We start from the raw sequence: 72,089 nt of genomic DNA, 5'->3' as shown, positions 1-72,089 counted from the left end.
TCCTTCAAGGTTCCAATAGCCTTCACTCCTGCTCCAGATGCCCACAGACGTTTAGGTTATCCTCAATCGGCCAAAAGACGAGCAATGACGGCCTAAAAGACGTTATATACGATCCATAACCAAACAGCTAGGGTTTCTGCTGAACAGCGTCGACTCGCCGAGTCCATTCTGGACTCGTCGAGTCCAGTCGCGAACCCGCGACCAAGTCTGTGATCCTACTCGGCGAGTCTGGCTCCAACTCGCCGAGTCCCATCCAAAAATGCCCCAAATTAGATTTAAAGCAATACCTGAAATTCCGGGCTGTTACAGTTGGGCATGGGTTTGGACTAAACGGGGTTATAATATAGGTATGGATTGCAAGTGGTCGGGTGTTAGCACAGGTAGACCAATATTAGGCCATGTCCGGGTGTTGGGCAAGGGTTAGGACCAAAAGGGTTTATAATATGGGTATCGGTTGCAGGTGGTCGGGTGTTGGCACGGGTTGACCAATAGTAGGTCATGTACGAGTGTTGGGATGGGTTAGGACCAAAAGGGTTTATAATATGGGTATCGGTTGCAGGTGTTCGGGTGTTGGCACGGGTTGACCAATAGTAGGTCATGTACGAGTGTTGGGCATGGGTTAGGACCAAAAGTTGTTATAATATGGGTATCGGTTGCAGGTGGTCGGGTGTTGGCACGGGTTGACCAATATTAGGTCATGTACGAGTGTTGGGCATGGGTTAGGACCAAAAGGGGTTATAATATGGGTATGCGTTGCATTTGGTCGGGTGGTTGCACGGGTTGACAATTATCAGGTTATTTACGGGTGTTAGGCATGGGTTAGGACCAAAAGGGGTTATAATATGGGTATGGGTTGCACGTGGTCGGGTGTTGGCACAGGTTGACCAATATTAGGTCATATACGAGTGTTGGGCATGGGTTTGGACCAAAGGGGTTATAATATAGGTATAGGTTGTAAGTGGTCGGGTGTTAGCACGGGTTGACCAATATTAGGTCATGTATGGGTGTTGGGCAAGGGTTAGGACCAAAAGGGGTTATAACATGGGTATCGGTTGCTGTCACAACTAGCATTTTGCTAGGAAATTCTACTCTCATGCAATCATTCACCTGGTGTGATAACTTGTACTCTAAGTGAATACTATAATCCATTTTCATTCCAAATCCATCTCATATGTTCAAATAAGGGTTGGAAACCCTAGAAATCCCAGCTCAAATTCATTATGGACTAGGATTATTTTATTGGGCCTAATGGACAATAAACCTTCAACTTGAACTATATTGGGCTTAAAGACCCTAATTGGGTTCTAAATGGACCCACATTCATAAAACTCAACCTTTTGGTCCATATGGGACTAAAATGATTCATTTTACCCTTATTGGACCTAAAACAGACTAGTTATCTCTAACGGGCCTTGTTGGGCCATAACCGAATTAATTAGCCTTAATGGACCACAAACGCATTCGTTTGTACCATCTTGGGCCGTGAACCACCTTAAGGGCCCAATGGGCCGAATAATATTAATTGGGCCTCATAATTTCGAACTAAGTCAAGATAGGGCGTAAACATATCTCAATTCCTTCACTCATTGTCCAATCTCGGCCCAACAAGAATAATACAAAAAAAAAGAATTAACAAGGAGATAATTAAGTGTTGCCACCTCATATTTACATAGAGGGTTTCCATGCAATTATACCACATGCAACTAGGTTAATCCCATATATCAATACAACATCTTGTCACTTCTTTCTTCTCTTCTCCTCTTCCTTCTTAATCTCGGCCTCCCAACTCCCATTCAAACTTCATCTTTTCTTCTAAATGGTCTTAAAAAAAATACTCTCTCAATTATCTCCCAAAAACCGTGAATCTTAGGGTGATTCAAGGAGTTTTCATCAATTTCATCCTCTTGGTAAGTTAATGACAAAATCTTCTGTTTTGATTCAATTTTATGCTAAGAATCCTTCCCTTACTCTCCAATTTTCGTGATTATTGACCTTAGAATAACCATCATTTCAAAAGTTTCACCAAGAAGCTAGCTAGAGTCATAACTTACACCACCTTCTTCTTATCTTCATCAAAGCCGAAATCCAAACCCCAAGGTGAGTTCATACCCCCTTGTTTTTGGTTTTTACTTGTTTTTGGGGGAGAATACAAGTTGATTTGTGTAGATCTATGTGTATATGCATGATTATGTGTGATTTCCTTGAAACATTTGGTGATTATGTGTGATTTCTTCACTAATCTACAAATATGTTAAGAAACTTGAAGTGTATCACTTGGATCTTTGTATGAATCTTGAGAGAAGTATGTTTTATCAAACATAATACATGGAAACTAGTATATACTGGATTTATACACTTGATATAGCAAAAAAGAGTGTTGTGGTTAGAGATCTATAAACTAAACTCACAAAACAGCATTTGACAGAAAAGTTTTGGTCTAATCTCGGGCTTTTTTTACCATTCAAATGGAAGTATTTTTCAAAACTCTTTTACATGCATAAATTTCAGGTTTATATCTTTAAAATGCCTACTCGCACGTTTTCATATGATTTTTCTACAATTTTTGGAGAATTTTACAAAACTGCCTATCATATTTGAAATAATTTCGGACCAACCTGTGAAGATGAGTAATTTCACACTAGTTTGAGGCCATCAAAAATTATTAGAAAATTGTTTTAACAAAGTAGACAAGATTTCCAAACTTCCAGAATTTACGGATCCAAATTTCAACTTACGATGAATTTTCTACAAATTTTCTAAAAACTAGGTCGGAAAAGCCAAAAACCAGAAAAATGTGCATTTTCACAAAAATCAAGCAAAAATGATATTTTTTTGACAAAAATGAGTTTATAAATGTTATTTTTACCACAAAGTATTCATCAACACAAGTTTTTAACAAAATTGGAGATCAAAGTGTTATTCTTACAAAAATTGGGCCTAATTGTAAATTTTATGCTTATTGGGACAAGAACGTCATTTTTACAAAAAGGAGGGCTTTTTATATCAACTTTGTAAATAATCAAGCTAAAATAAACAAAACAATAATAAACGGGTTAAAAATGATATTCATATCCTTATTGGGCCTGGAAATAATAGACACGTATAGTGAGCCTTAGTGACCCACTTACATGTTTATTGGGCCTGAGAATGGATTTTATATGCGTTCTACTTTTTATACTATTTTAGTGAATACTTGAACTAAAACCAATGATAAACCAACAAATGAATTTAATTTGATCATTTTTTAGGTTATTGGGTCTTAATGACCCATTTCTATGTGTGATAGGTCCTGTATACTATTTACATGTTTATTGGGCCTCACTAACCCATTAACATGTGCGACGGACCTTGGATACTATTTGTGTGCTATTTGGGCCTGTAAATACTTTATATGTGATGATCCTTAGTTGACCTTTCATATATATTTCGGGCCCATGTTATATAATCTCATTCCATTTGGGCCTTGAAATGATTTACATGTTTAGCGACGCCTTCGTGGTTCACTTACATGGATCATTGGTCCTAGAATGAGTTTATACATTTTTCTTCGAGTAAATTCGATTAAGGATCTAGCGAGTTTTTATCGGTTGACACCTATTAAGTGTACGATCGTAGCCTGTAGTTATAACCAGAGTCTCCTGGAGGGAGAACGGGGATTTTTGTATAGATCTATACGGGGATGACACCCCACACCTGAGATGTTTGCTACAGTTAGACTAGGCCAGTCTAGGGTGACAAAAACCTTATTCTATTTTTCCATCGGCGTCCAACGATGCCAAGATAGGTGAAATTGTCATTATTTAGTATGGTTATGACGGCTCGCTTAGAGGAATTAACGTTATGAAGTTTACGGAAGACATCTACATTCTTTTTAGGCAACGTCGGGTTGTCTGGGAACATTCTCTTTACATGCTCTTACATTCTCTACATTCTCTTTACCTTTTTAGTCAAATAAACAATAACATACATGCATTAATACAAGATCTAACACAAACACACTAAACAATTTTTCAGAAAATATCGGATTTTCTGGTGGTTTTCAAAGTTATACAAATCATTTTAACAAACATGCTTATGAACTCACCAACATTTTTATGTTGACCGTTTTCAAAATAACTTGTATTCTCAGGATACCGTTGAAGCAGGATGAACGAAACAAACTAATGGATATTGTGTGATATTTTGTTTCATCACACTCTTACAATTTTGGCATGTAATATTCAAATACATTACTTGATGTACACAATGAATGCTGTAATATTACATGTGTGATGATGATGATGTTATGTTTCAATTATATTCACTGTAATGATATTTCAATATGAAGTCACACGCAAGCCCCTGGACGTTTCCGCCGTCTGGTTCGAGGTGTGACAGTTACAGGTGGTCGGGTGTTGGCACGGGTTGACCAATATTAGTTCATGTACGAGTGTTGGGCATGGGTTAGGACCAAAAGGGATTATAATATGGGTATGGGTTACAGGTGGTCGGGTGTTGGCATGGGTTGACCAATATTAGGTCATGTACGAGTGTTGGGCATGGGTTAGGACCAAAAGAGGTTACAATATGGGCATGGGAACAGATTGTCGGGTGTTGGGACGGGTTGACCAATATTACATCATGTACGGGTGTTGGGCATGTGTTAGGACCAAAAGGGGTTATAATATGGCTATGGGTTGCAGCTGGTCGGGTGTTGGCACGGGTTGACCAATATTGTGTCATGTACGGGTGTTGGGCATGGGTTAGGACCAAAAGGGGTTATAATATGGGTATAGGTTGCAGGTGATTGGGAGTTGGCACGGGTTGACCAATATTCGGTCATGTATGGGTGTTGGCCATGGGTTACGACCAAAATGGGTTACAATATGGGTATGGGTTGCATGTGGTTAGGTGGTTGCACGGGTTGACAATTATCAGTTCATTTACGGGTGTTAGGCATGGGTTAGGACCAAAAGCGGTAATAATATGGCTATGGGTTGCACGTGGTCAGGTGTTGGCACAGGTTGACCAATATTAGGTCATATACGAGTGTCGGGCACGGGTTTGGACCAAAAGGGGTTATAATTGCTGGATTAATGTCTAATTCCATAACTATAATTGGTAAGACTTGACCCGACCCGGCATGGTCCATTTAGGTTGCATGGCATCATGCACTTGGATAGACTATAATGAGAGAAATAAGACACTTATGGTTATTAATATATTATAAGTTCTAGTATATTAATAATAAGAATAATGAGATTATTTAATTAGTATTGATCAAGAATTAATCTAGGATTAATTAAGTGATCAAAAGAAGACTAATTAAATATATGGGTTGATTGTGTAAATCATCCATACTTGTATAGTGGGCTAATGCTCCATGGATTATCTAGTTGGGCCAAAACCCATATGATGCTCCATGGATGCTCCATGGTGTATTTGAACCCATGGATCCAAGGAAATGGAAAGTCATGACAATTAGGGTTTACCCTAATTGAAACACTATATAAAGATCTTATTCTTGACAAAATCGGCAACTAGTATTATTCTAGAGAGGGCTAGCCGATTTCATGAAGTGTAGAATTCTCTCAAGTTATTCCAAGTGTATTTGGTGTTGTGTGAACCATTTGAGGTGTCACACTTGGGGCACTAGGCACTCAAGCTTCATGAAGACATTCTACATCAAAGAGGTATGTATTCTATCTTTTTATATTGATAGTTTTGTATGCTAGATTAGGATAATACCTTGGATGTTCATATTTGCATGTATAATAGAGAAAACATAGATCCAAGGTAGTTAGGGTTGCATGTACACTTAGGAGTGTTAGAATGGTCATAACCCAACAGTGGTATCAAAGCCTAGGCTTGTTTTCTTGTTATACTTGCAAATGGAGCTGAAAAATCGAGTTTTGATGCTGTCAGCCCAGCAGACTCGCCGAGTCCATGAAGGGACTCGACGAGTCCAAGGCAAAATGCATCCAACTCGCCGAGTTGTGTTCATGCACTCGACGAGTTGGACCCCAGACAGCATATTTTCGAGTTTTTTGGCTAGAAATGGACTAGGAACATTACCCTAAGTTGTTTTTTGAACTTATAAACTTGTTTTTTAATGTGGTAATGTTCATGCTAATCCATTTTCAAAGATAATTGTCAATAGATTCATGTTTTGTATTAGTTTAAAGGTTAGACTAATTACATGAAAAAGTTTGATTTGAATTATCTTGTTCTTATGAGTTGCTTAGATTAATAGAAAAGTTAATTGAAATAGTTGTTTTCAATCCATTTTAATCTAAGAGTTGATTCTAAAATGTGTTTTTGTAACTTGTCCTCAAGTTATATGAAAAGTCACATTTAAGTTTCATAAAACTCATAAAAGTTGGCAAAGGTTACAAAAAAAAAAAATGAAGAGTCTAGTTCTAATTAAATGGAGTTATGACTCCATAATTTGTCCTCAAGTTATGGAGGACCAAGAGTCTCTTCATTAAAAAAATAATAATAATAAAAAAAAAGTGTAACCTTAATTAATTCCATAAGTTATAAAATAAAGAAAAGTTAATTCTTTTATTAGTTTAAAGTCTTCCATAAGTTATGGAACTTGAAGAGTTTTTGGATTAAAACTACTTTAAACACATAAGTTATGGAATTAATTAGTTTTGAAAAGTTTCAAAACTTGCCCTCAAGTTTTGGAATTTGTAAAGTTTTCTCATATGAATACTTTAATTCCAAGTTAGCCCTTAGAATTTTAAAAGTTAAAATTCAACCCTTATACTTTATAATATTATAAGTTAATAATATATATGTATAAGAGCAAAGTCGGTCTTACCGCTAGTATGCCTCATTCACGAAGCCGGTCTATAAGGTGGGTATAAGGTTGTTGCCTATAAAATGGCAACTTAATGGGTGTCCACTCTCACCCACCGCTTGCTTGACCGGTGGAGGGTCGTTAACCGAACGGGTTGGACAGGACTATAATTCTCCCTTCATTAAAAGTATAATGATAAATACTAAGTAACTAAACTCTTAATAATACCCAATCTTAGTTACTTAGGAAAATGTGAATAAGGTGCTAATCTATGAAATTACACTTTGCACTTTGTTTAAGTCGGTTAGTGGAGCGTGTGTGGTTAACCGACACACTAACTCGTATTTAACAAGGTAGGCAAAGGGTGACTTAATGTTTATCATAGTATCGATGGAGCGTGTGTGGTTAACCGGCACATCGATGGAGGGGTAAACACTTAAGTGTACCAAGTAATTTGCATGGTTATTTCACACCTTGTTTTGTGATCCTCGGCATCCCAGTCACAAAACCTGAAGGGCACACTCGAGATTGAAACATGCCATTGAACAGTTCAATGAATCTCAAAAGATCTAGGAGTTTCAAAACCAATTAAAACCTAATAATACATTTCGTTTATCTTGGTGGAAATTGGTGAATCGTCATTCACCTACCTTCAAGTATTTTATAGCTTGGATTACGGCATACCTCTTCTAAGTTATAAAATAGTTTGTTGGGTCCTAGCCTTAATATTTCATATTGGGTGTTATATTAAGGACTTAAAATCAACTATCTTGAATATCTCCCAAAACATGTCTGGTTTAGACATTTCTGATCTTCCCAAATCTCTTGAAACAAGCTTTCCTAAATGAAGATGATGTCCCATGGAAATCATACTTCTTTCACCTCCTCCAATTATTCTCCCTAACCCACAAGTTCTTGAAATGTTTAAGGTCACTCAAGCCCTATTGGCAAGGCAAGGTCTAGATATGGTCACATCTTGGAGATGTAGTCACATATTGACAAGCCGGGAGAGTTGGGTGTCAAAGTCTTGAGAAAGTTGGTGGTTCAATCACTTTCTAAGTCACATAGTGAGTTCTTTGGAACACCTATGAAACAGACTATGACAAGACCCTTAATGATCTTATCTATTTGTTAAGATCAACTTCCTCAAAACTTGATGGACATTGACAATGGTGACACTGGAAATACAGAAAAAACATTCTCTTCCCAAGGAAAGGGATTGACCATAGTCAACTAGATTGACCAAATGGTAAAGAGAAAAAGGCTAAGTCTGTAATAGTCCCGTGTACCATTATCAAAGGGTCCATATGTTTATATTGCCAAAGGAAGGGTCATTAGTTGTGAAGCTGCCAAATTTACCTAAGGATGTTAAAGTCAATAAGATTGACTCTACTTTAGGTAAAGTCCACTATCTAACTCTGCTAAGTTTCTATTCTGAGATTCTTATTACATGATGTGACTGGGTCACATGTTGATGTTTTAAGAATCAAAGAAAAAGTGAAGAAACTTAAAGAAAGAATATGCTGAATCTGATCGCATAGATGGATTTCTATCGCGTAGTTTGAAGATCAGATTCTTGAGCTACTTCTTAGGAGTTATGAGATATTGCTTAGGAATAGATAACAACAATTTTTCATATGGATTGTAAGGATAAGTTTTTCCGCAAAGTTTTAAAATAAAAGAAAATTTTTGATTTTATTTATTTTAAAATATCCTTACAATGGCATTTGAGGAGAAATTGTTGCTTATATGATTCCATTAATAGCAAGAGTGGAAATATGAAATTGATTCCTTCATTTGTGGTAATGTCTAAATTTACCAAATAAGGAAAGATTCTCATCATCCAAAGTCTCAGTTGGATCGAGACTTGGAATCATGCAAGTTGTATAGCATGATCAATGAGAACTTTCAAGTATTGGAAAAATTAAGACTAATTACTTGTTCACATGGATGTGTGAGTCAAGTAATGGACTAAGGGATCGAGTACATGGTAATGTGCACTGATTAAATCCACCACAAAAGATTGATAAGACTATTCGTCATAGTTTACTAAAGCTCAGTAAATATGATTATACTTACAAGCTTAAGTGTAACTCTGAGACATTGGAAAAGGTTCCAACGTATGGCAGAGCGAATAAGAAGAATCAACTTAGGCAGAAGGATAAAAGTTTCTCAAATCTGAAAAGATGGGAGAGTACTTTAGTATCAGCTTTGTGATCATCTCAATGATTAAGAAACCATATCAAAATTAGTTCTCTAAGGAAGTCTTAGTGCATTCTTATGACTAAGAATAAGGGATCTTGAATTGTTGAAATGGTTAAATCAAGAAGATGAGTCATACTTCGTTCTAATACAAGTCTTAGAGTCATACTCCAAGATTGTTATTTGAGTGACATGTCTTTAAGAAGGTTTAAAACACATGTCAAATGTAAGAGTAAAAGTTTTCTACTCTTGTACATTTGAAATTGGAAAGTTGTGATGTTTTGGATAAAACAAAGACCAACTAAGGCCAATTGTGTGAAGTGTTTGTCTTGATTAGAATCCGCACTATCTCTTGGATGTTTGACAATGGAGTTTTATAGGTCAAGAGGACAGTGGGATTCTTAAAGGTCTTGAAAGTCTCAAGAACTAATCAAGAATAAAAGCTAAAGTTCTTCACTAGCACACGACTTGAGGTTTATAACCTATCGTGCTGACATAGTCAGTGCCCATTCAGTTAAAGTTGAGTTCTTAGAGTTCTCAATTGGTTACACAACAACTTGGAAGCAATGGCAGGCCCTTGAGCTGCCAGGTGGCAAGAAATTAAGATTGAGTTCAATCCATATGGTTTTGGATTTGTCATTATCTTTGTCTTGTGATTATGGTTTTGACAAATTCATATGGGTAGGAACTCATACACCATATAAATCTAAGTGTCATAAGGTTTCTCTCCGATTCATGAAAATGATGGTGAGGAAACACTTTCACTAAGTAGATTTTAGTTAGATAGCAATTGTGATATTTGCATTCTCAAAGTCGTTAGTGGAGCGTGTGTGGTTTACCGGCACACTAACTTGGACTTGTGAGAAATGGCAAAGGTCAAAACGATCAAGACTATGATTACGGCATCCCTTTTCATGGTTCTTAAAATTGTTTTGACACACCAATGAGCTATCTAAGGGAAGGTATATGTTTTTGATAAAGTCTTATCAAAACAATCTAGTATCAGAAATCTGAACTTTGGTAAGAAAGTCAATAAAGTATTGATTTCTAGAAGTCCAACTGATTTCCGAGTACATGTCAAAGCTAGTGGAAGCATAAGTGTTCGGCTAATAATCATCATGTTAGTGGGAGCATGATAATTATGATAAGTATTGCAAGTTAGCAATGTTAATTATAGAAAACAAAAGGTTTCAATTGGGAAAAAGTTGTTTTGCTATAATTAAGGGAGAGGAAATTATACTTCATCTCAAATCTATAGGCTTAGATCGTGAGGTTTTAAACTTCATCTCAAACCTATAAGCTTAGATCGTGAGGTTTTAATCATTTAGTCAAGCATATATATATATATATATATATATATATATATATATATATATATATATATATATATATATATATATATATATATATATATATATGAATTTCATGTTGGAATGGCTCAACATAAGGAAATTCTGTATATGGGTCCATTATTTGCGTTCTAAAATTCGATTATGATTACGGCATCCCTTTTCATAATCTGAATTATGAGAACATGGCAAATAGAAATGGAAATGTTAAAGCAAAAGACCGGTTTAGTCTTTATGTGAGACATCATGAATCGTGTCCCATATGCTTCGGATATAGGATCGATTAGATGTGCTATAGTTATCCGTTCTAAAAGTTTCCAAATGCCTGGGGCATTAAGAAGGAAAAGGTTTAGAACTGGATATGACTAAAAGGATTAAACAATTGTCAAGGACAATCTAAGGTTTACCAAAGATTGGTTGCTAAAGGACAATTGGAAGTATAGTGATAATTCTGGAAGGACCATATTGACCTAATCTGTAAGGAGGCAACTCTTGTTCAGAAGTGATAGTCAAAATGGAATCTGGAAATGTTTCAAAGTCAGAAATTTCTATCTGTGTAAGATTAAGGAAGCTTAATGCAAGAAGGATGTTTCCAAGGAGTTGATCTACTTTGGAATACACTGTAATGATTGTTGCCAAGTCTTTGTGAATTTGTGCATAATCGTTACAAGAGGATCAATGCATATAAGTTTAGAATCTAATAGATTTCAGTAAATGGCATGAATTTGGAATTCTTGCATTTGCATTAAGGATTTGGGAGTGTGAAAAGAGAATCATTAAAGTTATGTTCAATTGATCTAGTTCACAAAGTAAAGATCATAGGCAAACATAGTATGCATACTTGGTGTATGAGATGACTAGTGTTTAAAAAACATAGTGTACATGCTTGGAGCATGGGACAACTATTGTTTTAAATTCAAGAATAAAGTTGATAGCTGAAACAGTATACAATGAATAATGTGTAATCATATGGTGATAAATAAAAGGTGTTTTATTTATGTTCATAGGTTTTGATACCATATTGGATTCAATTATTATTGTGTTTCACTTTGCATGTTTTGACTTCCCGAATGAACTAGGTTATTCTTCCGGAATGACTAAGTTATACAAACCATCCACAGTCGGTCATATGTTGGAAGTAGATATGAATTAAGACTGTCATGGGTTGGCTTGTAGAGGTCTAAGGTGTTGGACAAAGGGCTACAACACGCATGAGTGCTCATAAGTTCTGAGTATTGGATTCAACCCGCGCTCATTGGAATCACTTCATGGATTTTATCACGAGTGATCATGAGACGATAATATCTTATATTCTTCAAACCTAGAGATATGAGTTGTTACTATGAGTTTGTTGTACATTGATTGCATGAAATCGCATTTGGTAACTCGGTGCTATAAAACGTGCCTTTGTGTATGATTCAACAAGTAGTAGAACAAGCCATATGAGTTGAAGTTTATCCATTCCTTTTACCTTCGGGATAAAAGCGATATTTGTGGGCCCCTCGATGATTTGATGATGACAAATGGAAGTGCTCGACCGGGCCATGACTGATTTGATTTGTTCAATTAGTCAGTCGTCATAAATTGGAAATTGGGAAACAAAAAATGGATAGAGAGAATGATTATAATCCATGTCTCAGTCCATATGATATCTAGAATGGAGGAATATATGATCCCTTATCTAATGGACAAGTCATTGAAAAAGGTCAGCGTTTATCGACAAGGTCAGAGTTCGACAGAAGCTTTTGAGAGCTACGATTGCCAGTTGGTTCCTGAAGTCATACGCAATAATAGTTTTAGACTTATCCAAGTTGGAGACTGTTGGATTAATGTCTAAGTCCATAACTATAATTGGTAAGACTTGACCTGACCCGGCATGGTCCATTTGGGTTGCATGGCATGATGCACTTGGATAGACTATAATGAGAGAAATAAGACACTTATGGTTATTAATATATTAAAAGTTCTAGTATATTAATAATAAGAATAATGAGATTATTTAATTAGTATTGATCAAGAATTAATCTAGGATTAATTAAGTGATCAAAAGAAGACTAATTAAATATATGGGTTGATTGTGTAAATCATCCGTACTTGTATAGTGGGCTAATGCTCCATGGATTATCTAGTTAGCCCAAAACCCATATGATGCTCCATGGATGCTTCATGGTGTATTTGAACCCATGGATCCAAGGAAATGGAAAGTCATGACAATTAGGGTTTACCCTAATTGGAACACTATATAAAGATCTTATTCTTGACAAAATCGGCAACTAGTATTACTCTAGAGAGGGCTAGCCGATTTCATCAAGTGTAGAATTCTCTCAAGTTATTCCAAGTGTATTAGGTGTTGTGTGAACCATTTGAGGTGTCACACTTGGGGCACTAGGCACTCAAGCTTCATGAAGACATTCTACATCAAAGAGGTATGTATTCTATCTTGTTATATTGATTGTTTTGTATGCTAGATTAGGATAATACCTTGGATGTTCATATTTGCATGTATAATAGAGAAAACATAGATCCAAGGTATTTAGGGTTGCATGTACACTTAGGAGTGTTAGAATGCTCATAACCCAACAATAATATGGGTATGGGTTGCAGGTGGTCGAGTGTTGGCACGGGTTGACCAATATAAGGTCATGTATGGGTTTTGGGCATGGGTTAGGACCCAAAGGGGTTATAATATGCATATGGGTTGCAGGTGGTCGGGTGTTGGCATGGGATGACGAATATTAGGTCATGTACGGGTGTTGGGCATGGGTTAGGACCAAAAGGGGTTATAATATAGGCATAGCTTGCAGGTGGTCAGGTGTTGGCATATGTTGACCAATACTAGGTCATGTACGGGTGTTGGGCATTGGTTTGGACCAAAAGGGGTTATAATATGGGTATGGGTTGCAGTTGATCAGGTGTTGGCACGGGTTGACCAATTTTAGGTCAGGTACGGGTGTTGGGCAAGGGTTAGGACCAAAAGGGGATATAATATCGGTATGGGTTGCAGGTGGTCGGGTTTTGGCACGGGTTGACCAATATTAGGTCATGTACGGGTGTTGGGAAAGGGTTAGGACGAAAAGGGGTTATAACATGGGTATCGGTCGCAGGTGGTCGGGTGTTGGCACGGGTTGACCAATATAAGGTCATGTACGAGTGTTGGGAATGGGTTAGGACCAAAAGGGGTTATAATATGGGTATGGGTTGCAGGTGGTCGGGCGTTGGCATGGGTTGACCAATATTAGGTCATGTACGGGTGTTGGGCATGGGTTTGGACCAAAAGGGGTTATAATATGGGCATGGGAACAGGTGGTCGGGTGTTGGCACGGATTAACCTATATTACGTCATGCACGGGTGTTGGGCATGTGTTAGGACCAAAAGGGGTTATAATATGGGTATGGGTTGAAGGTGGTCGGGTGTTGGCACAGGTTGACCAATATTATGTCATGTACGGGTGTTGGGCATGAGTTAGGACCAATAGGGGTTATAATATGGGTATAGGATGCAGGTGGTTGGGAGTTGGCACGGGTTGACCAATATTAGGTCATGTACGGGTGTTGGCCATGGGTTACGACCAAAATGGATTACAATACGGGTATGGGTTGCACGTGGTTTTGTGGTTGCACGGGCTAAAAATTATCAGGTCATTTACGGGTGTTAGGCATGGGTTAGGACCAAAAGGGTTTATAATATGGGTATGGGTTGGACGTGGTCGGGTGTTGGCACAGGTTGACCAATATTACGTCATATACGAGTGTTGGGCACGGGTTTGGACCAAATGTGGTTATAATATGGGTATGGGTTGTAGGTGGTCAGGGTGTTGGCACGGTTTAATCAATATAAGGTCATCTCCGGGTGTTGGGCATTAGTTGGGACCCAAAGGGTTTATAATATGCGTATGGGTTGCAGGTTGTTGGGAGTTGGCATGCGATGACCAATATTAGGTCATGTACGGGTGTTGGGCATGGGTTAGGACCAAAAGGGTTATAATATGGGCATAGGTTGCAGGTGGTCAGGTGTTGGCATATGTTGACCAATATTAGGTCATGTATGGGTGTTGGGCATTGGTTTGGACCAAAAGGGGTTATAATATGGGTATGGGTTGCAGTTGATCGGGTGTTGGCACAGATTGACCAATTTTAGGTCAGGTACGGGTGTTGGGCAAGTGTTAGGACCAAAAGGGGATATAATATCGGTATGGGTTGCAGGTGGTCGGGTGTTGGCACGAGTTGACCAATATTAGGTCATGTACGGGTGTTGGGCGTGGGTTAGTACCAAAAGGGGTTATAGTATAGGTATGGGTTGCAAGTGGTCAGGTGTTAGCACGGGTTGACCAATATTTGGTCATGTAAGGGTGTTGGGCAAGGGTTAGGACTAAATGGGGTTATAATATGGGTATGGGTTGCACGTGGTCAGGTGTTGGCATAGGTTGACCAATACTAGGTCATATACGAGTATCGGGCACGGGTTTGGACCAAAAGGGGTTATAATATGGGTATGGGTTGCAGGTGTTCGAGTGTTGGCACGGGTTGACCAATATATGGTTATGTATGGGTTTTGGGCATGGGTTAGGACCTAAAGGGGTTATAATATGCGTATGGGTTGCAGGTGGTCGGGTGTTGGCATGGGATGACGAATATTAGGTCATGTACGGGTGTTGGGCATGGGTTAGGACCAAAAGGGGTTATAATATAGGCATAGCTTGCAGGTGGTCAGGTGTTGGCATATGTTGACCAATATTAGGTCATGTATGGGTGTTGGGAATTGGTTTGGACCAAAAGGTGTTATAATATGGGTCTGGGTTGCAGTTGATCGGGTGTTGGCACGGGTTGACCAATTTTAGGTCAGGTACGGGTGTTGGGCAAGGGTTAGGACCGAAAGGGGATATAATATTGGTATGGGTTTCAGGTGGTCGGGTTTTGGCACGGGTTGACAAATATTAGGTCATGTACGGGTGTTGGGAAAGGGTTAGGACGAAAAGGGGTTATAACATGGGTATCGGTCGCAGGTGGTCGGGTGTTGGCACGGGTTGACCAATATTAGGTCATGTACGATAGTTGGGCATGGGTTAGGACCAAAAGGGGTTATAATATGGGTATGGGTTGCAGGTGGTCGGGCGTTGGCATGGGTTGACCAATATTAGGTCATTTACGGGTGTTAGGCATGGGTTAGGACCAAAAGGGGTTATAATATGGGTATGGGTTGGATGTGGTCGGTTGTTGGCACAGGTTGACCAATATTACGTCATATACGAGTGTTAGGCACGGGTTTGGACCAAATGTGGTTATAATATGGGTATGGGTTGTAGGTGGTCAGGGTGTTGGCACGGTTTGACCAATATAAGGTCATCTCCGGGTGTTGGGCATGGGTTAGGACCCAAAGGGGTTATAATATGTGTATGGGTTGCAGGTTGTTGGGAGTTTGCATGCGATGACCAATATTAGGTCATGTACGGGTGTTGGGCATGGGTTAGGACCGAAAGGGGTTATAATATGGGCATAGGTTGCAGGTGGTCAGGTGTTGGCATATGTTGACCATTATTAGGTCATGTAAGGGTGTTGGGCATTGGTTTGGACCAAAAGGGGTAATAATATGGGTATGGGTTGCAGTTGATCGGGTGTTGGCACGGGTTGACCAATTTTAGGTCAGGTACGGGTGTTGGGCAAGGGTTAGGACCAAAAGGGGATATAATATTGGTATGGTTTGCAGGTGGTAGGGTGTTGGCACGAGTTGACCAATATTAGGTCATGTACGGGTGTTGGGCGTGGGTTAGGACCAAAAGGGGTTATAGTATAGGTATGGGTTGCAAGTGGTCGGGTGTTAGCACGGGTTGACCAATATTTGGTCATGTATGGGTGTTGGGCAAGGGTTAGGACTAAATGGGGTTATAATATGGGTATGGGTTGCACGTGGTCAGGTGTTGGCACAGGTTGACTAATATTAGGTCATATACGAGTCTCGGGCACGTGTTTGGACCAAAAGGGGTTATAATATGGGTATGGGTTGCAGGTGTTCGAGTGTTGGCACGGATTGACCAATATAAGGTCATGTATGGGTTTTGGGCATGGGTTAGGACCCAAAGGGGTTATAATATGCGTATGGGTTGCAGGTGGTCGGGTGTTGGCATGGGATGACGAATATTAGGTCATGTACGGGTGTTGGGCATGGGTTAGGACCAAAAGGGGTTATAATATAGGCATAGCTTGCAGGTGGTCAGGTGTTGGCATATGTTGACCAATATTAGGTCATGTATGAGTGTTGGGCATTGGTTTGGACCAAAAGGGGTTATAATATGGGTCTGGGTTGCAGTTGATCAGGTGTTAGCACGGGTTGACAAATTTTAGGTCAGGTACAGGTGTTGGGCAAGGGTTAGGACCAAAAGGGGATATAATATCGGTATGGGTTGCAGGTGGTTGGGTTTAAGCACAGGTTGACCAATATTAGGTCATGTACGGGTGTTGGGAAAGGGTTAGGACGAAAAGGGGTTATAACATGGGTATCGGTCGCAGGTGGTCGGGTGTTGGCACGGATTGACCTATATTACGTCATGTACGGGTGTTGGGCATGTGTTAGGACCAAAAGGGGTTATAATATGGGTATGGGTTGAAGGTGGTCGGGTGTTGGCACGGATTGACCAATATTATGTCTTGTACGGGTCTTGGGCACGAGTTAGGACCAATAGGGGTTATAATATGGGTATAGGATGCAGGTGGTTGGGAGTTGGCACCGGTTGACCAATATTAGGTCATGTACGGGTGTTGGCCATGGGTTACGACCAAAATGGGTTACAATATGGGTATGGGTTGCACGTGGTTTTGTGGTTGCACGGGTTGAAAATTATCAGGTCATTTACGGGTGTTAGGCATGGGTTAGGACCAAAAGGGGTTATAATATGGGTATGGGTTGGACGTGGTCGGGTGTTGGCACAGGTTGACCAATATTACGTCATATACGAGTGTTGGGCACGGGTTTGGACCAAATGTGGTTATAATATGGGTATGGGTTGTAGGTGGTCAGGGTGTTGGCACGGTTTGACCAATATAAGGTCATCTCCGGGTGTTGGGCATGGGTTAGGACCCAAAGGGGTTATAATATGCGTATGGGTTGCAGGTTGTTGGGAGTTGGCATGCGATGACCAATATTCGGTCATTGTGACAACTGTCAATTCAGGTCATTCTTGGACTCATGCATCTTTATAATAACCATTCATGCACAACATGTCATGACCTAGTAGTATAAATTAGGTCAAAAATCTTGCATAAACTAGGATCCAACTAAGGTCTAGGACTAATATACTTGATACTTACAATTCTAGTAAGTTGCTTAGCTACAATAGGAAATGCCAATACTATAATTAGAATAAAGCTTCAAGCTTTGTTATAATTGAAATAGGGTATAAAACTCTAAAAATAAATTAAAACATTCTAATTATACTTCAACATGTTGTTGAATATCAATCAATGTTCCAAAAACTCTAAATAGCCAAAAATCCAAATTTATAAATCTTAAAGCTTAAAAACTTTATAAAATTTGGCTATAAACTTTCTAATATCAAATTTTATTAATCAAATTATGGATTATACCAATGAAATAGAAATATAAATTACAAGTATTAATCATAATTTATTAGTTAAAAACAAGATTTTTAAATAAATCAAAAATTGCTTAAAGAATCACTTTTATAAAAATTAGATTTTTATAAAAATTAGATTTTTATAAAAATTAAGGAGGGATTTTTTATAAAAATTTGAATTTAGGAGAGAGGAGGCTTTAATGCCTCAAAAATCTGGCCATCTCCCCTCTCCCCATGCACTCTCTTCCCAAAACTCATGATTAAACTCAAACCCACACTCCACCTCTTCTCTCTTCACTCTTCTCACTTCACTCTCTTCACACACTTCACCCTCTTCCTCTCTCTCTCTAAACTCACGAAATTTCTCTCATTTCTCTGCCAAATTTCAAGACTTTGAAGACCTTGAAGTGTTCTTACTTCTCTCAAGATCATAACCAAGGTAAACAACATCATCTTCTTCCATAGTTTGATGATTCTACTTCTTTTCCTTCTTAGTTTTCTCTTCTTTTAGGATTCTATGCCTTTCCATGGCTAGAAATCTTTATTCTCCCCTTTTGGTTTGTAGATTCTCACCATAACACAATGCATGTGTTTGAAATGGTGAAAATCCGGGATCAAACCCATGCAAGGAGTGAAAAAGAAGCACATATGATCATGTGACATCAAAACATAATATTTCATGTTCTTCTCCATTTCTTGTGTGTTCATGCATGAACGAAAGCATTAAACCATTTCTAGTACATCTTGGATGCTCATTCATTCCATGCATGTGTTAGAAATCGGGCCTTACCAAGGACATGCATGATGTTCTTATTGAAATACCCTAAAAATGCACACAAGCAAACATGCAATCTGCCAGATTATTTTGTTCGACTTTGAACAGTCATAACTCAGTCATTTTTTAACCAAATCATGATATTCTTTTTGTATTGGTTAGTTCCACGAGTTAACTTTCAAACCCAACTGGTCTTACTGTAAAATATTAAATATCCGATTTTTGGCAGATTTTACAAAAAGGTTGCGCATACAGCTCTTTTTCTGTGATCACTATTTTTATCTTGCTTAAACAATGGTCTTAAACCCAACCATAAATCTTAGGAAAAATACCTTAGAAACTTAACATATCTAGTGAGTTATGGTTGAAATTTCGTGGCTTAAAACCTCACTGAATGGGCTACAAAAATTCATGAACCTCAGCCACATCTACACTTCATGCATTATTGCATGCAACTTTTCTTAAATTGTTTGGAATCATTACCCTCATTTCTCTTCTGAATACATTCTTAACATTTTTACTTTTGAAAGCCCTTGCATGCATGAGATAATCTGGAAAATTTCAAGAGCTTTTGTTATTTATTTGATTTATTAGAATTATTGCTAAAACCAAGGGCATAAATCATATAAAATACTTCCAGAGGTCAATAAATCCTAAATAAATTCATGGATGATACTTATGGGGAATAATGACCCCTCACCAAATTTCAGCAATTTTTGTTACTGTTTCATATGATTTCTAATTTTCTTTTATTTAGGACATGATAAATTACAAAACCACTTTTTAGGATGTGAAAATTGTATCTAACAATTTTCGCATACCTTACTTGTGATGGGTGACTCAAGAAAATAATTTCAAGATTTTTCATCATGTCTAGCTATTTTTCCCAATTTTTGGTAATTATAATGGCTTAAAAATGGGAAAAATAGTTCTGATTATCCAAAATTCATGAAAATTTGCCAGGATATCATATTATATAGTAGGAGGTTACATAAAAATTTTGAATATTTTTCTCCACTGTAAACTATTTTTCCCTTATTTTCTAAAGTTAATTGCACTAAAATTCACTTAAATATACATAAATACCCAAAACCAGTTTATACATTATGAAAACCACTTTTGATATTTTTCCCAAGATATTTATACTGTAAATGATGTTACAAAAATTTATGGTAATTTATTTTAACTGTTTAATAATATTTCTTTAATTAATGACTATTTAAAGGAATAAAACAAGGAAAAATACAAATAACCACTGAAAAATATATTTTATATTTTTCCCAGCCTATTTATGTATAATAACAATTAAATAAAAAGTTTGGGTAATTTTGGAAACTGTTTACTATTTATTTCAATTTTTATTGAAATAAATGCTCAAAAATTATAAAATATAATTAAACAGCTTGGAAATCCATTTTTATAATTTTCCCAGCTTAGTATTGTGTATTAACAGTTAAATAAAAAGTTTGAGAATTTTTATCCCTCGAATACTATTTTTCGTGAATTTATGTTGTTATTGAGACTTAAAATTTGGAAAATTAACCTTCCAAGGTTGTAATTAATCGCACGACTTGTAAAATTTCAATACATCAGAAAAAGTGTAACAAAATGATATAAATCCAATACTAAAACATAAATTGGCATTTCCCTATATGTAGAGTTTAGTATATTAGCATTAGATATCGACATGGAAACTCACTAGTGTGTGTGTTTGGTGTCGTAGGATCCCGGTAGTAAGACGTTGGTGCATCCCGAAGTACCGCTTGTGTCTACACAAAACATCGTGAGTATTCACGCACTCCCCTATTTTCGTTTTTTATGTTTTGGGGTGGAAAAGCATGTCCAGAAAAACTATTGTTTGCATGTTGTACTTAAATTGAATTGTATCAAACATGATTGCTATTGTATTGCTATGTTTCTTTATGTATGTCTATGCAACACGGAACATGAGAACTTATCGTACAAAGGCCCTTCCCTTATCTCTAACCATTAACTCTTTGAGCCAATGGTCGTTATGGATAGCGCTATTAGGAATTGACAACTCCTCACTCGCCCGAATCGCTGGAGTGCATGATACCATATTCATCTATGGAACGATAAGCATAGATCTCGATAGGGCTTCAGTCATAGGTTTGGTTGAGACTCATTGTTTGCTCATACACATACAAACTCGTTTCTCGTTATAGCAATAAACTTGTATTCATTAATAGCAATCAACTTGTTTATCATTGAAGCAATGTACTTGTATTTACGAAAAGCCTTATTGTACGCTCGATTTTATAAACTTGTGATACTCACCAACTATTTTCATAGTTGACGCTCGTTTTACATGCTTTTTCAGGAAATAATTAGTAAGTGGATGTAAAGATTCATCATCATAGAGCATGCTGCATCGTGTTGAAGCTATTATGAAGCTATATTTTGAACAATGTTATTTTGAAAAACTTGTATTTTGTTCTTTTGAAGCTATGGGTTGTAAACTTTTAAATACTGCTATGGTGATGTATCTTTATCTTTTGCAATGAAACCGTTATCGCTGTCATACCTTGCGTTTCCGCTTTAGCGGGGTGTGACAGAAGTGGTATCAGAGCTAAAGTTATAGAGAACATCGGTTTTTCTTTAAGAAAACACAACCTATAACTAAAACTTACAAAGAAATTCCTTTTACATCAAACATATTACAAGTATAATTAGGTTGGGAGTTGTATTATTGGACCTTGATTAAACATAGCCTGATCACCTATGTTTAATTAAGAAAAGATTTATACAAAGCTTGAGCTAATTATAATGGGAATATGTTCAACAAAAATATTTGAGAAAACCTTATTTAAAAATTTCAAAAGGTTAATTTTGGTGTGTGTAAGCATTGCATATTATAGGCATGCATTGTCATTTATTTCATATCTCATTGAAACTATGTCACAGTCCACTATGTCAAGATCGTCATCTTCCCGCGCTACCGCCTCAGCCGATGAATCCGGCTACGTCACTGTTATCCCTCGACGTAATCCCCCCGCCTCGATAGAAGAAGACCCATCAGAGGATACGGAAGATACTGGGAACTCGGTGGAGATCAGCAATGACAACGCCCCGAGTCAACGACGCGAGGCATCACCGACATCGGTGTTGCCACAGCCACCGCTCTATGGACTTCGCATTCGGAGGACAGCGAGGAAGAGTGTCCCCATTCCAGGAAGGATACCCGCCAGCACAGCAGGACATGGCACGGCAGGACCTAGCGGGGTAGGACCCAGCGATGCAGGACCAAGAGCATCCTCACCTCAGCAAGTCATAAGGATACCTGTCTGACAGCCAGGTATGACCCCGGAGGAGTCCCGGAGATTGCAGTCGATAGCAGCAGGCCTACGTCACAGTCTCGCTGCGATAGCTGGGCATCGAGAAGTTTTAGATGAAGTCTTGGCAGGAATGGAAATCCTGTATCAGCATTCGATGGAGACTGCTGACACTGCTAGTGCTGCTAGACGAGAGGCAGGTCATGCGATGACAGCATATTATATGTTTGGTTGGCTATTATTGATTGTGATGTGATAAGGATGGGAGCATCGACAATGGAAAGCTCTAGTAGCAAGAGGAAGCCAGCAGATCAGGGAGAGAAGAAGTATGGAGGCAAGTCAGGGAGGAAGCAGAAAGTCTCAAGAAACTTTATGGTAAGAGCCCAGGAGCAAGAACCAGTGAAAACTCAAGGACAAGAAGTGCAGGAGCGAAAGCAGTACTCAGGGTCGCTTCCGAAGTGCAATAAGTGTAACTTCCATCACAAGGGAGCTTGCCCGGTGTGCCAAAACTGTAAGCAAACAGGCCATTACTCGAAGTATTGTAAGGTGAATAAGGAGGGAAAAAGGACATGTTACGAGTGCGGGAGTAATGATCATCTCCGTAGAGCATGTCCTAAACTGAACAATGGACCTGGTAACAATGGACAAGGCCAAGCCAGGAAAAACTTTCAAGGAAATCAAGTTGGACAGCCAAGAGGTGTAGCCTTTGTGATTGGTGCAGAAGAAGCTCGTCAGAACCCTGAAGTGATAACAGGTACGTTCCTCCTGAACAACCACTTTGCATCAGTAATATTCGATGCGGGAGCAGATAGGAGTTTTGTTTCTTTAGCATTTAGACCGTTAATTGGCTTGAAATCGGTAAAGATGAGGATTGCATATGCTATTGAACTTGCTGATGGGTATGAAATTAGGGCTAGTGATATAATTCCTGGTTGTACTCTGAATTTAGCTGATAAACTCTTTAGCATTGACCTAATTCCTATAGAGCTAGGTAGTTTTGATGTGATAGTAGGGATGGATTGGTTATCCAAAAATAGAGCAGACATTGGTTGTTATGAGAAAGTCATCAGAGTGCCTCTCCCTAATGGAGAAACCCTTATCATACACGGTGAGAAGCCAGGAAGAAGTTTAAACATAGTATCAAGGGTGAAGGTTCACAAGTACCTGAAGAAGAATTGTATTGCATGCATGGCCCATGTGCTAGAAAGAGAACCTGAAGCTAAGCAACTCAAGGAGATTCCAGTGGTTCAAAACTATCCCGAAGTATTTCCGGAGGAATTGCCCGGTCTACCCCCTTATAGACAGGTCGAATTTCGGATAGACTTAGTTCCCGGAGCGGCACCGGTAGCAAAAGCACCATATCGCCTTGCACCATCCGAGATGCAAGAACTATCCGGACAACTTCAAGAACTTCTAGACAAAGGGTTTATTCGACCAAGTTCTTCACCTTGGGGAGCCCCAGTGTTATTCGTCAAAAAGAAAGATGGTTCGTTCCGAATGTGCATTGATTACAGAGAATTGAACAAGTTGACAATCAAGAATCGATATCCCCTCCCTAGAATAGATGACTTGTTCGATCAGTTGCAAGGCGCTTCCTACTTCTCAAAAATCGACCTTCGGTCAGGGTATCATCAGCTAAGAATTCACGAAGAGGACATTCACAAGACAGCGTTTAGAACCCGTTATGGACATTATGAATTCTTAGTCATGCCTTTTGGACTAACGAACGCACCCGCTGTATTCATGGATTTGATGAATAGGGTCTGTAGACCATACCTAGACAGTTTTATAATTGTCTTTATCGATGACATACTTGTTTACTCGCGGACCAAAGAAGATCACAATAGACATCTAAAGCTAGTGTTGGAGCTGTTGAAGGAACAAAAATTGTATGCCAAGTTCACTAAGTGTGAATTTTGGATTCGGGAAGTACATTTTCTTGGTCATGTGATCGGTGAAAGAGGAATCCATGTAGATCCAGCTAAGATAGAGGCAATCAAGAAATGGGAGGCCCCCAAAACCCCGACAGAAATACGACAATTCCTAGGATTAGCTGGGTACTACAGACGCTTCATTGAGAATTTCTCTAGGATTGCTCAACCATTAACATCTTTGACCCAAAAGGATAGAAAATTTCTCTGGGAAGAGAAACACGAAGAGGCGTTTCAAATCCTGAAAAACAAGCTGTGCAATGCACCAATTCTGGCTTTACCAGAAGGATCAGAGAACTTTGTGGTGTATTGTGATGCGTCTCATCAAGGATTAGGATGTGTGCTAATGCAAAAAGATAGGGTCATTGCATATGCTTCCAGACAACTCAAACCGCACGAGAAGAATTATACCACCCATGATCTAGAACTAGGAGCAATAGTTTTCGCCCTTAAGATATGGAGGCATTATTTGTACGGAACCAAATGCACCATTTATACCGATCACAAAAGCCTTCAGCATATCCTGGATTAGAAAATGTTAAACATGCGGCAGAGAAGATGGGTAGAGTTGTTTAGTGATTATGATTGTGAGATACGATACCACCCAGGAAAGGCTAACGTAGTAGCCGACGCTCTTAGTAGGAAAGTAAGAGTGAAACCTTCCCGTGTGAGAGCTTTGGGAATGGTAATTCAGACAAGCTTGAAATCTCAAATCATTAATGCCCAGGAGAAAGCGTTATGCAAGGAAAATCTTCTAGGCGAAACTTTACATGGTTTGGAAGAAAGATTTGAAACCAAACCTGATGGAGTTCGTTATTTTAAAGACAGGGTCTGGATTCCAAGGGTTAACAACCTGAGAGACATGGTATTAGAAGAGTCTCATCGATCTAAATACTCCATCCACCCTGGAGCAGATAAGATGTACAAGGATCTTAAAGAGTACTATTGGTGGCCTGGAATGAAAAAGGATATTGCCTTGTACGTCGGGAAGTGTTTGACATGCTCAATAGTCAAAGCTGAACATCAGAAACCTTCCGGGTTGTTGCAACAACCTGAAATTCCCCAATGGAAATGGGAGCAAATATCTATGGACTTTGTTACCAAACTTCCTAGAACTGCTAAAGGTCATGACTCAATTTGGGTCATAGTGGATCGACTGACGAAATCCGCTCACTTTCTCCCTATTCGAGAAGATTTCAAGATGGAAAAATTGGCCCAAATCTACATCGACAAAATTGTTTCTCTGCATGGTGTACCCCTATCTATCATTTCTGATAGAGATAGTCGTTTTACATCTCGATTTTGGTGGATGTTACAGAGGGCACTAGGAACCAAGATAGATTTGAGCACAGCTTACCACCCTCAGACAGATGGGCAAACAGAGAGAACAATACAAACATTGGAAGACATGCTACGAGCGTGTGTCATTGAGTTCAAAGGAAATTGGGATACTCATTTGCCCCTAATTGAGTTTTCGTACAATAACAGTTACCACACGAGTATCCAATGTGCTCCATATGAAGCATTGTATGGACGCAAGTGTCGTTCGCCCTTATGCTGGACAGAAATCGGTGACAGACAGTTGACTAGAGTCGAACTTATCCAGGAAACATCTGACAAGATTACTATCATCAAAGATAAGCTTAAAGCTGCTAGAGATCGTCAGAAAAGTTATGCGGATAATCGTCGAAAACCATTAGAATTCCAAGTAGGAGACAAGGTACTTTTAAAAGTGTCGCCTTGGAAAGGGCTTGTGCGTTTTGGTAAGAAAGGAAAACTAAGCCCGAGATATGTTGGACCCTTTGAAATCCTTGAAAGGATTGGTCCGGTAGCGTATAAACTCCAATTGCCCCAAGAGTTAAGCGCCATTCACGACACATTCCACGTCTCCAACCTTAAGAAATGTCTAGCCGACGAAACATTAATAGTACCCCTGGAGGAAATTAAGATCAATGATAAGCTGAGCTTCGTTGAGGAACCGATAGAAATCCTTGACAGGGAGGTAAAACAACTTAAGCGGAGTAAGATCCCGATTGTGAAAGTTCGATGGAACTCAAAACGCGGGCCGGAGTACACCTGGGAGCGCGAGGATTACATAAAGGAAAAGTATCCGCAACTATTCCCATGCGATGACAAGCGATGATATAGAATGAATTTCGGGACGAAATTCTTTTTAAGTGGGGGATACTGTGACAACTGTCAATTCAGGTCATTCTTGGACTCATGCATCTTTATAATAACCATTCATGCACAACATGTCATGACCTAGTAGTATAAATTAGGTCAAAAATCTTGCATAAACTAGGATCCAACTAAGGTCTAGGACTAATATACTTGATACTTACAATTCTAGTAAGTTGCTTAGCTACAATAGGAAATGCCAATACTATAATTAGAATAAAGCTTCAAGCTTTGTTATAATTGAAATAGGGTATAAAACTCTAAAAATAAATTAAAACATTCTAATTATACTTCAACATGTTGTTGAATATCAATCAATGTTCCAAAAACTCTAAACAGCCAAAAATCCAAATTTATAAATCTTAAAGCTTAAAAACTTTATAAAATTTGGCTATAAACTTTCTAATATCAAATTTTATTAATCAAATTATGGATTATACCAATGAAATAGAAATATAAATTACAAGTATTAATCATAATTTATTAGTTAAAAACAAGATTTTTAAATAAATCAAAAATTGCTTAAAGAATCACTTTTATAAAAATTAGATTTTTATAAAAATTAGATTTTTATAAAAATTAAGGAGGGATTTTTTATAAAAATTTGAATTTAGGAGAGAGGAGGCTTTAATGCCTCAAAAATCTGGCCATCTCCCCTCTCCCCATGCACTCTCTTCCCAAAACTCATGATTAAACTCAAACCCACACTCCACCTCTTCTCTCTTCACTCTTCTCACTTCACTCTCTTCACACACTTCACCCTCTTCCTCTCTCTCTCTAAACTCACGAAATTTCTCTCATTTCTCTGCCAAATTTCAAGACTTTGAAGACCTTGAAGTGTTCTTACTTCTCTCAAGATCATAACCAAGGTAAACAACATCATCTTCTTCCATAGTTTGATGATTCTACTTCTTTTCCTTCTTAGTTTTCTCTTCTTTTAGGATTCTATGCCTTTCCATGGCTAGAAATCTTTATTCTCCCCTTGTGGTTTGTAGATTCTCACCATAACACAATGCATGTGTTTGAAATGGTGAAAATCCGGGATCAAACCCATGCAAGGAGTGAAAAAGAAGCACATATGATCATGTGACATCAAAACATAATATTTCATGTTCTTCTCCATTTCTTGTGTGTTCATGCATGAACGAAAGCATTAAACCATTTCTAGTACATCTTGGATGCTCATTCATTCCATGCATGTGTTAGAAATCGGGCCTTACCAAGGACATGCATGATGTTCTTATTGAAATACCCTAAAAATGCACACAAGCAAACATGCAATCTGCCAGATTATTTTGTTCGACTTTGAACAGTCATAACTCAGTCATTTTTTAACCAAATCATGATATTCTTTTTGTATTGGTTAGTTCCACGAGTTAACTTTCAAACCCAACTGGTCTTACTGTAAAATATTAAATATCCGATTTTTGGCAGATTTTACAAAAAGGTTGCGCATACAGCTCTTTTTCTGTGATCACTATTTTTATCTTGCTTAAACAATGGTCTTAAACCCAACCATAAATCTTAGGAAAAATACCTTAGAAACTTAACATATCTAGTGAGTTATGGTTGAAATTTCGTGGCTTAAAACCTCACTGAATGGGCTACAAAAATTCATGAACCTCAGCCACATCTACACTTCATGCATTATTGCATGCAACTTTTCTTAAATTGTTTGGAATCATTACCCTCATTTCTCTTCTGAATACATTCTTAACATTTTTACTTTTGAAAGCCCTTGCATGCATGAGATAATCTGGAAAATTTCAAGAGCTTTTGTTATTTATTTGATTTATTAGAATTATTGCTAAAACCAAGGGCATAAATCATATAAAATACTTCCAGAGGTCAATAAATCCTAAATAAATTCATGGATGATACTTATGGGGAATAATGACCCCTCACCAAATTTTAGCAATTTTTGTTACTGTTTCATATGATTTCTAATTTTCTTTTATTTAGGACATGATAAATTACAAAACCACTTTTTAGGATGTGAAAATTGTATCTAACAATTTTCGCATACCTTACTTGTGATGGGTGACTCAAGAAAATAATTTCAAGATTTTTCATCATGTCTAGCTATTTTTCCCAATTTTTGGTAATTATAATGGCTTAAAAATGGGAAAAATAGTTCTGATTATCCAAAATTCATGAACATTTGCCAGGATATCATATTATATAGTAGGAGGTTACATAAAAATTTTGAATATTTTTCTCCACTGTAAACTATTTTTCCCTTATTTTCTAAAGTTAATTGCACTAAAATTCACTTAAATATACATAAATACCCAAAACCAGTTTATACATTATGAAAACCACTTTTGATATTTTTCCCAAGATATTTATACTGTAAATGATGTTACAAAAATTTATGGTAATTTATTTTAACTGTTTAATAATATTTCTTTAATTAATGACTATTTAAAGGAATAAAACAAGGAAAAATACAAATAACCACTGAAAAATATATTTTATATTTTTCCCAGCCTATTTATGTATAATAACAATTAAATAAAAAGTTTGGGTAATTTTGGAAACTGTTTACTATTTATTTCAATTTTTATTGAAATAAATGCTCAAAAATTATAAAATATAATTAAACAGCTTGGAAATCCATTTTTATAATTTTCCCAGCTTAGTATTGTGTATTAACAGTTAAATAAAAAGTTTGAGAATTTTTATCCCTCGAATACTATTTTTCGTGAATTTATGTTGTTATTGAGACTTAAAATTTGGAAAATTAACCTTCCAAGGTTGTAATTAATCGCACGACTTGTAAAATTTCAATACATCAGAAAAAGTGTAACAAAATGATATAAATCCAATACTAAAACATAAATTGGCATTTCCCTATATGTAGAGTTTAGTATATTAGCATTAGATATCGACATGGAAACTCACTAGTGCGTGTGTTTGGTGTCGTAGGATCCCGGTAGTAAGACGTTGGTGCATCCCGAAGTACCGCTTGTGTCTACACAAAACATCGTGAGTATTCACGCACTCCCCTATTTTCGTTTTTTATGTTTTGGGGTGGAAAAGCATGTCCAGAAAAACTATTGTTTGCATGTTGTACTTAAATTGAATTGTATCAAACATGATTGCTATTGTATTGCTATGTTTCTTTATGTATGTCTATGCAACACGGAACATGAGAACTTATCGTACAAAGGCCCTTCCCTTATCTCTAACCATTAACTCTTTGAGCCAATGGTCGTTATGGATAGCGCTATTAGGAATTGACAACTCCTCACTCGCCCGAATCGCTGGAGTGCATGATACCATATTCATCTATGGAACGATAAGCATAGATCTCGATAGGGCTTCAGTCATAGGTTTGGTTGAGACTCATTGTTTGCTCATACACATACAAACTCGTTTCTCGTTATAGCAATAAACTTGTATTCATTAATAGCAATCAACTTGTTTATCATTGAAGCAATGTACTTGTATTTACGAAAAGCCTTATTGTACGCTCGATTTTATAAACTTGTGATACTCACCAACTATTTTCATAGTTGACGCTCGTTTTACATGCTTTTTCAGGAAATAATTAGTAAGTGGATGTAAAGATTCATCATCATAGAACATGCTGCATCGTGTTGAAGCTATTATGAAGCTATATTTTGAACAATGTTATTTTGAAAAACTTGTATTTTGTTCTTTTGAAGCTATGGGTTGTAAACTTTTAAATACTGCTATGGTGATGTATCTTTATCTTTTGCAATGAAACCGTTATCGCTGTCATACCTTGCGTTTCCGCTTTAGCGGGGTGTGACAGTCATGTACGGGTGTTGGGCATGGGTTAGGACCAAAAGGGGTTATAATATGGGCTTAGGTTGCAGGTGGTCAGGTGTTGGCATATGTTGACCAAGATTAGGTCATGTATGGGTGTTGGGCATTGGTTTGGACCAAAAGGGGTTATAATATGGGTATGGGTTGCAGTTGATCGGGTGTTGGCACGGGTTGACCAATTTTAGGTCAGGTACGGGTGTTGGGCAAGGGTTAGGACCAAAAGGGGATATAATATCAGTATGGGTTGCAGGTGGTCGGGTGTTGGCACGAGTTGACCAATATTAGGTCATGTACGGGTGTTGGGCGTGGGTTAGGACCAAAAGGGGTTATAGTATAGGTATGGGTTGCAAGTGGTTGGGTGTTAGCACATGTTGACCAATATTAGGTCATGTACGGGTGATGGGCAAGGGTTAGGACCAATAGGGGTTATAATATAGGTAATGGTTGCAAGTGGGTTTGGACCAATATTAGGTCATATACGGGTAGACCAATATTATGTCATGTACGCGTGTTGGGCATGGGTTAGGACCAAAAGGGGGTTATAATATGGGTTTGGGTTGCAGTTGGTAGGTAGTTGGCTCGGGTTGACAATTATTAGGTCATGTATGGGTGTTGGGCATGAGTTAGGACCAAAATTGTTTATAATATGGGTATGGGTTGCATGTGGTCAGGTGGTTGCACGGGTTGACAATTATCAGGTCATTTACGGGTGCTAGGCATGGGTTAGGACCAAAATGGGTTATAATATGGGTATGGGTTGCACGTGGTCGGGTGTTTGCATAGGTTGACCAATATTAGGTCATATACGAGTGCTGGGCATGGGTTTGGACCAAAAGGGGTTATAATTTAGGTAATGGTTGCAAGTGGTCGGGTGTTAGCACACATTGACCAATATTAGGTCATGTACGGGAGTTGGGCATGGGTTAGGACCAAATGGAGTATAATATGGGCATGGGAACAGGTGGTCGGGTGTTAGCACGGGTTGACCAATATTACGTCATGTACAGGTGTTGGGCATGTTTTAGGACCAAAAGGGGTTATAATATGGGTATGGGTTGTAGGTAGTCGAGTGTTGGCACGGGTTGACCAATATTATGTCATGTACGGGTGTTGAGCATGGGTTAGGACCAAAAGGGATTATAATATGGGTATGGGTTGCAGGTGGTCGGGAGTTGGCACGGGTTGACCAATATTATGTCATGTACGGGTGTTGAGCATGGGTTAGGACCAAAAGGGATTATAATATGGGTATGGGTTGCATGTGGTCTGGTGGTTGCATGGGTTGACAATTATCAGGTCATTTACTTCTGTTAGGTGTGGGTTAGGACCAAAAGGGGTTATAATATGGGTATGGGTTGCAAGTGGTTGGTTGTTGGCACAGTTTGACCAACATCAGGTCATATACGAGTGTTGGGCATGGGTTTAGACCAAAAAGGGTTATAATATAGGTATGGGTTGCAAGTGGTCAGGTGTTAGCACAGGTTGACCAATATTAGGTCATGTACGGTTGTTGGGCAAGGGTTAAGACCAAATGGAGTTATAATATGGGTATCGGTTGCAGGTGGTCGGGTGTTGGCACGGCTTGACCAATATTAGGTCATGTATGAGTGTTGGGCATGGGTTAGGACCAAAAGGGGTTATAATATGCGTATGGGTTGCAGGTGGTCAGGTGTTGGCATGGTGTGACCAATATTAGGTCATGCACGGGAGTAGGGCATGGGTTAGGACCAAAATGGGTTATAATGTGGACATGGGAACAGGTGGTCGGGTGTTAGCATCGGTTGTCCAATATTACGTCATGTATTGGTGTTGGGCGAGGGTTAAGACCAAAAGGAGTTATAATATGGGTATCGGTTGCGGGTGGTCGGGTGTTGGCACGGCTTGACCTATATTAGGTCATGTATGAGTGTTGGGCATGGGTTAGGACCAAAAGGGGTTATAATATGGGTATAGGTTGCAGGTGGTCGGGAGTTGGCATGGGTTGACAAATATAAGGTCATGTACGGGTGTTGGGCATGGGTTAGGACCAAAAGGGGTTATAATATGGGCATGGGAACAGGTGGTCGGGTGTTGGCACGGGTTGACCAATATTATGTCATGTACGGGTGTTGGGAATGTGTTAGGACGAAAATGGGTTATAATATGGGTATATGGGTTGCAGGTGGTCGGGTGTTGGCACGGGTTGACCAATATTATGTCATGTACAGGTGTTGGGCATGGGTTAGGACCAAAAGGGGTTATAGTATGGGTATAGGTTTCAGGTGGTTGGGAGTTGGCACGGGTTGACCAATATTAGATCATGTATGGGTGTTGGGCATGGGTTATGACCAAAATCGGTTACAATATGGGTATGGGTTGCATGTGGTTAGATGGTTGCACGAGTTCACAATTATCAGGTCATTTACGGTTGTTAGGCATGGGTTAGGACCAAAAGGGGTTATAATATGGGTATGGATTGCACGTGGTCGGGTGTTGGCACAGGTTAACCAATATTAGGTAATATACGTGTGTTGGGCACAGGTTTGGACCAAAAGGGGTTATAATATGGGTATGGGTTGCAGGTGGTCGGGTGTTGGCACGTGTTGACCAATATAAGGTCATGTACGGGTGTTGGGCATGGGTTAGGACCCAAAGGGGTTATAATATGCCTATGGATTGCAGGTGGTCGAGTGTTGGCATGGGATGACCAATATTAGGTCCTGTACGGGTGTTGGGCATGGGTTAGGACCAAAAGGTGTTATAATATAGGCATAGGTTGCAGGTGGTCATGTGTTGGCATATGTTGACTAATATTAGGTCATGTATGGGTGTTGGGAATTGGTTTGGACCAAAAGGTGTTATAATATGGGTCTGGGTTGCAGTTGATCGGGTGTTGGCACGGGTTGACCAATTTTAGGTCAGGTATGGGTGTTGGGCAAGGGTTAGGACCAAAAAGGGATATAATATCGGTATAGGTTGTAGGTGGTCGGTTTTTGGCACGGGTTGACCAATATTAGGTCATGTATGGGTGTTGGGCAGGGGTTAGGACGAAAAGGGGTTATAACATGGGTATCGGTTGCAGGTGGTCGGGTGTTGGCACGGGTTGACCAATACTAGGTCATGTACGAGTGTTGGGCATGGGTTAGGACTAAAAGGGGTTATAATATGGGGATGGGTTGCAGGTGGTCGGGTGTTGGCATGGGTTTACCAATATTATGTCATGTACGGGTGTTGGGCATGGGATAGGACCAAAAGGGGTTATAATATGGGCATGGGAACAGGTGGTCGGGTGTTGGCACGGATTGACCTATACTACGTCATGTACGGGTGTTAGGCATGTGTTAGGACCAAAAGGGTTTAAAATATGGGTATGGGTTGCAGGTGGTCGGGTGTTGGCACGGGTTGACCAAAATTATGTCATGTACGGGTGTTAAGCATGAGTTAGGACCAAAAGGGGTTATAATATGGGTATAGGATGCAGGTGGTTGGGAGTTGGCATGGGTTGACCAATATTAGGTCATGTACGGGTGTTGGGCATGGGTTACGACCAAAATGGGTTGCAATATGGGTATGGGTTGCATGTAGTTATGTGGTTGCATGGGTTGAAAATCATCAGGTCATTTACGGGTGTTAGGCATGGGTTAGGACCAAAAGGGGTTATAATATGGGTATGGGTTGGACAGGGTTGGGTGTTGGTACAGGTTGACCAATATTACGTCATATACAAGTGTTGGGCACGGGTTTGGACCAAAAGTGGTTATAATATGGGTATGGGTTGTAGGTGGTGAGGGTGTTCGCACGGGTTGACAAATATAAGGTCATCTACGGGTGTTGGGCATGGGTTAGGACCCAAAAGGGTTATAATATAGGTATGGGTTGCAGGTGGTCGGGTGTTGGCATGCGATGACCAATATTAGGTCATGTACGGGTGTTGGGTATGGGTTAGGACCAAAAGGGGTTATAATATTTGCATAGGTTGCAGGTGGTCAGGTGTTGGCATATGTTGTCCAATATTAGGTCATGTATGGGTGTTGGGCATTGGTTTAGACCAAAAGGGGTTATAATATTGGTATGGGTTGTAGTTGATCGGGTGTTGGCACGAGTTGACCAATCTTAGGTCAGGTACGGGTGTTGGGCAAGGGTTAGGACCAAAAGGGGATATAATATCGGTATGGGTTGCAGGTGGTCGGGTGTTGGCACGGGGTGACCAATATTAGGTCATGTACTGGTGTTGGGCAAGGGTTAGGACGAAAAGGGGTTATATCATGGGTATCGGTTGCAGGTGGTCGGGTGTTGGCATGGGTTGAACAAAATTAGGTCATGTACGAGTGTTGGGCATGGGTTAGGACAAAAAAGGGTTATAATATGGGTATGGTTTGAAGGTGCTTGGGTGTTGGCATGGGTTGACCAATATTAGGTCATGTACGGGTGTTCGGCATGGGTTAGGACCAAAAGGGGTTATAATATGGGATGGGAACAGGTGGTCGGGTGTTGGTAGGGTTGACCAATATTACGTCATGTATGGGTGCTGGGCATGTGTTAGGACCAAAAGGGGTTATAATATGGGTATGGGTTTCAGGTGGCGGGTGTTGGCACGGGTTGACCAATATTATGTCATGTACGGGTGTTGGGTATGGGTTAGGTCCAAAAGGGGTTATAATATTGGTATAGGCTGCAGGTGGTTGGGAGTTGGCACGGGTTGACCAATATTAGGTCATGTACGGGTGTTGGGCATGGGATACGGCCAAAATAGGTTACAATATGGCTATGGGTTGCATGTGGTTAAGTGGTTGCATGGGTTGACAATTATAAGGTCATTTATGGGTGTTAGGCATGGGTTAGGACCAAAAGGGGTTATAATATGGGTATGGGTTGCACGTGGTCGGGTGTTGGCAGAGGTTGTCCAATATTAGGTCATATACGAGTGTTGGGCACGAGTTTGGACCAAAAGGGGTTATAATATGGGTATGGTTTGCTGGTGGTCGGGTGTTGGCATGGGTTGACCAATATAAGGTCATGTACGGGTGTTGGGCATGGGTTAGGACCCGAAAGGGTTATAATATGGGTATGGGTAGCAGGTGGTCAGGTGTTGGCATGGGATGACCAATATTAGGTCATGTACGGGTGTTGGGCATGGGTTAGGACCAAAAGGGTTTATAATGTGGGCATAGGTTGCAGGTGGTCAGGTGTTGGCATATGTTGACCAATATTAGGTCATGTATGGGTGTTGGGCATTGGTTTGGACCAAAAGGGGTTATAATATGGGTATGGGTTGCAGTTGATCGGTATTGGCACGAGTTGACCAATTTTAGGTCAGGTACGGGTGTTGGGCAAGGGTTAGGACCAAAAGGGGATATAATATCGGTATGGGTTCCAGGTGGTCGGGTATTGGCATGGGTTGACCAATATTAGGTCATGTACGGGTGTTAGGCATGGGTTAGGACCAAAAGGGGTTATAGTATAGGTACAGGATGCAAGTGGTCGGGTGTTAGCACAGGTTGACCAATTTTAGGTCATGTACGGGTGTTGGGCAAGGTTAGGCCAAAAGGGTTTATAATATGGGTTTCGGTCGCAGATGGTCGGGTGTTGGCACGGGTTGACCAATATTAGGTCACGTACGAGTGTTGGGCATGGGTTAGGACCAAAGGTGGTTATAATATTTGTATGGGTTGCAGGTGGTCAGGTGTTGGCATAGGTTGACCAATATTAGGTCATTTACGGGTGTTGGGCATGGGTTAGGACCAAAATGGGTTATAATATGGGTATGGGAACTGACGGTCGGGTGTTGGCACGGGTTGACCAATATTATGTCATGTACAGGTGTTGGGCACGGGTTAGGACCAAAACATGGTTATAATATGGGTATGGGTTGCAGTTCGTAGGGAGTTGCCATGGGTTGACCAATATTCGGTCATGTACATGTGTTGGGCATGGGTTAGGACCAAAAGGGTTTATAATATGGGTATGCGTTGCATGTGGTCGGGTGGTTGCACGGGTTGACAATTATCAGGTCATTTACGGGTGTTAGGCATGTGATAGGACCAAAAGGGGATATAATATGGGTTGCAGGTGGTCGGGTGTTGGCACTTGTTGACCAATATTAGGTCATATACGGGTGTTGGGCATGGGTTTGGACCAAAAGGGGTTATAATATTGGTATGGGTTGCAAGAGGTCGGGTGTTAGCACAGGTTGACCAATATTAGGTCATGTACGGCTGTTGTGCAAGGGTTAGGACTAAAAGGGGTTATAATATGGGTATGGTTCGCAGGTGGTCGGGTGTTAGCACGGGTTGACAAATATTAGGTCATGTACGAGTGTTGGGCATGGGTTAGGACCAAAAGTGGTTATAATATGGGTATGGGTTGCAGGTGGTCGGGTGTTGGCATGGGTTGACCAATATTAGGTCATTTATAGGTGTTGGGCATGGGTTAGGACCAAAATGGGTTATAATATGGGCATGGGAACAGGTGATCGGGTGTTGGCACGGGTTGACCAATATTATGTCATGTACTGGGGTTGGGCATGTGTTAGGACCAAAAGGGGTTATAATATGGCTATGGGTTGCAGGTGGTCGGGTGTTCGCACAGGTTGACCAATATTATGTAATGTATGGGTGTTGGGCATGGGTTAGGACCAAAAGGGGGTTATAATATGGGTATGGGTTGCAGTTGGTAGGGAGTTGTCACGGGTTGACCAATATTCGGTCAGGTACGGGTGTTGGGCATGGGTTAGGACCAAAAGGGGTTATAAAATGGGTATGGGCTGCATGTGGTCGGGTGGTTGCACGGGTAGACAATTATCAGGTCATCTATGGGTGTTAGGCATGTGTTAGGACAAAAAGGGGTTATAATATGGGTATGGGTCGCACGTGGTCGGATGTTGGCACAGGTTGACCAATATTAAGTCATATACGAGTGTTGGGCATAGGTTTGGAAAAAAGTGGTTATAATATAGGTATGGGTTGCAAGTGGTCGGGTGTTAGCACAGGTTGACCAATATTTGGTCATGTAGATGGTGTTGGGAAAGGGTTAGGACCAAAATGGGTTATAATATGGGTATCGGTTGCAGGTGGTAAGGTGTTGGCACGGGTTGACCAATATTTGGTCATGTACGACTGTAGGGCATGGGTTACGACCAAAAAGGGTTATAATATGGGGATGCGTGGCAGGTGGTCGGGTGTTGGCATGGGGTGTCCAATATTAGGTCATGTACGGGAGTTGGGCATGGGTTAGGACCAAAAGGGTTATAATATGGGTATGGGTTGCATGTGGTCGGGTGGTTGCATGGGTTAACAATTATCATGTCATTTACGGGTGTTAGGCATTGGTTAAGATTGAAAGGGGTTATAATATGGGTATGGGTTGCACGTGGTCAGGTGTTAGCACTGGTTGACCAATATTAGGTCATGTATGGGTGTTGGGCAAGAGTTAGGACCAAAAGGGGTTATAATATGGGTATCGGTTGCAGGTGGTTGTGCGTTGGCAGGGGTTGACCAATATTTGGTCATGTACGAGTGTTCGGCATAGGTTAGGACCAAAAGGGGTTATAATATGTGTATAGGTTGCAGGTGGTTGGGACTTGGCACGGTTTGACCAATATTAGGTCATGTACGGATGTTAGGCATGGGTTACGACCAAAATGGGTTACAATATGGCTATGGGTTGCATGTGGTTAGGTGGTTGCACGGGTTGACAATTATCAGGTCATTTACGGGTGTTAGGCATGGGTTAGGACCAAAAGGGGTTATAATATGGGTATGGGTAGCATGTGGTTGGGTGTTGGCACTGGTTGACCGATATTAGGTCATATACGAGTATTGGGCACGGGTTTGGACCAAAAGGGGTTATAATATGGGTATGGGTTGCAGGTGGTCAGGTGTTGGCACGGGTTGACCAATATAAGGTCATGTACGGGTATTGGGCATGGGTTAGGACCCAAAGGGGTTATAATATGGGTATGGGTTGCAGGTGGTCGGGTGTTGGCATAGGTTGACCAATATGAGGTCATGTACGAGTGTTGGGCAAGGATTAAGACCAAAAGGGGTTATAATATGGGTATAGGTTGCAGGTGGTTGGGACTTGGCACGGTTTGGCCAATATTAGGTCATGTACGGGTGTTGGGCATGGGTTACGACCAAAATGGGTTACAATATGGGTATGGGTTGCATGTGACTAGGTGGTTGCACGGGTTGACCAATTTTAGGTCAGGTATGGGTGTTGGGCAAGGGTTAGGACCAAAAGGGGATATAATATCAGTATGGGTTGCAGGTGGTCCAGTGTTGGCACGGGTTGTCCAATATTAGGTGATGTACGGGTGTTGGGCATGGGTTAGGACCATAAGGGGTTATAGTATATGTATGGGTTGCAAGTGGTCAGGTGTTAGCACAGGTTGACCAATATCAGATCATGTACGGGTGTTGGGCAATGCTTAGGACCAAAAGGGGTTATAATATGGGTATCGGTCGTAGGTGGTCGGGTGTTGGCACGGGTTGACCAATATTAGGTCATATACGGGTGTTGGGCATGGGTTAAGACCAAAAGTGGTTATAATATCGATATGGGTTGCAGGTGGTCAGGTGTTGGCATGGGTTGACCAATATTAGGTCATTTACGGGTGTTGGGCATGGGTTAGGACCAAAATGGGTTATAATATGGGCATGGGAACAGGTGGTCGGGTGTTGGCACGGGTTGACCAATATTATATCATGTACGGGGGTTGGGCATGTGTTAGGACCAAAAGGGGTTATAATATGGGTATGGGTTGCAGGTGGTCGGGTGTTGGCACGGGTTGACCAATAATATGTATTGTACGGGTGTTGGGCATGGGTTAGGACCAAAATGGGGTTATAATATGGTTATGGGTTGCAGTTGGTAGGGAGTTGGCACGGGTTGACCAATATTCGGTTATGTACGGGTGTTAGGCATGGGTTAGGACCAAAAGGGGTTATAATATGGGTATGGGTTTGATAAGTTTAAGACAAACTTGAAGATCGATTAGATCTATGAAATAGGTAGAGAAATAACCAGATAAACAATTAAGAACAAGCTAATGGATCAAAAGGTGTCGAATGATTTAATAAACAATCCTCAGAAGAGCTCAATAAAGAACATCAACTGTAGAGGATTTTAGGGTTTACAATAATCAATGAGAGTGACGACTGCTTCTATACGCATACATGCATGCATATATTTATAATAAAACCCTAACCGTTTCTCTAAGAAAAAGAAGGCTAATCTAGATAAACATGGATTGACAAGCCCAATCCGGTTGAAAAACAAAAGTGCCCAAGACGCAACACATTAATCTTCAACAATCTCCCCCTTTGCGTATTTGGCACAAAATCTTCATTCCCTTTTAACAGCAGAAGGCTTCTTCACCGTCTCAAAAATCCTCGGTATAATAGCCAGAATGTGATGCCTGAAAGTGATATACCACCGAAGCATATCAGTGAAGTTCTTCTTGTCTGCTGTAGAGTTCTGCTTGCATCGGTGAATGATGTTTATGATATTATCCAGACAATCTGTTGAAAACAGATGCTTGTCTACCAAAGCAAACAGAAACTTGTGCTTGTCGCCTCTTGTGAACATGACCGTCAGATTTGAAGAGTCAATTTGCCCTAACTTCATTTTGTGTACGTCTCCTATCTTGGAAGTAGGCTTGACGGTCGGTTTCTTATTCATTATTTTTGCTATTTCCTGATCCATAGTGGCGAGCTCATGGATATAGGAAGCCAACATTCTTTTGAGATGTTTCAGAATCGGTTCATACTCTCTTTGATTGGAGAGAAGAATGTTGTATAGAAGAATCCAATCATGAGGATTCAGACTGGGAAGATCTGCCAGAGAAATAAAATGTTCTATGTTGGCCGTTCCTCTGTTGATTTTGAAGTTAACATTCACAAATTTCCCAGCCTGTGTTGGTTTCAGTACCTTGACTTTAATTATCTTCTGTGCACTCCATGTCAAGTACTGTGGTTGACCATAATTCAAATAGAAATCTATTAATTCTCTGTCAACCTTCAAGTTTGGATGAGGGACATCGACAGTGACATCGAAGCAATGAAATGTAAAAGCTTTTCGTGTGATTGGCATGTCAAACTGCGAGTCTTTGGTATTCTCACATTCAAAGGATGCAATCGGTTCCAACCAATACATGGAGGGAAACTCAATCGCTTGATTGATGAGTGTGTCTCTGTCCCATTCTGGGAACAGAGTCTTCTTGGCTTGTAGAGCATCCTCATCCTCCTTGATTCTTCTTTCTTTGGCCTCGGCCTCTCGAGCTATTTTTAGTGTTTCATCCAACTCTTTGTCCCTTTTCTTTCGTTGAAGAGCTTCAGCGATAGTTTCATCAGTATCTGACTCGCTCTCAACAAAGAACTGTTTTCCAGAACCCGAAGCTAAATAAACCTTCGGTTTTGTCTTTGGTATACCCTCCTCTCCCCCTTGTCTCGGAAGAACAAGCTTCTCCGAGACACCCTTCATTTCGCTCAAGATGTTAATCGCAGGAAGGAGTTTAGCCTGGAGATGCTGTCTGATGGTAAGGGTAAGAAAGGGATCATGAGTGTCAAGGATAGTTGTCAACATATTCTTGACATCACCAGCGCAACCTTGAAGAACAGCCCACTGAGTTTTCAGCAAAGAGATTTCTTGTTGTGCCTCGGCCAGTTGTATCTTCTGAAGGTCAATAGTTGCCTGATGCTTGACGAGATCTTCTTTTAAGGTGCTCTCTGCTGCTAGAGAAGCAAAACGTGAATCCAAAGATTGGAGAAAAGAGGTGGATTCAGTTTTGAAGTCAGCACGCAGAGCCTCAAACTTGGAGGTTTCACCCTGAAGGGTAGCCGAAAAGGAGTCTACTGACGTCTGAAACTTGGCCGCATTAGTATCAGCATGTGCTTTGAGAGAATCAAGAAAGATCTGAGTTGTGTGAACAACCTCAGAGACTTCCTTTGTAGCTTTGGAGCATGAAGCGGCTGAGTTGTCGATGGCATCAGTGGAATGATCCAGAGCGTCAGTATACGTCTTGATCGCAGACTCAATGAAGGCTTTTAGCACCACACCCCCATAGGCTTCATTATCAGCCAACAGACTATCGAGTTTGTCGTGAATTTCTTGAAGCTACTGACTGGTAATAGGGGTATCGGCATCAGTATCTGTGGGAATCCGGTATGGGCTATAATAAAGAGAGTCGTACTCTTCATCATCACCGCCCAAAGTAGCACCGGAGTTTGAGGATGGAGAAGGTGATGGTGGGATGTTGATGACGAGGGTTTCAACCACAGTAGTAGCCCCTGTATCAGATACATTGACTGTTACTGGTGGTTGGGAAGAGGTGGTAGTAACTGATTCGGTGATGATTGGAGTGGGGATAAAAGATGTAGGTATAGTAACAGAGAAAGGAAGGGTTGGTTATGTTGTAGTGGGAGGGATGGTTATAGGAACAGAAAGTGGGACCTTCTGTTTCGGTGATTGGGGTGGGGTAGGAATTTTAGGAGAAGGTGGAGGAGTGGGTGATTTTGTAATTTTGGGAGATGCTGGTGGAGAGGGAAGATGAGTGCCTGTAGGAGAGGATGGTTGTTGAGGAGACTGAGCAATAGTTGTCTCTGTTGGAGAAGCATGAGGAGCAGCAGCCTCTGTGTCGGATTGGTCATTTGGAGCAGAGCCAGGAGAAGGGGATCCTTTGGCCCTTTTAGCCAGCTTCTTAACCTTCTTTGATTTGGATTGAGAAGGTTCATCTGCATCATGTTTTCGTTTGGAGGATCTTGGCTTTCTCTCCTTTTTCGGTTCAGATTCTTTCTTCTCTTGTTTCTCCTTTTTACCAGCCCTCTTGCCACGGTTGGTAGGTTGATCAAGGGCTTCCAAGGCTGCTTTCTGTTCGTCAGACAGAACCCTTGGAGGCAAGGGAGTTCTGGTGCTATAGTCAGCCATGATCTTGCTGTGAGGCGTGACACACCTGTACATGGATTCAGGGATTAATCCATAATGTAGAAACTTACTTGGATCAGAAAAAATGATCTTCTTAGTGTGGTAAGAGGCTATTGAAGCCAGAAGAGCATCCTTCATCACAGGGATTTCTAGGGAATCCATGGCCTTCTTCGTGATGAGCGTCCAGAAACACCGGCAAGAGATCTCGGAGTACCGGGTGGAGGTGTTTAGACTCTGAACGACTTGAGAGCAGATTATGGAGCCATAATCTAGGTTGATGTCGTTGTAAAGACCATAGAGAATGGTGAGAAATCCTTTACTCGTGGTATCAGAACCACCACAGCGCTCCGCTAAACCCTTGATTAAAAGGGTAAGCAAGCCATTCCACTGAGAAGGAAGACAAGATTTCTTGACCTTCGCGATTGTCGTAAGAACATCCGTATAACCCATCCGGTGAGATGACGGAAGAATCAACTGCAAGCCCTAGAAGAGAGCAAAACTTGGTTTTGGAAACAAAGGTTTTCTTGTCATGGATGGTGAAGTAGATGCGATCTTTGTGTTTGTCATAACTTGCTGTTGTGTAGACTTGAGAAAGCAGGGACATCGGAACGGCTTCCACCTGCGTGAGTGCCAACAGCAATGGAGAATATTTTAGACATTCCACCACATGAAGCATGTACGCATCATATAAGAAAGGGGTCATCTCGATAATCATATTCTGATTAGGCTTGATGGAAAGCAAAGAAGAAGATGCAGTTTGATCGTGTGCAGAAGAAGAAGTCGCCATTGTTGAATTGAAGAAGAAGATGAACAGTGGAAACTTTTCAGAGAGAGAGATTACGTGTGTGGTAAATGCCAAAGAACACGATCACCCCTTATTTATACCGGTCACTGGAGAGAGAAAATCGTGATGATGAGGGAACCAAAACGTCGCCTGAAAAAGCGCGATTGGATGTTATGGTTTATCCCAGGAATACGTCAGCACACATGGGTGTGAAACGAATCAATTGCACGTGCCCAAATCATATTTTTGTACCGTTTGAAATTCCTTGTGCCCTTGTTTGGTTACAACTGAAACTTAAAACCACATAGCAAACAACAATCAGAATGTTGGAAAGAATTAATTTCCGTGCATAAGAGTGTGAAAGATAAAGAAATAAATCAAAGGTGTTTGAGATGTGAGTGTTGTCTATTAAGAAGACAGAAGGCGGAAGATTCCGGGCAAGAATCACTTCCTTCAAAGCCAAGAGATACTTGAAGTGCTTGTGTGGTTTCCCTAGAAATACGATCAATTGTCTGTTAATAAACAATGAAAGGCATCTTTTGATCATAGGCTGTGGGGTGGTTGTCCTCTAACCGAACATCAAGTCTCAACATAAAACTGAGTGTTGGCAGGGGTACCTGTGAGACCGATGTGATCTGTTGAACAGGTAGGTGGGAATTATCTTGTGACAAGCATGGGAGAAACAGAAATCTCAAAAAAAATAAACTGGACCTCTTTGGGAAGAAATGTCTTAGGTGGAGACAATTTCATAAAAGATCACACAAAAGGAAAATGAGATTTCCAAGTAACATCTTGAGTATATCACTCACCGTCAATTCATTTTAGGTATTGGATTTTGGGTTTCACTTAGAATGTGGTAATCGAATCCAAGATCATAAACACAGATGTTGTGTAACCATAAGCTTCAGTGGTAATGACCGAAAGCATCAAGGGTGACTTTAGGGAATCGAAGGTAAATGTAGAATTTGAGGAGGTGGTTAAGAGACCGAATGTACCTTCTACTACAGAAGTGGGACAAAGCAGAGCAACTCATGTCTCAAATGAGAAGAGTAAGGTAGCTCTAGACCGAGTGTTAAAGAATAGCCTGATTGGGAAGAAACGATAGGTATTGATCGAATCATTAAGGCTTACTCAAGGTCATAGAGGGTTGTGACAACATACAGCAGCATGCTTCTAGGGACGTCTAACTAGTCTGAGAGAAAGATAAAACATACCTGGGTGAACACTATCGAAGGTAATACTTGTATTTACCTGTGCAAAGCTTACACCAACCGGGACTTGCGAGTAGTGGTAATAAGTAAGAAAACGGAATAAAACAGAAAGATAAAACGTTTTTGTGATTTTGAAATTTTTCTTAAAAAGAAATAAAAACAGAAAAATAAAATGTTTTTGTGATTTTGAAATTTTTCTGAAAAAGAAATAAAAACAGAAAGATAAAATGTTTTTGTGATTTTGAAATTTTTCTGAAAAAGAAATAATAACAGAAAGATAAAATTGTACAACATAAAAAATGATGAAGCAGAGATAGACCGAGCGATCTGTGTATTTCGGTGACATGACAATTTCAGAACAGGGAGGAACCGAGCGGTCTGTCTATTTCGGTTCCATTAAATCTCCAGATCAGAGAGAGACCGAGCGGTCTGTCTACTTCGGTTCCATTAAATCTCCAGAGCAGAGAGAGACCGAGCGGTCTGTCTACTTCGGTTCCATTAAATCTCCAGAGCAGAGAGAGACCGAGCGATCTGTCTACTTCGGTTCCATTAAATCTCCAGAGCAGAGAGAGACCGAGCGGTCTGTCTACTTCGGTTCCATTAAATCTCCAGAGCAGAGAGAGACCGAGCGATCTATCTATTTCGGTTCTTGATACTTAGTTAGAGATTTGAGGATTTGGGACCGACTCTCCTACCATCATACCTAAGCCTTGTAGAATTTTGTTGAAAGTCGTTTCAGGAAGAGCTTTGGTAAAGACATCGGCCAACTGATCAGTGGTTCGAACAAAGTGTACTTCAACTTTTCCATCTTCCACGAGATCTTTGATGAAGTGATACCTCAGTGCGATGTGCTTGGTCTTGGAGTGTTGCACTGGGTTATGACAAATCCTAATTGCACTTTCAGAGTCACAATATAGTGGGATCTTTTTCATATTGAGTCCATAGTCACGAAGTTGACTCTGGATCCGAATCACTTGAGAGGTACAGGAAGCAGCGGCAATGTATTCTGCTTCAGCAGTGGACAGAGACACGCACGTTTGTTTCTTTGACTGCCAGCTAACCAACTTCCCATCGAGGAATTGGCAGCCGCCAGTGGTGCTTTTCCTGTCGAGACCACGACCACCAAGGTCTGCATCTGAGTAGGTTTGAACGAAGAAGCCTAAGTTAGAAGGGTACCACAAACCTAAAGAGGTAGTTCTCTTGAGATAACGAAATATGTTCTTCACTGCAAGCATGTGAGGCTCCCGTGGATTTTCCTAAAACCGAGCACAGTAACAAACAGAAAACATTATGTCAGGTCTGCTAGCAGTAAGATACATTAGAGAGCCTATCATTTGACGATAAAGTGTAAGATCAACAGCTGTTTTATCCAGGGATGGAGTGAGCTTAGTGCCGAACGCCATTGGGACTTTGACCTTTGAATCTCCCATCATGCCAAATTTTGCTAAGAGGTTCTTTGTGTAAGCTTCCTGGTTAATAAAGATGCCTTCAGGTCCCTATCTGATATTTAAACCAAGAAAAAAGTTAATGGGACCCATCAAGCTCGTTTTAAATTTAGTCTCCATCAGCTTTCTGAATTCAGCTGTTAGTCTAGGATTCGTGGAGCCAAAGATGATATCATCGACATAAATTTGAACGATCATAAGGTGGGTACCTTCCTTTTTGCGAAAGAAGGTTGGGTCAACCGAACCTTGTTTGAATTTGGACATCTTTAAAAATTTAGTCAGCGTTTCATACCAGGCTCTCGGTGCTTGTTTCAGACCATACACGGCTTTATCCAAAATGTAACAATGATCGGGATACTTTTCATTCACGAATCCAGGAGGTTGCTCCACATACACAGTTTCTTCGAGATCGCCATTGAGAAATGCACACTTGACGTCCATTTGAAAGACCTCAAAGTTTTTGTGAGCAGCATAGGCAAGAAATATTCTCACTGATTCCAGCCTAACTACAGGAGCGAAAGTCTCTTCATAGTCAATGCCTTCCTCCTGACAGTATCCTTTTACGACCAGACATGCTTTGTTTCTTATAACGTTCCCTTCCTTTTCAAGTTTGTTCCTAAAGACCCATTTGAGACCAACAACCGAGGCATGTGGAGGAGTTGGAATAAGACGCCAGACTTTGTTCATTTCAAATTCATTTAGTTCGTCTTGCATAGCTTGAACCCAATCGGAGTGATCAAGAGCAATTTTAACTGTCTTTGGTTCAACTTTTGATACGAATGAGTTAAACATGCAGAATTCGACTTTTGAGAACAAGGATGATTGTTTTGCCTTGAGTTGTGATCGAGTCAGAACTGTTTCTGAGATATTACCTACAACTTGAGAGACAGGATGATTTCTGGTCCATTTGGTGAGAGGATGGAAGTTTGGATCAAAAGATGGATCTAATTCAGCATTTATCATTTCTTCTAGTTCGGACAAACTGTCGAAGTCGTATGACATATCAGCATGCTCCTCCTCGACATATGATCTTACAGGAATGTCTTGTGAATCTTGAGCTACAGTGGTTTCTTGTGGTGTTGAGCTTTCGGGCGTTGATGCACCTTCGGTTGGTGAGGCACTTTCGGATGGTCAGGCACTTTCGGTTGGTGAGGCACTTTCGGTTGGCAATGTGCTTTCGGTTGAAGGTTGAGACCTTAGCTCCCCCTCAACTTGTGAACTTCGCTGGGATGAAGGTGGATCGTCCCCCTCGACTGATGGTGGACACTCCCCCTCGACTGATGATGAACACTCCCCCTCAACTGACGCATTGTGTTGGGGAGGGTCTTGTGAACCTGATTCTTCTTCATTCATTCTTCTTGCAGCATCGTCAATAATTTTCTTCAAGTGATCTACCATGTTGTCTACTGCACTGGCTTCAGAATGAGTGGCCTTCTCTGGTTCATCAAAAAGCTCCATGAATTTCTCGAATAGATTAGCGATCGAGGCTGTGACTTGGCCAGTTTGAGGAAAGATTTCTTCAGCTGTGTCTTCATTAGCCTTTAGCTTTTTAACATAGCTATCATCAAAAGTCACGTAGTAAGTTTCTTCTATTTTCCTTGAACGCTTGTTTAACACCCTGTATGCTTTGGAAGTAAGAGAATAACCAAGAAATATCCCTTCGTCAGCTTTGACATCAAACTTGTTGCGGTGTTCTTTGGAATTGAAAATGAAACACCTGGAACCAAACACATGGAAAAACTTCACATTTGGCTTCCTGTTGTTGATGATCTCATAAGGAGTGAGAGTGAAGCGCTTGTTAAGATAAGACCTGTTCTGTGTAAAACAAGCAGCAGAAATAGCATCAGCCCAAAAATATAAAGGTAAGGAAGCAAAACTTAGCATTGTTCGGGCAGCTTCACATAAGGATCGGTTTCGTCTTTCGACAATCCCGTTCTGTTGAGGTGTGTAGGGAGTTGAGAAGTTGTGACTGATTCCCTTTTCTTCTAGGAATTCTTCAAATTCTTTATTTTTGAACTCCAACCCATTGTCACTTCTGATGTTGCGAACGACCTTCTTCAGTTGTACTTCAATCTACTTGATGAACACTTTTAGCTTGTGAGTCGCTTCAGATTTAAGCTTCAGAAAGAACACCCATGTAAAACGTGAAAAGTCATCAACAATAACAAGAATATACTTGCTACCACCAATGCTTTCTATAGAAGATGGACCACATAAATCAATATGAAGTAATTCTAATGGTTCAACGACTTTAGTGTTTATTATAGATGGATGACTTTGACGACTCTGCTTCCCCATTTCACATGCAACACATAGATGATCTCTGTCATACTTGAGCAATGGAAGACCCCTAACATGACCTCCAGTAACAAGTTTTTTGATATCTTTGAAGTTGAGATGAGAGAGTCTTTGGTGCCATAGCCAGCTTTCGTCAGATTGTGCTTTGGATAACAGGCAGATGGCTGGGTTTCCTTTGATTGGTTTGAGATTTAGGGGAAACATTTCACCTTTGTGCTCTGATTTGAGAATAACTTGTTCGTCTTCTTCTCAATAATTTCCGAACCTTCATCATCGAATGAGACCTTGAGACCAGTACCTCCAACAAGCTGAGATACACTGATGAGATTGTGTTGTAGTCCCTCTACATATGCAACTTTCCTGATTGAGAAATCACCGTTTGTAATCATCCCGTAGCCTTTGATGGTGCCGAAGGAATTGTTCCCAAATTTGACATTTCCACCATTTGAAAGAGATTTGAATTCCCTTAGCTCTTCCTTCCTCTCCGTCATGTGACGCGAGCAGCCACTATCAATGTACCATTCTTCGTCATACTACTCGTCACTGATAACCTGCAAAAAGTAAGCAGATTTAGGAACCCAGAGCTTCTTGGGTCCACGTGAGCTTTTTACTGGAATAGTAAGAGAGATGTCAACTACATATGTTCTTTTTATTAGTGTTGTTTCATCTTTCCTTTTGATGGTGAAAACTTTGATTTTATTTGGATTTGATGGTTTTGGTATTGATTCTGATTCAATATCTGAAACCTTCTGTTTTCCTTTTTGTTCAGTTGATGACTGAGATTTTTGAGAAGGAACAGAGTGGAGTTTAGGACGAGAAAAGACAGAAGATTTTGAAGAGTTAGAATGAGATAGCTCAGAACGGTATGACTTCTTGGTGGAAGATTCCAGGTGACTCTTTTGCGTTTGATTAACGATAGGACCAACCTTAGAGTTTGGATCTCTTTTGATTCCCGAACCAACCCTGTGCTTTCGGTTGAAATCATTCTCTGAACCGAATCTATGCGTTCGGTTGTTGTTATGCTCTGAGCCGAACCTCTGCTTTTGGTTGTTGTTTTGCTCAGAACCGAGCCTCAGCTTTCGGTTGTCATTGTGCTCTGAACTGAACCTCTGCTTTCGGTTGTTGTTTTGCTCAGAATCGAGACTCTGCTTTCGGTTGTCATTATGCTCTGAACCGAACCTCTGCTTTCGGTTGTTGTTTTGCTCAGAACCGAGACTCTGCTTTCGGTTGTTGTTTTGCTCAGAACCGAGACTCTGCTTTCGGTTGTCATTTCTCTCCGTCGATCCAACAGTATTTTTCGCTGGTTTTAAATTCCTGTCTTGATGTTACAAATAGGCATTTTGCGATTGCCAAAATTGTTTTCTTTCTGAGAGATTCTTCCTGTATCTCTGATTCCTTTCCTGTTTTTGACTTCTCATCTGCTTTGGTTGATGATGGATGTTAGCTTTATGTTTTTGATTTTCATTGGCTGATCCACTCTGAACCGATGTTGTTTCACTTGGAGATGTGACTTCTTTTGCAGGAATTTCTTTCTCTTGAGGGACATCTTTTGTTCCACTGGTACTTGCTACGTTGAAGCCATCAGGTTTATTTAAAGGTTCTGGTACGTATCTGCCTTTGCTTTTCCATGAAGTCCTTTCAGATAGACCTACCGTTTCATCAGCATTGTCAATGGGAGCTGACCAGAAGAACTCGTCAAAGCCATCAGCATTGTCTTCGTTCACAATAGCTGTTAGTTCAGCAGTCTGATGTTCGGTTACACCTGTGACTTTGTACACCTGATTCGGAGTGGTCCTAACTTTTTGGTATACGACTGCCTTCTCTACAAGAATCGGGGACTTTTGTTGGGACAACCGAGCGAATTCCACAGAATTTTCTGAAATGAGATTTTTGTGGTTCTCGGGTTCATTCTTGACAAATTCTGAACAATCAACTGTGTCCTCTACATAAATTTCACTCATATTATCATCCTCATTAAGCTCAGATGCATTTTCAACATCAATTTTATTTTCCGAGCTTAAGTTGACATTCAGTGAGTCAAATTTTTTTATGGTTTCGGTTCTTAGCTTCAGTTTATCATTTTCATCCAAAAGATTTTTGAGCATATTCTTGTGGTCCTTGGATTTTATGAAAAATTCTATTTTGTCCAGTCCATACAAATATGTTAGATTAACATCCTCAGACGAAATAATACTCTCATAATTATATGCATCAGCATCAATTTCATCTTCCTTAAACTCAAGAAAGGGTAAAATCATGCGATGAATCTTTTGCCCTATTTCACAATTCAAATGAAGCTGAGTAATATTAGTATAAAGACGTTTGGCAATCAGACAAAAAACATTTCGCTGTTTCAAAAGCTTTAAATTATCTCTTTGCAAATAAATGTTTTCATCTTTTATTTTGATTAACTCCGACTCCTTCATATGAGCATTGTGGGACTTTAAATGAGACAAAAACTGATTGTACCTTCTTGATCAGTTCATCAAGTTTGCTGAACTGCACGCTGAGTGGTTTGGCAGTAAAGCACAGATTCTGCTGTTCCTTGTCATCATTCCCACCATCAGTGTTGTATCCCCTCATCTGAGAAACGTCGGACACCATCAAGCATCTTCCTCCAATGCTCTCTTCTTTCGCTACATAAGCCTTTCCATGTGAAGGCTTCCTCACTTCATCATCTTCGGAGTCGGTTGACCATACCTCCACGCCACCGAACTCATCATCAGCTACCGAACCCTGCACAATTAAAGCATTCATAGAAGGGTTAGCAGCAGATTTCTTCTTCCTTAACTCATCAAGCTTTTTCAACAACGTGGCTTCTTCATTATTTTCCTCATCCTTTTCTGCCATCTTTTTGAGGATGCAATCTTTTGCATAGTGGTTCTTTCCTCCACAATAATAGCAGCTTACTCCAGAATCTCCTTCAGCCTTCGGTTCCTTCTTTGATTCTTCAGCTTTTGGTTCGTCTTTGACCTTTTCAGCGTTATAGCTTCCTTGCCAGTTTCGGTTCCTATTGGTGGGGAATCTCTTCTTGATGAATCTCTTAGGGTTTGACACCTTCATAGCATAGTCTTCAGACGTGAGATCATAATCATCCAAGTTGAGATCTTCGTCCTCTATCACAGCTTTGCTTTTTGATAGGAGGGCCAACGAACCTAGACTTGAAACCACGGTTTTCTCCTGCAGTACGATCTTTTCTTGAGATTTTAGGATGCCCACCAGTTTCGCCAAAGAATAGGATTTGAATTGCTCGTGTGCTTTAACTGTGGACACGATTCCTCTCCACTCAGACATGAGTCCATTCAAAAACGTAACTTTCTGTTCAATAAGCTTCTTTTCGATGTCATGTTTGATCATCTTGCTAAGAAGATGATTGAAGCGATCGAACGTTTGAGTCACCGTTTCTTCTGTTCCTTGCTTGAACTCACCAAACTCAGACAAGAGTAAGGTTTGAATGGAGTGTTCAAGATCTTCGTTTGTAGAGTACAATTCACGTAGCGTGTCCCATATCTCTTTTGCAGTAGTGCATGAACTTACCAGCCTAAAAGTATCGGATTGAAGAGAAAATCTAATCAATCTTAGCGCTTTGATATTGCACTGAAATTTAAGTTTTTCGTCTTGCGCTACATCTTTAACATCTTTCAGAAGATCATTATACTCCTTTTGAGTTTTAATAATCCTTGAAGTTGCTGAATGAGAAAACGGTCTAGAGATAATTGCTTCCCAGATGAGGTATCCATTATCCTCAGATCCTATGACATAATCTTCAAAGTGATTCGCCCAGACTTCATAATCATGGGTGTACAGGATGGGAATCTTCGTTGTTGATCCAATGCTGTTTGAAATATTGATGGGATTGGATTGCGACTCGTCCATAATTGATCGAATAACCTGTTCAGAGATCAGACTTGTAATATATTAAATTAGGGAAAAAATAATAAATATTGAGATACGTCAATTATGAGATGATGGCTCAATAAATATCAATGAATGTGGAATAACCCTAATTGAAGCTTTTTCACAGAAAAGAAGTGTATCGATTACACAGCCTCCTGCTCTGATACCAATTGATAAGTTTAAGACAAACTTGAAGATCGATTAGATCTATGAAACAGGTAGAGAAATAACCAGATAAACAATTAAGAACAAGCTAATGGATCAAAAGGTGTCGAATGATTTAATAAACAATCCTCAGAAGAGCTCGATAAAGAACATCAACTGTAGAGGATTTTAGGGTTTACAATAATCAATGAGAGTGACGACCGCTTCTATACGCATACATGCATGCATATATTTATAATAAAACCCTAACCGTTTCTCTAAGAAAAAGAAGGCTAATCTAGATAAACACGGATTGACAAGCCCAATCCGGTTGAAAAACAAAAGGGCCCAAGACGCAACACAATAATCTTCAACAGGGTTGCATATGGTCGGGTGGTTTCACGGGTTGACAATTATCAGGTCATTTTCGGGTGTTAGGCATGTGTTAGGACCCAAAGGGGTTATAATATGGGTATGGGTTGCACGTGGTCGGGTGTTAGCACAGGTTGACCAATATTAGGTCATGTATGGGTGTTGGGCAAGGGTTAGGACCAAAAGGGGTTATAATATGGGTATCAGTTTCAGGTGGTCACGTGTTGGCACGGGTTGACCAATATTAGGTCATGTACGAGTGTTGGTGTAACAGCCCGGAATTTTAGGTATTGTTTTAAAACTATTTTTTTGGGACATCTTAGGAAGGGACTCGGCGAGTTGGTGCCTGACTCGCCGAGTAGGACCCCAGGCATGGTCGCGGATGCGCGACTGGACTCGACGAGTCCATATATGGACTCGACGAGTCGACGCTGTTCAGCAGAAACCCTAGCCGTTTAGTTTGGAACGTATATAATGCCTCTTAGGCCGTCACTGTACGTTTTTTTTTTGGCCGATTGTGAAGCACCTAGCATCTGTGGACGACTAGAGAAGAAGGGAAGGCTATTGGGGACCTTGAGGAGATTGTTAGGCAAGAAGAGGCAAGGTGTTGGTCAAAGGAAGATCAAGAGGATTGAGTTCTGAAGGTTAGCGACACAGAGATCACGTTTTTCAGGTAATACTCAGTCCATTTCTGTTGTTTTGGTGGTGAGCACGAATCTAGGGTTTATGAAACCCATTTAGTGATTAGATAGATTATAATGTTGTTACCAAGCGTTTAAATTCCAGTAATAGCATGTTTAGAGGTCCAGGAAGTCCCATGTTTATATATATTTCGGAACCATGCGGATTACAGGAGGCAGTTGATCGACTGCATGGCATGGACTCGCCGAGTCCAATGATCAGACTCGGCGAGTAGCTTGAAGATTCACTAGGACTCGCCGAGTTGTTCTTCAGACTCGGCGAGTAGCTTGAAGGTTCACTGGGACTCGCCGAGTTGTTCTTTAGACTCGGCGAGTGGAGTCGGGGTGGCCCCACGATTCTTCCACGAGGATCTCGTCGAGTCAGGAGGGATACTCGACGGGTAGAAAGGGGAACAACAGGGAAGTTGGGGAGGACGTTTAGACTCGCCGAGTCGCCGTTGCACTCGACGAGTCCGGTCAAGCTGACCGTTGACCAGAGTCGACCTGCATGTATTTTCGTAGGGTCAGTTGTCTTGTGTGATAAGGTTATTAATAAGGGTATATGGTATTATAGGGAGTCTGCAGATTGGCGGATCGAGTGCGAGTAGTTTCAAGAGTTTATAGCCTACATACTACGAGGTGAGTTTTCTCACTATACTTCACCCGGAAGGGTTTGACTGCGAGACCGAAAGGTCGTATATGATATGTGTTATTTATGCTATAAATGGAAAGTTAGATGCTATGCATGATATGTATGTTTATACGGGCTGGAAGGCGATATATTATATGATAGAAAGGTCAGGTATGATGTATGATGTATGTGCTACGTGTGTTATGTTATATGTATTATGTGTTGTGAATGCTATGGGCCGGAAGGCATTATACTATGGGCCGGAAGGCAATATGATACGGGCCGGAAGGCGATATGTTATGGGCCGGAAGGCGATTATGTTACGGGCCGGAAGGCAATGTATTGTGGACCGGAAGGTCAGGGCCTGGAAAGGCGTAGGTGTGTAAGTCGTATACTGGGGAACTCACTAAGCATTTATGCTTACAAGTTGTATGTATGTGTTTCAGGTACTAGCGAGGACCGTGGGAAGGCGCCGGCGTGACGCGTACACACTGCCATTGTTGGAGATCTTGGGGATTCTTTTAATTGTATTTTGAAATGAAACTTGGAATAAATATTATTGTTGAATGAAATCGTTTTATTTTAAATGAAAAATTTATCTGAAAATTTGCGTTGCTACAATTGGTATCAGAGCCTTGGTTTGAGGGATTCGGGTGTACCTTCGGGTGTAACTGAACTCAAACCGAGGATTTGAGGAAAAATATTTTAAAAATAATAAAGACATAAAATTTTATAAATGGTAAAGCGGTAAACAAGAACGGAGCAGTGTGTACGATCAGCCAGCGCCCGAACGGTAAAGATCCCCAAAATACCTTACAATGTTATGTTATGCACTGAATTATGAATTGTTATGCATGCTAGAAGACTAGGTATACATGATAGGACTAGAACGGCCTGTTTTGTGATGCCTTAGTCTAGGGAGATTGCTTATATGAGATATTTGGTAACGTGCAAGTAGATAGTGCATACTAGAGGTAGAGTACTCATTATTCGGGGTTTGGGGAGGAAGATTTGGGACGAATACTGATACGGTGTGGTCGGTAGTATTGGGCCCGTACTACCGAGGACACCGGGTCGGTGGAAGACCCAAGTAAGATTCCCTGGATATCGGAGACTGAGTAGGGTTACGCTATCGAGTACAAATGTACTTGATGGAGTCTCTGATAATTTTATGTTGTATTTCAGAGACATCATGGTTACGACACGCCACGGAGCGAGTTCGAGCAATATGAGTGACGAGGAGATTCGTCAGATGATTCAGGAGGAGGTAGCTGCGGCGGTTCGGGCTGAGATCCCGGAGATGTTTGGGTCCATTAAGACCACCCTGATGGAGGAGTTTGAGGAGCGGTACGCCGCACTGACTGAAGCTGCAGTCGCTGCCGCTACCGCAGCGGTGGCTGCTGCTAGACCGCAAGGGGGTGATTCGTTGCTATTCTGGGAATTCAGCAACACGAAACCCCCTGAGTTCGATGGGACGCAGGATCCGATTGCTGCGATGAGGTGGATCGCTGATATAGAGGGGTGCTTCTACACTTGTTCATACCCGGAGCACCTGAGGGTACGGTTCGCCTTGAACCAGCTCCGTCTGGGAGCAAAGGATTGGTGGAAGTTCGTGACGGCGAACTTCACTCAGGCGGAGATTTCAGCGGTGACATGAGAGAGGTTTACTCAGATATTCAGGGACGAGTACGTTCCCCCAGTGGAGAGGGAACGATTGATCCAGGAGTTCTTGATCCTTAAGCAGGGTACTGATTCCGTTGCGGTGGTTACGCGGAAGTTTCATGAGAGGGCGATGTTCTGCCCTGAGCTGGTATCTACAGAGCAGTCACGGATGAGTCGGTATTTGGGCGTTCTGAGGAGGGATATCCGGGAGTTTGTGTCAAACTCCACCTATCGTACTTTCACTGAGCTTCAGGCGAACGCCAGGAAGCGCGAGATCGAGTTGGAGACTCAGGCGAAGGAGGTGGCCGAGTCTCGGCAGGTGGATCGGCGACCGACTCAGTCTCAGCCGACAGCCAAGCGGATCAAGTCCGCTGATTCGAGGATGGGAGGTCCGAAGGGCCGCACTTGCGCGAAGTGCAGCAATGGTCATGAGGGGGCGTGCCGAGCTGGTGGTTGCTACAAGTGTGGCAAGGAGGGACACATTGCCAGGGATTGCCCTAAGGGGTTTATGGTTTGCTTTCACTGCAACCAGACAGGCCATCGGAAGGCCGAGTGCCCGCAGCTTCGTCAGGGAGCTACACTTACTACCAGGACTACTGAGACCCGACCGGCGAAGGTCGAGGCCCCGAGGGCTCGTGGGAGAGCCTTCCAGCTGACTGCGGAGGAGGTCCGCGCTGCGCCCGATGTCGTGGCAGGTATGTTATCATTCACGTATTACTTTAAAGTCGAAATGTTATGCTTATGTTAATGTATGTGTAGGTACTTTTCTTGTGAACTCTATGCCTGCTCTAGTGTTATTTGATTCGGGTGCGAGTAGATCTTTTGTATCGTTAGCTTTTAGTCAGCATATCGGCATTAGTCGTGAGCCGTTAAGTCGGCCTTTGAGTGTTTCTATTGCGGCCGAGAGGGTGGTTTGTGCTACGGAGGTTCTTTGGGGATGCGTGCTAGAGATTTTCGGGGTTGCGTTCCCGATTGACCTAATCCCTATTGCGATGGGGGATGTCTGTGTCATTGTAGGCATGGACTGGTTGAGCCGATTCAGCGCCGTCATTGACTGCGAGCGTCAGCTGGTGACTATACGAGACCCTAGTGGGGGAGTTCTTACGGTATACGGCGAGGGTACCCGTTCGGGATCAGCTTTTTGTTCGGTCGCTAGGGCGAGGCAATGCCTACAACAGGGATGTAAAGGTTTTGTGGCGTATGTGATGGATACGCGGGAGACTTCCGAGAGACCGAAGACAGTGGAGGAGGTTCCAGTGGTGCGCGAGTTTCCAGATGTTTTTCCTGAGGATCTGCCGGGGGTACCTCCTGCGAGACAAGTAGAGTTTGGTATCGATCTGGTTCCGGGGGCTGCGCCTATTGCGAAGGTGCCTTATCGTCTTGCACCTCCAGAGATGCAAGAGTTGTCCTCGCAACTCCAAGAGTTGCTGGGAAAGGGATTTATTCGACCGAGTAGCTCGCCGTGGGGAGCACCGATTCTGTTCGTCAAGAAGAAGGATGGTTCACACCGGATGTGCATCGATTACCGGGAGTTGAACAAGGTGACGGTCAAGAACCGCTATCCGTTACCGAGAATCGATGATTTATTCGATCAGTTGCAAGGGGCATCTTGGTTTTCCAAGATCGATTTGAGATCAGGGTACCATCAGGTAAGAGTGCGGGATGAGGACGTCCAGAAGACAGCATTTAGGACGCGGTATGGGCATTACGAGTTCGTGGTGATGCCTTTTGGGCTCACCAATGCCCCGACAGTGTTCATGGACCTCATGAACAGGGTATGCAGGCCGATGCTGGATCGGTCCGTGATTGTATTTATCGACAACATCCTGGTGTATTCGCGGTCTAGAGAGCAGCATGAGGGACATTTGAGGGAGGTCCTTGAGATACTGAGGTCAGAGAAGCTATATGCAAAATTCTCCAAATGTGACTTCTGGTTGCGGGAGGTCCAATTTCTGGGACATGTTGTTAATCAGGCAGGGATATTGGTTGATCCGGCCAAGGTGGAAGCAGTGATGAGTTGGGAGGCACCGAAGTCACCTCATTCATAATAGATTTACAAAACGTAGTTTCATTTTCAGTTAAATAGAAAACCAGGATCCTCCAAAATACAACTCTTTCTTCGGTGTGTACAATCGAACCGTTGCCATCCCGCGTTATTGTAAGAACCTGAAACAACATAACATAAACAACGTAAGCACGAAGCTTAGTGAGTTCCCCAATATACACCTTACGCATGTACGCCTTTCCAGGCTCTGACCTTCCGGTCCACTGCACAATGCCTTCCGGCCCATGAGATAATCGCCTTCCGGCCTATAAGATATTTGCCTTCCGGCCCATAAGATAATTGCCTTCCGGCCCATAAAATAATTGCCTTCCGGCCCATAAGATAATTGCCTTCTGGCCCACAGAATAATTGCCTTCCGGCCCAAACACATATATAACACATAATACAAATACTCTAACACATAAAGCACATATATCATATATCAACCTGCCTTCCGGCCCGTAACATACTCTAACACATAAAGCACATATATCATATATCATACCTGACCTTTCTGTCACATAATACTTTGCCTTCCGGCCCATATATAAACATGTATATCACGCGTAGCAGCTAACTTTCCATTTATAGCATATAAACATAACACATAACATACTTGACCTTCCGGTCACACAATCAAACCCTTCCGGGTGAAGTATAGTGAGAAGACTCACCTCGCGGACGCTGGGAGATAGTAACTCCTGAAGTCCCTCGCACTTGATCCTCCGAGCTACAAGCTCCCTGTAACATCATATATCCCTTATTAACACTTCTATCTTCCACGTTAACTGACCCTAAGAAATCACACCGGTCATCCCTGGTCAACAGTCCATTGTCAGCTCGACTGGACTCGGCGAGTTCCCTGGCGACTCGGCGAATCTGGTCGTTCTTCAATTCTCTAAAATTCCCCTTCTACTCGTCGAGTATCCCCTTTGCCTCGATGAGTTACTCCTGGAAGAATCGCGGGGCCACCTCGACTCCACTCGCCGAGTCTGAAGAACAAACTCGGCGAGTCCCAGTGAATCTTCAAGCTACTCGCCGAGTCTGATGATCCGACTCGGCGAGTCCACGCCATGCAGTCGATCGAACTGCTTCCTGAGGTACATATTTTCCCGAATATACAAACATGGATCCTTCTGGACCTCTAAGGGTCCTAATGCAAGGTTATAAACGTTGAATAACAACACAACAAACCATCTGGACTCCAAATGGGTTCCATAAACCCTAAATCTATATATATACATCAATCATAGGAGAATGTAATCCGAGTTATTACCTGAATGATGTACCTTCCATGTCCCCAAACTTCAGAACTCGAACTCCCTGCAGTTCCTTTAACTAAAACCCTTCTCCTCCTTGCACAACAATTCCTTCAAGGTCACCCATGGCCTTCAAGCTTGCTCTAGACGCCTCAGTCGTTTAGAGTTCTCTTCAATCGGCCAAAAGACGAGCAATGACGACATAAGATCCCTTATATACGTCCCAAACTGAACGGCTAGGGTTTTCCGCTGAACAGCGTCGACTCGCCGAGTCCATACCTGGACTCGTCGAGTCCAGCCGCGAACCCGCGACCACAACTGCGACCCTACTCGGCGAGTCTGGCTCCAACTCGCCGAGTCTCCCCTTTAAAACACCCCCAAAATGAAATTAAACAATACTTAAGATTTTGGGCTGTTACATTGTGGCATGTTTGAATGGTCCACACACATCCGTGTGTATAAGGTCCAACAAACCTTCACCCCTTTCACACGAGCCGGTGAAGGGTGACTTTGTCATTTTTCCAAGTAAGCATGATTCGCAACTATCATTTGACTTTAGGTCAAACGACTCCAAGACTCCATCCTTTTGGAGTTGGCCTATGCGTTTCTTGCTTATATGTCCAAGACGACAATGCCATAATGATGCTTTATCCAAGTTATTATTATTAGTAGAATCAATACACAAAACATTATTTCCTAAGTTATCTACAATAGATACAGCTTCATACACACCATCACAAGGTAATGCTTTAAAATAAAGTACATTATTAAAGAAAGCATTAATCGAACCAACTTCATTATCAAACGAAAAGGTGAAACCTTGTTTGTACAATGCATGAAAGGAAATAATATTTCTTGCCATTTCTGGCGAATAACAACATTTATTCAAATCTAAATTTAACCCACTACTTAGCGATAAAGTATAAACTCCAATCTTGGTGACAGGTGTAACTTTCCTATTCCCCATGATTAAGTTTATTCTTCCTTGCTCCACATTCTCACTTCTTCCTAGTCCCTGCAAGTCACAACAAATATGAATACCGCAACCTGTATCAAGGACCCAAGATTTCGAATGGGGTGAGTTATTAGAAATAACAGTGTAAATACTTGCATTGTTGGGTTTGACTTTCCCATCCTTCACATCCTGCTGGTATTTTGGGCAGTTCCGCTTCCAATGAGCTTTTTCATGGCAATAGAAGCATTCAGCCTCTTTTGGGTCAGAAGAAGGAGTAATGAAACCTTTCTTGGTTCCACTTGAAGAAGAGCCATCAAGGGTCCGAGCCTTGGTACCCTTTGAAGATCTCTTTCTCTTCCTCCCTCGACTTTGCCCAATTGCCAAGACCGGAGTTGAATCTGGAGTAGGAGTGATAGCAACCGACTTCCCCTTAAGACCTGTTTCTGTGGTCTTGAGAAGTCCCTGAAGTTTGCTGAGGGTGACCTCTTCCTTGTTCATGTGATATGTCATGCAGAATTGATCATAGCACGATGGTAAGGGGTGCAAAATGATATCTATTGCAAGCTCCTCAGGGAAGTTCACATTGAGCTTCAGCAAACAATCCACATACCTTTGCATTTTCTGCATGTGGCTCATGACGGACTCTCCGTCCTTCATCATGGTTGTTATCATGGAGCAGATGACTTCGTACCTCTCTTGTCGTGCACTTTGATGGTATCTTTCCATCAAATCTTGGTGCATTTCATAAGGGTAGAAATCTTCATAAGACTTTTGGAGTTCAGCTGTCATGGTGGCTAACATGATGCAAGCCACCTTGGTTGCATCTCTTTCATGAGTATGAAAGTCAGCGATCTCCTGGGGAGTTGCAGTGGACTCGTCAATTTCCTTAAGCTCCTTGTCAAGGACATATTCTTTGTCCTCGTAGCGGGTAATCATCCTGATGTTTCTGATCCACTTATTGAAGTTGGATCCATCAAAGGTGACTTTCCCACACAGACTCATAAGAGTAAAGGAGCCATTAGGATTCGAGCCAGAAGCATTATTTGAAGACATCTGAAAAAGAAGAACAAGTTTAGTTTAGATTTAAGAGAGTCCTTAATAAAACACCCAAATGTAATATTAAGGCTAGGATCCAATCACAATATAATATAACTTAGAAGAGGTATGCCGTAATCTAAGCTATATCATATTTGAAAGGTAGGTGAATGACGATTCACCAATTTCCACCACGAAAACCGAAATATTAAATATTTAGTTTTTATTGGTTTTAGAAATTCCTAGATTCTTTGAGATCCAATGAACTTTTCAAAGGCATGTTTCAATCTCGGGAGTGCCCTCCAGGTTTTGTGACTGGGATGCCGAGGATCACAAAACGAGGTGTGAAGTAACCATGCAAATCACTTGGTACCCTTAAAGTTTATCACTCAATCGATGTGCCGGTAAACCACACACGCTCCACCGATACTATAATAAACCTTAAGTCACCCTTTACCTACCTTGTTAAGTCCAAGTTAGTGTGCCGGTTAACCACACACGCTCCACCAACGACTTAGACAAAGTGTAAAGTGTAATTTCATGGATTAGCACCTTATTCACATTTTCCTAAAGTAACTAAGATTGGGAATTTAATAAAACATTTAGTTACTTTATTATATTCATCATACTTTGAATGAGAATTTATAAGTCCTTGTCTTACCCGTTCGGCTAACGACCCTCCACCAGTCAAGCAAGCGGTGGGTGAGAATATACACCCATTAAGTCACCATTTTATAGGCAACAACCTTATACCCACCTTATAGACCGGCTTCGTGAATGAGGCGTACTAGCGGTAAGACGACTTTATTCTTATACATACATATATATATATATATATATATATATATATATATATATATATATATATATATATATAATTATTAAATTATCATAATATAAGTATAAGGGTTGAATTTTAACTTTTAAAATTCTAGGGGTTGGAACTTAAAGTTTTAACTTAACTTTACTTGTTCCAAAACTTGAGGGCAAGTTTTGTAACTTTCAAAACTTTTCATTTCTTGTAACTTATGAGTTTAATAGAGTAATAAAAATGAAGACTCTTCATTTTTCTAACTCTTGTGTTTTCTTAATGGTTTTAACTCAAGTGTGACTCTTGGTTTTCAATAACTTAAGGATAAGTTATGGACTCCATTAAAACACATTATGATCAAGAATTAATCTACCACATAGGTTACAAATAATTCCTATGATCATCTAAAACATCATAAGAACAAGAACATGAATATGAACACAATCAAAAATTACCTAAAACTTTGTAATTTTGATAACTAGTTGTTGTAAATGAATTAGCAAAGACATTACACCATCAAAAACAAGTTTTCAATTACCAAAACAGTTTAGGGTAATGTTTCTAATTCATTTCCAGCAACTGAATCGAAATTCTGCACTCAGTCGACCCTACTCGCCGAGTGCATGAACATGACTCGCCGAGTTGGTTGAAGATACTCATGGACTCGACGAGTCCCCCTATAGACTCGACGAGTCCATTCGCAGACAGCAAAATTCCCGATTCTGTTTTCAACTTTTAAGCACAAATAAGAACAAACAAGCCTAGGCTCTGATACCACTGATGGGTTTTGAGCATTCTAACACTTCCTAAGTGTACATGCAACCCTAATAACCTTGGATCTATGTTTGTCTAATTGTCATGCAAAGTTGATTTCCAAGGTTATATTCCTATCTAGCATACATGGGGAACAATTTTAACATAAAGTATAGATAGAATAACTTACCTTGTTGTTGTTTGTGTTCTTTGAAACCTTGTGAGCCTAGCACCCCAAGTGTGATGCCTCAAATGCTTCACACAACACCAAATACTCTTGGAAGAACTTATGAGAGAATACTCACTTCTTCAAAACCGGCCAAGCCCTCTTGATTCTTAGTGTAGCCGATTTGGGAGGAGATCATGTTACTTATATAGTGTTGACACACCTAGGGTTAAACCCTAATGTGTCATGACTCTTCATTTCCATGACCCATGGGTTTGTAACTCCCATGGAGCATCCATGGAGCATCCTATGGGTGGAACCCAACTTGATAGTCCATGGAGCCTTTTAGTCCACTATACAACATATGGATGATTTACTTAATCAACCCATATATTTAATTAGTTATCTTTTGATCACTTAATTAATTCTAAATTAATTCTTGATCAAACTAATCAAATAATATTATTAATATATTAGAACTTATAATATATTAATAATCTCCAAGTGTTATTTCTCTCATTTAGTCTATCCAATTGCATGGTGCCATGCAACCCAAATGGACCATGCCGGGTCGGGTCAAGTATATACCAGAAATAGTTATGGACTTAGACACCTTATCCAACATGCAGGTGGTGTGGTGTTGGCATGGGGTGTCCAATATTAGGTCATGTACGGGAGTTGGGCATGGGTTAGGAACAAAAGGGGTTATAATATTGGTATGGGTTGCATGTGGTCGGGTGTTGCACGGGTTGACAATTATCAGGTCATTTACGGGTGTTAGGCATGGGTTAGGACCAAAAGGGGTTATAATATGGGTATGGGTTGCACGTGGTCGGGTGTTAGCACAAGTTGACCAATATTAGGTCATGTATGGGTGTTGGGCAAGGGTTAGGACCAAAAGGGGTTATAATATTGGTATCGGTTGCAGGTGGTCGGCTGTTGGCACGGGTTGACCAATATTAGGTCATGTACGAGTGTTGGGCATGGGTTAGGACCAAAAGGGGTTATAATCTGGGTATGGGTTGCAGGTGGCTGGGTGTTGGCACGGGTTGACTAATATTAGGTCATGTACGGGTGTTGGGCATGGGAACAGGTGGTCGGGTGTTGGTACGGGTTAGGACCAAAAGGGGTTATAATATGGGCATGGGAACAGGTGGTCGGGTGTTGGCACGGGTTGACCAATATTACGTCGTGTACGGGTGTTGGGTATGTGTTAGGACCAAAAGGGGTTATAATATGGGTATGGGTTGCAGGTGGTCGGGTGTTGGCACGGGTTGACCAATATTATGTAATGTATGGGTGTTGGGCATGGGTTAGGACCAAAAGGGGTTATAATATGGGTATAGGTTGCAGGTGGTTCGGAGTTCGCACGGGTTGACCAATATTATGTCATGTACGGGTGTTAGGCATGGCTTACGACCAAAATGGGTTACAATATGGGTATGGGTTGCATGTGGTTAGCTGGTTGCATGAGTCGACAATTATCAGGTAATTTACGGGTGTTAGGCATGGGTTAGGACCAAAAGGAATTATAATATAGGTATGGGTTGCACGTGGTCGGGTGTTGGCACAGGTTGACCAATATTAGGTCATATACGAGTGTTGGGCACGGGTTTGAACCAAAAGGGGTTACAATATGGGTATGGGTTGCAGAAGGTCGGGTGTTGGCACAGGTTGATCAATATAATGTTATGTACGGGTGTTGGGCATGGGTTAGGACCCAAAGGGGTTATAATATGGGTATGGGTTGCAGGTGGTCGGGTGTTGGCATGGGTTGACCAATATTAGGTCATGTACGGGTGTTGGGCAATGGTTACGACCAAAAAGGGTTATAATATGGGCATAGGTTGCAGGTGGTCAGGTGTTGGCATATGTTGACCAATATTAGATCATGTATGGGTGTTGGGCATTGGTTTGGACCAAAAGGGGTTATAATATGGGTATGGGTTGTAGTTGATTGGGTGTTCGCATGGGTTGACCAATTTTAGGTCAGGTACGGGTGTTGGGGAAGGGTTAGGACCAAAAGGGGATATAATACCGGTATGCGTTGCAGGTGGTCGGGTGTTGGCACGGGTTGGCCAATATTAGGTCATGTACGGGTGTTGGGCATGGGTTAGGACCAAAAGGGGTTATAGTATAGGTATGGGTTGCAGGTGGTCGGGTGTTAGCACAGGTTGACCAATATTAGGTCATGTACGGGTGTTGGGCAAGGGTTAGGACCAAAAGGGGTTATAATATGGGTATCAGTCCCAGGTGGCCGGGTGTTGGAATGGGTTGACCAATATTAGGTCATGTACGAGTGGTGGGCATGAGTTAGGACCAAAAGTGGTTATAATATGGGTATGGGTTGCAGGTGGTCAGGTTTTGGCATGGATTGAACAATATTAGGTCATTTACGGGTGTTGGGCATGGGTTAGGACCAAAATGGGTTATAATATGCGCATGGGAATAGGTGGTCGGGTGTTGGCACGGGTTGACCAATATTATGTCATGTACAGGGGTTGGGCATGTGTTAGGACCAATAGGGGTTATAATATGGGTATGGGTTGCAGGTGGTCGGGTGTTGGCACGGGTTGACCAATATTATGTAATGTACGGGTGTTGGGCATGGGTTAGGACCAAAAGGGGTTATAATATGTGTATGGGTTGCATGTGGCCGGGTGGTTGCATGGGTTGACAATTATCAGGTCATTTACGGGTGTTACACATGTGTTAGGACCAAAAGGGGTTATAATATGGGTATGGGTTGCACGTGGTCGAGTGTTTGCACAGGTTTACCAATATTAGGTCATATACGAGTGTTGGACATGGGTTTGGACCAAAAGGGGTTATAATATACGTATGGGTTGCAAGTGGTCGGTTGTTAGCACAGGTTGACCAATATTAGGTCATGTACGGGTGTTGGGCAAGGGTTAGGACCAAAAGGGGTTATAATATGGGAATCGATTGCAGGTGGTCAGGTGATGGCACGGGTTGACCAATATTAGTTCATCTACGAGTGTTGGGCATGGATTATGACCAAAAAGGGTTATAATATGGGTATGTGTTGCAGGTGGTGTGGTGTTGGCATGGGGTGTCCAATATTAGGTCATGTACGGGAGTTGGGCATGGGTTAGGACGAAAAGGGGTAATAATATGGGTATGGGTTGCATGTGGTCGGGTGGTTGCACAGCTTGACAATTATCAAGTCATTTACAGGTGTTAGGCATGGGTTAGGACCAAAAGGGGTTATAATATAGGTATGGGTTACACGTGGTCGGGTGTTTGCACAGGTTGACCAATAATAGGTCATGTATGGGTGTTGGGAAAAGGTTAGGACCAAAAGGGTTTATAATATGAGTATCGGTTGCTGGTGGTCGGGTGATGGCACGGGTTGACCAATATTAGGTCAGGTACGAGTGTTGGGCATGGGTTAGGACCAAAAGGGGTTATAATATGGGTATGGGTTGCAGGTGGTCGGGTGTTGGCATGGGTTAACCAATATTAGGTCATGTACAGGTGTTGGGCATGGGTTAGGACGAAAAGGGGTTATAATATGGGCATGGGAATAGGTGGTCGGGTGTTGGCATGGGTTCATCAATATACATCATGTACGGGTGTTGGGCATGTTTTAGGACAAAAAGGGGTTATAATATGGGTATGGGTTGCAGGTGGTCGGGTGTTGGCACGGGTTGACCAATATTATGTCATTTACAGGTGTTGGGCATGGGTTAGGACCAAAAAGGGTTATAATATGGGTATAGGTTGTAGGTGGTTGGGAGTTGGCAAGGGTTTATATTAGGTCATGTATGGGTGTTGGGCATGGGTTACGACCAAAATGGGTTACAAGATGGGTATGGGTTGCATGTGGATAGGTGGTTGAATGGGTTGACAATTATCAGGTCATTTACGGGTGTTAGGCATGTGTTAGCCCCAAAAAGGGGTTATAATATGGGTATGGGTTGCACGTGGTCGGGTGTTTGCACAGGTTTACCAATATTAGGTCATATACGAGTGTTGGACATGGGTTTGGACCAAAAGGGGTTATAATATAGGTATGGGTTGCAAGTGGTCGGGTGTTAGCACAGGTTGACCAATATTAGGTCATGTACGGGTGTTGGGCAAGGGTTAGGACCAAAAGGGGTTATAATATGGGTATCGGTTGCAGGTGGTCAGCTGATGGCACGGGTTGACCAATATTAGTTCATCTACGAGCGTTGGGCATGGGTTATGACCAAAAAGGGTTATAATATGGGTATGTGTTGAACCTGGTCAGGTGTTGGCATGGGGTGTCCAATATTAGGTCATGTACGGGAGTTGGGCGTGGGTTAGGACCAAAAGGGGTAATAATATGGGTATGGGTTGCATGTGGTCGGGTGGATGCACGGGTTGACAATTATCAGGTCATTTACGGGTGTTGGGCATGGGTTAGGACCAAAAGGGTTTATAATATGGGTATGGGTTTCACATGGTTGGGTGTTTGCACAGGTTGACCAATATTAGGTCATGTATGGTTGTTGGGCAAGGGTTAGGACCAAAAGGGGTTATAATATGGGTATCGGTTGCAGGTGGTCGGGTGTTGGCACAGGTTGACCAATATTAGGTCAGGTACGAGTGTTCAGCATGGGTTAGGACCAAAAGGGGTTATTATATGGGTATGGGTTGCAGGTGGTCGGGTGTTGGCATGGGTTGACCAATATTAGGTCATGTACGGGTGTTGGGCATGGGTTAGGACCAAAAGGGGTTATAATATGGCCATGGGAACAGGTGGTCGGGTGTTGGCATGGGTTGACCAATATTACATCATGTACGGGTGTTGGGCATGTTTTAGGACCAAAAGGGGTTATAATATGGGTATGGGTTGCAGGTGGTCGGCTGTTGGCACGGGTTGACCAATATTATGTCATTTACGGGTGTTGGGCATGGGTTAGGACCAAAAGGGGTTATAATATGTGTATAGGTTGCACGTGGTTGGGAGTTGGCAAGGGTTGATATTAGGTCATGTGTGGGTGTTTGGCATGGGTTACGACCAAAATGGGTTACAAGATGGGTATGGGTTGCATGTCAATATGTGGTTGCACGGGTTGACAATTATCAGGTCATTTACGGGTGTTAGGCATGGGTTAGGACCAAAATGGTTTATAATATGGGTATTGCTTGCACGTGGTCGGGTGTTGGCACAGGTTGACCAATGTTAGGCCATATACGAGTGTTGGGCACGGGTTTGGAACAAAAGGGGTTATAATATCGGTATGGGTTGCAGGTGGTTGGGTGTTGGCACGGGTTGACAAATATAAGGCCATGTACGGGTGTTGGGCATGGGTTAGGACCCAAAGGGGTTATAATATGGGTATGGGTTGCAGGTGGTCGGGTGTTGGCATCGGATGACCAATATTAGGTCATGTACGGGTGTTGGGCATGGGTTAGGACAACAACAGGTTATAATATAGGTATGGGTTGCAAGTGTTCGGGTGTTAGCACAGATTGACCACATTAGGACATGTACGGGTGTTGGAAAAGGGTTAGGACCAAAAGGGTTTATAATATCGGTATGGGTTGCAGGAGGTCGGGTGTTGGCACGGGTTGATGAATATTAGGTCATGTACGTGTGTTGGGCATGGGTTAGGACCAAAAGGGGTTATAGTACAGGTATGGGTTGCAAGTGGTCAGTTGTTAGCAAAGGTTGACCAATATTAAGTCATGTACGGGTGTTGGGCAAGGGTTAGGACCAAAAGGGGTTATAATATGGGTATCGGTCGCAGGTGGTCGGGTGTTGGCATGGGTTGACCAATATTAGGTCATGTACGAGTGGGGGGCATCGGTTAGGACCAAAAGTGGTTATAATATGGGTATGGGTTGCAGGTAGCCAGGTGTTGGCATGGGTTGAACAATATTATGGGCATGGGAACAGGTGGTCGTGTGTTGGTACGGGTTGACCAATATTATGTCATGAACGGGGGTTGGGCATGTGTTAGGACCAAAAGGGGTTATAATATGGGTATGGGTTGCAGGTGGTCAGGTGTTGGCACGGGTTGACCAATATTATGTAATGTACGGGTGTTGGGCATGGGTTAGGACCAAAAGGGGGTTATAGTATGGGTATGGGTTGTAATTGGTAGGGGGTTGGCACGGGTTGACCAATATTTGGTCAGTGTAACAGCTAAAATTTTCAAATAAATTTTTCATTTAAAAATAAAACATCATTATTCGACAAAAGAGTTTATTCCATGTTTATTGCAAAAGTATAAATAATAAATCTTCAAGATCTTCAACAATGGTAGTGTGTACGTGTCACGCCGGCGCCTTCCCACGGTCATCACTAGTACCTGAAAAACATAAACACAACTAGTAAGCATAAATGCTTAGTGAGTTCCCCAGTATACGACTTACCCACATACGCCTTCCGGCCCGGACCTTTCGGTCCACATAACATTGCCTTCCGGCCTGTAACATGATCGCCTTCCGGCCCATAACATATCGCCTTCCGGCCCGTATTAAATTGCCTTCCGGCCCATAGTATTTTGCCTTCCGGCCCATAATAGCATAAAACATAACACATGTAACATATCACACATAACACATAAGTCATACATCATACCGTTCTTTCTATCACATAAAGTCTCGCCTTCCGGCCCGTATAAGCATACATCACATATAAGCATACATCACATATAAAGCATCTACCTCTCTAGACATAGCATAAATATAACACATACGACCTTCCGGTCACGCAGTCAAACCCTTCCGGGTGAAGTATAGTGAGAAGACTCACCTCGTAGTATGCAAGCTATAAACCCTTCGAGCTACTCGCACTCGATCCGCTAATCTGCAGGTTCCCTATAATACCACATACCCTTATTAATGATCTTATCAAACAAGACAACTGACCCTACTAAGTTACATACAGGTCAACGGTCAACTTGACCGGACTCGTCGAGTGCAAAGGCAACTCGGCGAGTCTAGACACCCCAACTCCACTCGCCGAGTCTAAAGAACGACTCGACGAGTTCCAGTAGATCTTCAGCTACTCGCCGAGTCTGAAGAACAACTCGGCGAGTCCTAGTGAATCTTCAAGCTACTCGCCGAGTCTGATCATTGGACTCGACGAGTCCTCGCCATGCAGTCAACCCGCTGCCTCCTGTATCTCGCATGATTCCGTAGTATATAGATATGGGGCTTCCTGGCCTTTCACATATACTATTACAGGGGTTTTAAACACTTGTAACAACACTATAATCTAACAATTCCTTAAATGGGTTTCGTAAACCCTAAATTCGCATACAACGTAAAAGCTACAGATATGATCCGAAGATTACCTGGAAACGTGTTCCCTGTGTCCCCAACCTTCAGAACTCGACCCCTTGGACCTTCTTTGATCACCACCTTGCCTCTCCTTGTCTAACAACCTCTTCAAGCTTCCTCTAGCCCTCACCCTTGCTCCAGATGCCCACCAACTCCTAAGGTATCTTCAATCGGCCAAAAGACGAGACATGACGGCCCTAAAGGCATTATATACGATTCAGAATCAAAACGGCTAGGGTTTCAGCTGAACAGCGTCGACTCGCCGAGTCCCTATTGGACTCGTCGAGTCCAGTCGCGTATCTGTGACCAAGACTGTGGTCCTACTCGGCGAGTCAGGCACCAACTCGCCGAGTCCCCTCCTAAATGTGCCCCAAAAATAATTTAAAGAAATACCTGAAATTCCGGGCTGTTACAACTCTCCCCCACTAGAACTAGACTTCGCCCTCGAAGTCTCATTCTGCGAATAACTCCGGATGTTGCTCCCGCATTTCTCTTTCCGGCTCCCAAGTCATCTCCGATCCCTTCCGATGTTGCCACTGAACCAACACTAGAGGTATCTCCTTGTTCCGTAGAACCTTGATCTTCCGATCCCTGATAGCTACTGGTCTCTCGGCGTAATTCAGGCTCGCATCCACCTGAATGTCTTCTAACGGAACCACTGCCGCTTCATCGGCTATACACTTCCTCAACTGTGATACGTGAAAGCTATCGTGAATCTGACTCAGCTCCGCTGGCAACTCCAACCGATAAGCCACCCGACCTACCCTTGCAATTACCCGGAATGGACCTATGAACCGGGGCCCCAATTTGCCCCTCTTCCTGAACCGAATCACCCCTTTCCAAGGAGAAACCTTTAGGAGAACGAAGTCGCCGACCTGGAATTCGCGCTCGGACCGGCGTCTGTCCGCATAACTCTTCTGTCGGCTCTGGGCGGTCAATAACCTCTGCCTCACTCGTTGAATCTGTTCGGTCGTCTGAAGTACGATCTCCGTACTGCCCATCACTCTCTGTCCCACTTCTCCCCAGCAAATGGGAGTCCGACACCTCCTACCATACAACAACTCAAAAGGTGGCATACCAATGCTCGAATGATGGCTGTTGTTGTAGGAAAACTCAGCCAACGGCAGATGCGCATCCCAGCTACCCCCGAAGTCTAACACACACGCTCTAAGCATGTCTTCCAATGTCTGAATCGTCCGCTCGCTCTGACCGTCGGTCTGGGGATGGTATGCGATACTAAAATGCAGTTTAGTACCCAACTCCTCATGGAATTTCTTCCAGAACATGGAAGTGAAACGTACATCGCGGTCCGAAACAATCGAGGTCGGCACTCCATGCCGAGATACTATCTCTCTCACGTATAACTCTGCCAACTTCTCTGCTGATGAACTTTCGCTAATGGCAAGGAAGTGTGCACTCTTTGTTAGCCTATCCACTATCACCCAAATCGCATCGACTCCCCTGGCAGTTTTCGGCAATTTGGTGATGAAATCCATCGTGATCTGTTCCCACTTCCACTCAGGAATCTCCAAGGGTTGCAACTTACCGTGCGGTCTCTGGTGCTCGGCCTTAACCCTACGGCAGGTCAAACACCTCTCAACGAACCAGGAAACGTCTCTCTTCATGCAAGGCCACCAGTACTCCTTTCTCAAATCCAAATACATTTTCGTAGCACCGGGATGGATCGAGAATTTCGATCTGTGTGCCTCCTCCATCAAAGTAACACGCGTACCGCCCACGAATGGTACCCAGATCCGACCCTGAAACGTCAGAAGTCTCCGTCCATCCATAACGAACTCTGAAATCAACCCGACGACCCGCTCCTGCTTCTGCATCCCAGATTTCACAACCTCGGCCTGTGCCCCACGAATAGCATCTAATACCGGAGTCATCACCGTCAATCTCAAACATACGTCCCGCAATGGAGTGCTTTCCATCCTACAACTCAATGCGTCGGCTACCACATTAGCCTTGCCTGGGTGGTACAGGATCTCACAGTCATAATCCTTAACCATGTCTAACCATCTCCTCTGACGCATGTTTAGGTTGGGTTGATCCATCAAATACTTCAAACTCTTATGGTCCGTGTATATGGTACAACGAACCCCGTACAGGTAGTGACGCCAAATTTTGAGGGCGAACACTACTGCCCCCAACTCTAAGTCATGCGTGGGATATCTCGCTTCGTGAGGCTTCAGCTGCCTCGATGCATAGGCTATCACATGGCCCCTCTGCATCAACACTGCACCCAGTCCTGAAATCGATGCGTCGCAATATACGACAAAGTCCTCCATCCCTTCCGGGAGAGCTAATACTGGAGCTTCGCACAGTCTCTGACGAAGTGTCTCGAAGGAAGTCTGCTGCTCGGGTCCCCATGAAAATGTAACACCCTTTCGGGTCAATTTGGTGAGCGGCACCGCGATCTTGGAGAAGTCCCTAATGAACCTTCGATAGTACCCCCACCAACCCAAGGAAACTCCTGATCTCAGAAGGTGACTTCGGTGCCTCCCATCTCATCACCGCTTCCACCTTGGCCGGATCGACCAATATCCCTGCCTGATTTACAACGTGCCCCAGAAATTGGACCTCCCGTAACCAGAAGTCACATTTGGAGAATTTTGCATATAGCTTCTCCGACCTCAGTACCTCAAGGACCTCCCTCAAATGTCCGTCATGCTGCTCCCTAGACCGCGAATACACCAGAATGTCGTCGATGAATACAATCACAGACCAATCCAACATCGGCCTGCATACCCTGTTCATGAGATCCATGAACACTGCTGGGGCATTGGTGAGCCCAAAAGGCATCACCACGAACTCGTAATGCCCATACCGCGTCCTAAATGCTGTCTTCTGGACGTCCTCATCCCGCACTCTTACCT

Source organism: Lactuca saligna, chromosome 8 (genome assembly GCF_052625555.1).
Source record: "Lactuca saligna cultivar CGN05327 chromosome 8, ASM5262555v1, whole genome shotgun sequence".
In the NCBI taxonomy this organism is placed as follows: Eukaryota; Viridiplantae; Streptophyta; class Magnoliopsida; order Asterales; family Asteraceae; genus Lactuca; species Lactuca saligna.
Note: the sequence above shows the minus strand (reverse complement) of the source record.